At 32.7% G+C, this 72089-nt stretch overlaps 2 protein-coding genes and 1 long non-coding RNA gene across 3 annotated transcripts; 1 reads left to right on the forward strand and 2 right to left on the reverse strand.

Annotated features, from left to right (window-relative positions):
- The first annotated feature begins 2171 nt into the window (after positions 1-2171).
- On the forward strand, positions 2172-14991 carry LOC143054512 (uncharacterized). The gene is made up of 7 exons (XM_076227540.1): positions 2172-2408; positions 5263-5492; positions 6005-6140; positions 7125-7223; positions 8287-8445; positions 10427-10526; positions 14692-14991. The coding sequence occupies exons 2-7, from the start codon at positions 5279-5281 to the stop codon at positions 14713-14715; spliced, it is 732 nt and encodes a 243-aa protein (XP_076083655.1). The 5' UTR covers positions 2172-2408; positions 5263-5278; the 3' UTR covers positions 14716-14991.
- Positions 14992-15817: 826 nt separating this feature from the next.
- Positions 15818-24604, reverse strand: LOC143054511 (uncharacterized). Its single transcript, XM_076227539.1, has 6 exons — positions 24132-24604; positions 20854-21006; positions 19383-19530; positions 17233-17496; positions 16043-16219; positions 15818-15993 (listed from the first exon to the last, which is right to left on the reverse strand). Exons 1-5 carry the CDS (start codon positions 24566-24568, stop codon positions 16043-16045), a joined length of 1179 nt encoding a protein of 392 aa, XP_076083654.1. The 5' UTR covers positions 24569-24604; the 3' UTR covers positions 15818-15993.
- A 32443-nt stretch (positions 24605-57047) lies between these two features.
- Positions 57048-66705, reverse strand: LOC143055687 (uncharacterized). Its single transcript, XR_012972133.1, has 3 exons — positions 66337-66705; positions 59255-59373; positions 57048-57541 (listed from the first exon to the last, which is right to left on the reverse strand). It is a non-coding gene; the product is annotated as an uncharacterized LOC143055687 (long non-coding RNA).
- Positions 66706-72089: the final 5384 nt, after the last annotated feature.

Genomic DNA, 72089 nt, shown 5'->3' on the forward strand with positions numbered 1-72089 from the left:
TTATTTTTATATATTCTTATATATCTATGTTGGCCCATTTTCTCTATATTCTGTACTTAGTTTAGGAATAGCCCCATGACGACGGATCCAGCTATTTTGAAAAAGGGGGTTTCCCAACCAAGGACAAAAAAAAAGGGGGGGGGGTTCCAAGTATATGTACCCATTCAAATGCATTGATTGTCCAAAAAAAGGGAGTCCAACCCCTGGAACCCTCCCCTGCATGGATCATTATCATATTCTTTTCTGTCAACCCTATTCAGACAACTATGTGGGTAAGAAAATACACTCGGAATATACTTGTTCATCTATTACAAGAAGATAGTTAAAACGAAAGGTGTAAACATAGAAAGAAAGTTCTTCCGAAAGACCCTGTGATAATAATTTACATTGACTTTTCAATAGTGGGAAATATGTCAAAGAGACACAAACCCGACCAAAAAACAGAAAACAGCCGAAATGAAAATGTGTGCTAGTTCATATTTTTTTAAAACACAGTAAGGTGGAATTTGATATCTAAATAAAATGATGTAGAATGAAAAAACGTGCTACTGGAATGCCCTTCTGGGAGAGACAGAATAGAAACGATATATGAATATTGGATACCTTTTGTATCAATCTAATTAAAATATAGATCTCCGATTTCGTTATACTACGTTACTGCATATTAAAATATAGATCTATATTTTAATTAGATTGCTTTTGTATGAAAAATTAAAATCCTTTGAAAGTCTCAATAACATAAGATATGTGATTTCTGTATGCTTATATCACTTTCGACGAAAAGCCAGTCAAGTCAGATCAATATTTTGTCATTTCTTATAAAAAGTATATGCTAAATAATCTTTATATTTAAAATGCATCCCTACGTTAATATATTTTGGCTTAACTAATTGGCGAATCAATCAATCAATCAATCAATCAATCAATCAAAACTAAATTATTATTTTATTTTCATATCAAGGTATAATTTGTAAACATCAATGACAAATATTTTCGTACAAAGACACACGAGTTGCATCTTATCTAAATATACCTACAATATATAATAAGTACTTGACCATTGAGTATCCAGTCCACTTAAGTATTCGGTAGTTATTTCGGAAGTTGTCACTTGGCACAATTAACGACAATATATATGTTAGGTCAATAGAGTAGCTGATCATGTATATACATGAAACAAATCACCTCATGGAAAACGTCTTCAAGACTATTAAACTAGTTTTGCATGAAATCACAAATTGAAATAAAATATATATCTATAAAACAAAACTAAAATGAGGATATTAACCCTTTCCCGTGGTCAATATCGTTTTGAATTTAACAATTTTGAAATTTGGTCCGTCCACTAAACTATTTAGACATTCTTGTTATTCGTCTTTCAAGTTAAGGACTGATGATACCCTTTGTCGAGCCGTTGTTTGATGTTCCTGGCCTTTTTTGGGAAGGAAAGGGAGGGGGTGTCTTAATATCCCCCTCATTTTTTTTTTTATCTAGCCTGTTCTTTGTCTTTTGCCTATTTGTATTCTTATATATTTTATATTTAAATAAACACTTTTGTTTTTCTTTAATCTGTATAAGTTTTGGCCATGTTTTTTTTTGTTCTGACAACAGTATTGTATGTGTATAACTAAGATAAAATACAGATTGGGGGGTAAATTCATTCGTAAAATTGATGCTGTACCGTTTTACCTTTTTAGCATTAGTTTAAATGTAAAGAACGTTCTTTAAAAAGCCTCTGTCCCAATAATTTGCATTGACCCTAAAACATATGTTCAGAAGTTAAACTTTTCATATTATATTTAAATAAATACTGTAGAATTTTGAGATGGAAACAGACAGATCAGACAAAATATGAAAATCGGCCTTCTTTGTATGAAAAAGTCAGTCCATGGAATGTCTTTTTGATAGTCTTCTTAAACATGTTAAAAATAAGATCTAATTGACTTTTATATGCTTATAATATGTTCGACAAGAAAAGCGAGTCAAGACAAATCTGATTGAATTGCTCATACCAGACAATTGTTCATTATTTAAATATTTTAAGAACAAAAACATAACTTTATATTTAAAACATTAAAATACATAATTTGGAATTTGCATATATTAACACCTCTTAAAAATCGTGTGACTACTTCGTACTTTCACACGGATAGAGCAAATATTTTAAATTCTTGTTCTAGCACCATCAACTGAAGGCTAGAATGGGAAAAACCCAACTGTCACAAATATAGTTCACAAAGGTGACCTGTTATCCTCAACAAACTGATACAGGATGAAAACCAGCTTCCGTACCGACAGCGAAATAGACTCCGCCTAAGGCTTTTGATTGGATGAAAGTCCTCTTAACCTGAGAACAGAATGAGTGGTGTGCTCTTCAAATGAAATATACTACCTGTTGCTGTGAAAAGGTAAGACAATTGTTTTAAGTCTATATTTTAAATTATAAATAAATGCAAGTTTTAATTATTGAAAAAATGTAAGTGGCGAAATGAATCGATTATGGAAAAAGTTAATTATGGGTTTATATATTATATTTAAAAAAATGAATTTCCTTCCATTTATATCTAAAAAAAAAATATATAAATTGAAAAAAAAAAAACCAGATGCAAAATGATAAAAGAACAAGTATATTGAATATAAAAAAAAATGAGAAAAATTTAAAGATATATTTTTTAAAAGTCTCTAAACTTGAAAAAGAATAACTTCTGTTCGCCGTACTTATTTTTAGGATTTACTTTTTTCAAATAGATATTGGGGGAACACTTTAAAGATTCAATTTGATCATATTATGTTTTGCTATTCGTAAATCAGGTCAATTCGAACATCTTAAGTTGGTGCTTTATTTTGCCGTAAGAATTGAGGAGATTTGGTTTGATTGACAGTGAAATAAATGACTTAAATTATTAAAAATAACTATTGGTCACTGTACGGCCTTCAAGAACCCACACCGTATAGCAAGATAAAAAACTAAAAGGCCTTAAAAAATGTAATTCAATTCAAACAAGATAAAAGGCTTTCATCAGTAAAGCCATTCTAAAAATTACGAAATGAATGCATGCATTTTGATATAATGTAAAATTTTCTGTTAAATTTTGGTCGCATGTTCTTTGAGAAAAATCAAATTTCATGTCAAAACATATAGCTAATGATATATCATATGAAACAATCATACGACCGTACTATGTCAATTGGTACTTAATTTCAATTTGGTCTTTAAAACTTTTTTTATTCGAGCAGTACTGATGAGTCTTATGTATACGAAACGAGCTTACCGTAATAAAGCAATTGATCTGTTCAAGTTCGTACTGTATTTGGCCTCAAGTTTTTTTTTTATTCGAGCTTCACCGACGAGTCTTGTCACGTGTACACGAAACGAGTTTCAGACGTTCAACAGTATTAGAATGGTACATATATCTTTGATGGGGTTATATTCGTTTTATTGGGTTGCCAGGCTGTTTTCCGTGACCTGTAATACCCAACATATTATTTTTCTTCTTCAAAATTATATATTATGTAGTATATATTTAGCTGTTATGGCCACCGGTTCGACGCAAAAATGAGTCTGATATCAGATTGGTAAAGTTTTGATTTAAAGAATAACTAATTAAAATTGTATACACTATGAAAATTAAAGATAAAGTGAAAATATAAAGACTTTATCATAATTCTATTATCACTTCGTAAGGAAGATGTGCCTATATTGGCAGAATATATAAAGATATAAAATACAGATGCATGATAATCAGACAGCAACCCAAGACACAAACAAACTCAATAGACATACAATGGCACGCTTGTAAAATCACTCGTAGCAATGAAATATTTTTTTAAGACAAAATAAGAATTTTATCAGTTTGAAATCCAAACAATCGTATTGTTACTAAAGAAAAAAAATTCTTATAAATTACTAAACGATGGACAGAAAACAGTAGCATTGCAAAAAGTTTAAAGTGTTAATATTTATAAAATTTAAAGACTATTTTTGACAACATGCCTGAAGTCTCTATCAACAGTTATCTGTTCAAATATCTTGAAGTCATGAGGAAGAATTATACATGCACAGTTCATATATTGACAATATAGTTGTTTCTCTCATTATACATCCTAAAACATGAAAATAAAGTTACTAAATATTTAGGTTGAAGTATCACCTTCTGTGTGGGTTAAATGTGACCCACGTTAATGATTATCCAGACTCCTACAAACACTTCGTTTACACATCAGCAACAATTAAATTCGTGTTTTATTTCAACCTTTAATGTCTCTGATGTGTGTTCTGTGCTATATTGCTTGATAAATTCGTTATCTTTATGTTGATTTTGACAAATTAATCAGTTTCATGTCGCTTTGAAATGTACATCCGAAAACTACCACCTAATCTGCAGCTAATTTTATGGAGCACCGCACTTGACTAAACTGTCATAAATTATTTCTTATTTATGTTATTTTAATTTAATGGTTGTACAATGTCAATTGTGATGATACGGTAGTAGGGTATCTAAACAATGACAATTAATTTACAATCCGTCCGTTTTGAGCTGACAATTAATTTACAATCAGTCCGTTTTGAGCTTCCAAATAAATAAATTTCAAAATAAGTGAAAATATATTCGTATATATACTTTTCAATAAAAACTTACTACTAAAAGTTGTTTTGAACGGGTTAATTGATTTTCAAACTTTAATTCGGAAATAAAACATTAATTCAAAAGATAATTATTATCTCCCTTAATACAAAAGTTGATTATTTTCAAACAATTCTAATGAAATTCCTTTGAAAGTATGTCTAGATAACAAAAAAAATCATTAAATTTCAACTCATACAGATCTATTTCGAGCCTCTATATTGATCTCAAACAGCTGGTTTATAGAAGGATAAACATTTTGGATCTCATGGCGTAAACTTACCCCACAGTATACCCACGATATAAAATGCAATCATTTCAGTTTGAGTGTTATTGGTTTTCACGACAAGAGGCATATATTTTTTGCATATTCCAGACAATAATAAATGAGCAATAAATCCAATAGAAACTAAGGTGGACAAAGTTGGTCAGCGTGGGCTTAAAAACGGATTTTTTTTTAATTGTCAATGAAAAAGGAGGGCATGCATATGTAGTACACATATATTTCTGAACATTCAACCAAATTATGAGAAGTGTTACATATCTATTTGAAAAAAGAATTCTAACACAGATCGAAGGAAGGATTTTCTCATTTGCTTATTGATAGATTAAACGAATAACGAAAATTTTCTTTCAGATTGTACTCAATCATAATGACGGACCCAACGTACATGTGCCCGACGATGAAGATGCACATGTACATGTATCACCTCAGAGTCACACATTTGCAGTCACGTGATTGCACCAGAGATAACACCAATTACTTCCCTTTGCAGTCACTCATTAAATATGTTTCCTGCAGTAAATCAAACCAAAAAAATCTGGAAACTGTCAATAATCTAGACATATGCTTACCTGACCATGCAGGTAAATAGAAAATATTTAGAACTCTGTATTAACTAAGCGAGATTATCAGTTTTTAATGATGGTGATAAATGACTGCTTAACGTCCAGCGGAAAATATATATGCCTATTCAGGACGAGGATAATTTTATGATAATGTGATTTGAATATTTACCCTCATTTGAACTAGACAGACACGCTGAGTCGGCATTTTTAATGAGCAGTTAGTTATGTACACAATTTATAACAAAACAATCAATTTTACCAAGGCTATAGAATATGTCAAACTATGAGGAAACAAAAAACAACATAAGAATAAATTTGAAGGTTTTGCAGGACTATGACAGCCATCTTGCACATACAATCGCCCATGGGGATTTTGAAATGTTAGAAAATATGTAAAACAATCAATCGAAATTGCATTAAGCTACTCAGGTATGATGCTGCTGCGGAGCTGCAAGTCTCCTAAGGTACTGTGCGTTAAAGCCAGATATTTTGAAAACTAGTGAGAATTTATATTTGATATTTTATTTCAGAACTTAAAAGCAAAGAACTTCGATTTGACTTTGCGAATCTTGCCCTGTCTGCCACACGTGGTCACATCGGGGAACCAATGAAAGACGCCATTGTAGTTAGCCATGCCTTTGCCATAAAAGATAATACTGAAAATAGGTACAAACTTTTAGCAAAGAGAACTAAATAAAAAGAGTTAAATGAAAGCAAAATAATAATTAGATGTAAATAATATAAAAATAACATATAATTTAGCACTGGCTATATTATTGAAAAAACGAATTTAAGGCATTTCTGTTTATTTGTTTTAATAAATACTGAGTAAATCCCGTCACAGAAATTATTGAAGCAAATAAGCATACTTAGAAGTAATTTTATATGAAGTTTCATATAAAAAGAACCCAACAACATAAAGTGACAAAGTAACTTTTGTGAAAAAAGTATATAAAGTATAGTTAAAGGTACCATGCAGGATTATAGTTTAGTACGACAGACGCGCGTTTCGTCTACATTACACTCATCATTGACGCTCATATCAAAATATGTATAAAACCAAACAAATACAAAGTTGAAGAGCATTGAAGATCCAAATTCCAAAAGAGTTGTGACAAATACGGCTAAGGTAATCTATGCCAGGGATAAGTAAATCCTTAGTTTTTCGAAAAAATCGAAGTTTTGTAAACAGGAAATTTATAAAAATGACCACATTATTGATATGCATGTCAACACCGAAGTGTTGACTACTAGGCTGGTGATACCTTCGGGGACGAAACGTCCAACAGCAGTGGCATCCACCCAGTGGTGTAAATAGTTATCAAAGGTACCAGGATTATAGTTTAGTACGCCAGACGCGCGTTTCGTCTACATTACACTCATCATTGACGCTCATATCAAAATATTTAAAACGCCAAACAAATACAAAGTTGAAGAGCATTGAAGATCCAAAATTCCAAAAGAGTTGTGCCAAATACGGCTAAGGTAATCTATGCCTGGGATAAGACAATCCTTAGTTTTTCGAAAAAATCAAAGTTTTGTAAACAGGAAATTTATAAAAAATGACTACATTATTGATATTCATGTCAACACCGACTACTGGGCTAATGACATAAAGTGAAATTAAAATTATTAAATTTCTTTTCGCAGTCAGCGTAACTCTGTGATACAGTTGTCTGACAAACCAGAAGAACTAATAAACTACAAAACGAAACCATGTCGGAAGAGGATATGTTCAGTAAAAACAAGGTAATGCATCTAAAGATACACCAATATGTTATCATCTCAGACAATTTTGTTTTTATAATGTAGCAGAAATACATAAAAAAGAAAACAAACCAGTTTAACCCCGCCACATTATGCATGAGCCTGTCCTAAGTCAGTAGCCTGCTATTCAGTGGTTGTGCTATGGTATATTAGTCTCAGATTTAAAACTGGGATTTAATAGTCAATATTATTTTCCAGCTGTCCTCGTTTTATAATTGTATCATGTGAAAATCCTATTTATTTATTTGCAAACTATTACAGCTAGACGCATTGCCCTGAAAAGTATATTGAGTTATGCCGCTTTATACATTTAACAATTTCAAATTAATTTTAAGTTGAAATTATGTCTTGAACAATAAATGTTTTACTATATCTACGATAGAACAGTATTCGAATGAATAAGCAAATGATACATATAATTAAGCGATGTTCACAGGGGAACTTGATTTTTTGTATTAATTCAAGTAGGCAATTACCTACTAACAACTACTCTAGTATCTATATGTGAAGCACAGACTTTTCCCGATGTACGGAAACAAACAAAACAGGAGTTAGAAAATTCAAGTTATCGCCCCCCTTTTTTGATACGCCCGAACCGCATTTCTGGATTTGAAATTCTCAATTGTACAATCTTAATACCTGAAAGCAGATATTTAATGATTAAAATGAAATTAAAGCACGATTAAATATAAATATTTACCTATTCAAAGCCATAGTTTGTTGCATTTTAAACACTTCTATATGCCATGTGATTGATTTAGATATATTTGAGGCCAGCTAATGCTTGAAATCCAGCATAAAGATTTTTAAATGTTGCAAATGCAAATAGAACATGCACTAGAAATAGACCGGTCGGTAAATTGTGAGATTGGCAGGGGTTATATATCATGCCGAAATTGCACGTTTAAAAAAAAACAATTAAAAAAAACAAAACAATGTATTATCAATGCATTTCATTTTAATGTAAATTATAACAGAAGAATAATTGTAAAATCACTCTTGGGGCCAACTTGAATCTATGTACTTTTGTACTTTTTTCTTACAGTAGAGAAAAAAGAGAGTTTGTATGTGAGTACTGTGGACGGAATTTCACCAAGTCGTACAATCTACTGATACACATTCGTACCCACACAGATGAACGTCCCTTTTCATGTACAGTATGTAATAAACGGTTCCGGCGTCAGGATCATCTTCGTGATCACAGGTAAGAATTCTATAATCATATACGAAGTATTAAATTACAGCAAATTCCATGGTATTAATTCAAGCTTACCCTATATGTGTTTAGGTGTCACGGAATAGAAGTTCCTTCATAATTTAAATTCCAAAAGGAAGAACTATTCTGGAATATTATTTCCACATGCATATATATTACAGTATAATAAGTATGTTCCATACGGAATAAATGGTATAGAATATTTGTTCTAACAGGAATAGACATTATAGTGCATTAAGTTTCAGTTAAATCGTGATTTGTAAGTGTTCCTGTGTTATCAAGTTTTAGCTCAATCGTGATTTGCAGGTGCTCCTGTATTTATCCATTTTTAGCTCAATCGTGTTTCGAAGGTGCTCCTGTGTTTTTCCAGTTTTAGCTCAATCATGATATGCAGGTGTTCCTGTATTTATCCAGTTTTAGCTCAATCATGATTTGCAGGTGCTCCTGTGTTTTTCCAGTTTTAGCTCAACCATTATTTGCAGGTGCTCCTGTGTTTATCAAGTTTTAGCTCTTTCGTGATTTGCAGGTGCTCCTGTATTTATCTAGTTTTAGCTCAATCGTGATTTGCAGGTGCTCCTGTGTTTATCAAGTTTTAGCTTAATCGTGATTTGCAGGTGCTCCTGTGTTTATCAAGTTTTAGCTCAATCGTGATTTTCAGGTGCTCCTGTGTTTATCAAGTTTTAGCTCAATCGTGATTTGCAGGTGCTCCTGTATTTATCCAGTTTTAGCCCAATCGTGATTTGCAGGTGTTCTGTATTTATCCAGTTTTAGCCCAATCGTGATTTGCAGGTGTTCTGTATTTATCCAGTTTTAACTCAATCGTGATGTGCAGGTGTTTTTGTATTTATCCAGTTTTAGGTCAATCGTGATGTGCAGGTGTTTTTTATTTATCCAATTTTAGCTCAATCGTGATGTGCAGGTGTTTTTGTATTTATCCATTTTTAGCTCAATCGTGTTTCGAAGGTGCTCCTGTGTTTTTCCAGTTTTAGCTCAATCATGATATGCAGGTGTTCCTGTATTTATCCAGTTTTAGCTCAATCATGATTTGCAGGTGCTCCTGTGTTTTTCCAGTTTTAGCTCAACCATTATTTGCAGGTGCTCCTGTGTTTATCAAGTTTTAGCTCTTTCGTGATTTGCAGGTGCTCCTGTATTTATCTAGTTTTAGCTCAATCGTGATTTGCAGGTGCTCCTGTGTTTATCAAGTTTTAGCTTAATCGTGATTTGCAGGTGCTCCTGTGTTTATCAAGTTTTAGCTCAATCGTGATTTTCAGGTGCTCCTGTGTTTATCAAGTTTTAGCTCAATCGTGATTTGCAGGTGCTCCTGTATTTATCCAGTTTTAGCCCAATCGTGATTTGCAGGTGTTCTGTATTTATCCAGTTTTAGCCCAATCGTGATTTGCAGGTGTTCTGTATTTATCCAGTTTTAACTCAATCGTGATGTGCAGGTGTTTTTGTATTTATCCAGTTTTAGGTCAATCGTGATGTGCAGGTGTTTTTGTATTTATCCAATTTTAGCTCAATCGTGATGTGCAGGTGTTTTTGTATTTATCCAGTTTTAGCTCAATCGTGATGTGCAGGTGTTTTTGTATATTTCCAATTTTAGCTCAATCGTGATGTGCAGGTGTTTTTGTATTTTTCCAGTTTTAGCTCAATCGTGATTTGCAGGTGTCCTGTTTCTATCCAGTTTTAGCTCAATCGCGATGTAAAGTGTTACTGTATCTATCCAATTTTAGCTCAATCGTGATGTGCAGGTGTTTTTTGTATTTTCCCAGTTTTAGCTCAATTTTACGAAGCTTTACATTAAAATCATCATAATCCGTGAGTGTTCTAGTGTTTATCAAGTATTAGTCCAACCATGATGCGTTCGAGTGCTCCATCGAATTAAAAACAAAAGGAAAAAAACCCAGAAAAAAACGATTTACACATTTTAAGAATGTTATAATGAAAGAAATCAAAATATTCTCTTTAGATACATCCACGCCAAAGAGAAACCTTTCAAGTGTTTAGTATGTGGTAAAGGATTTTGTCAGTCACGGACTCTTAACGTTCACAAGGCAGTCCACATAAAGGTATGTACATGGAAGTGGGGAACTCGCAACATTTTAACACCTATACACATATTTATATACATAAGTGAAAGTAGTTTGATTTAAACTCATCATATATACCAGGAGTGACGTTCGAATAAAAAAATGTTAAAAAGGCCAAATAAAGTGCAAAGTTGAAGAGCATTTTTTTGAGGACCAAAATTCCTAAAAATGTGTACCTTCATTTTTTCGGCTTCAAAATGCCTTCCCTTTGAACCAACATATTTTGTTCTAATTTTGCAAACAAAAATCAAACCTTCCTTGCTGTCATATCTGAAACAAAAACTTATCTCTCAGTCTGTCGTAAATATTTTGTGCGAAATCTACAGTTATGCATCACACACACAGTCAGTTTGATTTATGTAAGCAATTACAAAGATTGTCATGTAATAATTAAATACAATATGTAGACAGAGAACTATTATGATAAGAATTACACATGGCTGCTTGAACAAAATCTTCAACCAATCATGGATCATTTTCTATCTATTATAATTAATACTAGAACACACCCGCGAAATCGCGGGCATATACAGCTTGTGGACTGTTGTAGGATGATTTTTTGTAAAAGATATTATGTATAGAGAATTTCATAAAAGGTATCAAAAGCCCTCTCCCTTTTTCCAAAGTCCGATATTTGTTTCCTTTCTGTTAAATTCAATTGTTTCTCTTGTGTCTGGCCTCAGACCACAATTATTCTTCTCCTTTGCTACAATGCATCTTTTGGTAAAAGTTAAATCAAATTAACAATTTGCACCGTTTCAAACATGAAATAAATGGAACGGCTTATATATAGACCATTATAAGTCTAATAAAATATGTATCTAGGACAATGCATCAGTGTTTTTTTGAGAGCCTTATTAACATGCCAATGGTAGGATATGAATCATGTATAAATGACTAAGGATAATTGGAGGGGTGATCGGAGGGTCCTGATCCCGAAATCCCGGGCTTAAAACCATGAAATCCCGAGATGCAGAATTTAAAGAAATGCATATCCCGAAATCGAAAAATATATTCCTGGATCCCGCAAGGATCAATCCCCAAATCCCGGGCTTAAAAACAACCGATCCCGAAGCCTAAAAAAAAAGGTCCTGCCTACTTCTAATCTCTACCTTACTTTCATTTTTGCCGAATCACTATTTTCCCTATCAACAATAAATTTTTATGCCCAATTTGTGGGCATTATGTTTTCTAGTCTGTACATCCGTTCGTTTGTCCGTCCGTCCGTCCGTGTCTGTCCAGGAACATATATATTAATGTTAGATATACTGTTCCCAGGTCTGTCCCGCTTCAGGTTAAAGTTTTTGGTCGAGGTAGTGTTAGATGAAGTTGAGCATTTTTTTCTTATTTTAATATATATGCAAGTGGTATGACCGCTTAATTAGTAAACATTTCAAACAAAACAGTAGACAGAATCAGAGTCGACTTTCTATACTAACACAGAAAGTCTCTGACAGAATACAGAGAGTCTCTATATATCAAAGTAGTATAATCGTAGTTTACATGTAGATAAACGCGAAAAATAATTGTCCTCTATAAGGAGGTATAATAGTTGTGATTCTTGCGATCTAAACACCATGATATGGAGAACGCTCTGAAAGGCTTATTTTTTTCCATTTTTGTTATCCATCATACGATTAATTGTACTTGTGTAAAATGTTTTACTTATTTTAATATATATACAACTGGTATGACCCCTTAAATAGTAAACATTTCAAAGAAAACAGTAGACCGAGTACAGAGAGTCTCTATATATTAAAGTAGTATAATCGTAGTTTACATGCAGATAAACGCGAAAAATAATTGTCCTCTAAAAGGAGGTATGATGTTTGTGGTTCTTGCGATCTAAACACCATGATATGGAGAACGCTCTGATTGGCTTATTTATTTTTCATTTTTGTTATCTATCATACGATTGGTTGTATTTGTGCATCTTTCAAACCGGAAGTCTTATCTATGACTAAAAGTCAGTCCGATGACGGAATCATATCCGGACTCCTTTTGGTGTCATACCACCAATTAAAAGTCCCTATCTGTTCAACCAAATTTTACAATTTTCACAGCTTTGTAAATATTTTACCTTAAGTTTAACTTCATAGAAACCAGGTATATCCTGAATTGTACATGTAACAGCTTTCTACATGCCAATTTTCAACAGGTGTTTAAAATCATATAAAAAAGAAAAGGTCTTCCGAATAGAGGTACCACTAAAAATAACCCCTGGTTTTCTGGAAATCTTAAATTAGTATACTATGTGGTGCATTAATCCTCAATTTTGAATGCAAACTCATAAACAAGTAAATTTTAGCTCAAAATGGTCTTAATATATTTCTCTTTCACCAAAAGTTTCATTTCTGCCAATTTGTTGGTTAGTTTAAGTAAACAATGACATCAAATGCACTATTTTTTGTCCGAGTAGGCCTACTTTCACATACGTTCTAAATTTAAGGGCGTAATTGGTGGTATGACACCTTTTTTGTCGTTTTTCTCCCAAAATAACTCAATCTGAATAATCATAAGAATGGATGACAAATGCGACTATGCATGTTACCTATAGGACACAGAGGCATGATGATTGATTTATTGTGGAAGGAAGAGAAGCGACACACAAAATGCGGTCTTCTCGTTTAATAGTATAGATTACACAACCGCACGGACATGGACATTACATTACATTCGTGATACCACTGGCCGATGAGAGCCACATAATTATTTAAGCAATCATTGTTACAAATGGTCAGACATCTTATAAAGATAGACTATGAAAACACCAATCAAATGTCACACAATTTCTTAATATTGAATATATACAGTAAATGAGATAAAGCTATTTGATATTGAAAAAAACACAATCTAAGTATTTTCAGGGCTCTTTTAAGATGAGTATGCAGTATGATAGATTTTTAATTATTGGCCTAGTTTTCAAGTTGGTCCAAATGGGGGTCCAAAATTAAACTTTGTTTGATTTCTTCAAAAATTGAATAAATGGGTTCTTTGATATGCCAAATCTAACTGTGTATGTAGATTCTTAATTTTTGGTCCAGTTTTCAAATTGGTCTACATTAAGGTCCAAAGGGTCCAAATTAAACTAAGTTTGATTTTAACAAAAATTAAATTCTTGGGCTTATTTGATATGCTTTATCTAAATATGTACTTTGATTTTTGATTATGGGCCCAGTTTTCAAGTTGGTCCAAATCAGGATTCCATATCAAGTATTGTGCAATAGCAAGAAATTTTCAATTGCACAGTATTGCACAATAGCAAGAAATATCTAATTGCACAATATTGTGCAATAGCAATTAATTTTCAATTGGAGTTATCTTTCTTTGTATAGAATAGTAGTTGATAATATATGTTGGAAATTTGCCAGACATGACTATGATGTCATTTTCTATTTTTATTTGCCAATAACTTTATGTAAATAACTTCATTGGAAATTTGCCAATATAAAATGTTGCTGATGAAGTTTTTTTTATTGTTTTATACAATAAACAATGTATATTCACTTTTACTACCAACCAATCTTTACCATTCAGTGATAACAAGCACTTTATTTTACATTTTAATATTTTATGATGTATTTAAAAGAGTAGTTATTGTTGCAAACTCCATTAGAAATTTGAATTGATATCAGTTTTGGAAAAATGGAAACGGGGATGTGAAAAAAGGGGGGGGGGGGGTTAAATTTTTCTCATTTCAGATTTCATAAATAAAAAGAAAATTTCTTCAAACATTTTTTTGAGAGGATTAATATTCAACAGCATAGTGAATTGCTCAAAGGCAAAAAAAAACTTTTAAGTTCATTAGACCACATTCATTCTGTGTCAGAAACCTATGCTGTGTCAACTATTTAATTTTAGATTTAAATAAGAAGAAATCTTTAATTGATTTGTAAAATCTTGACATTTGTTTTGTGTAAAAAAACCCATGTAATGTCAAAAATTTGATCACAATCCAAATTCAGAGCTGTATCACGCTTGAATGTTTTGTCCATACTTGCCCCAACTGTTCAGGGTTTGACCTCTGCGGTCGTATAAAGCTGCGCCCTGCGGAGCACCTGGTTTTTATTTTCATATAGAGCTGTTTAATATTGTATAAAAGCACTGCAATTACTGTAATTAAACTATTTAATATAATTTGTAGAAGGAAGAGAACAAAGAACAATGACCGACAACTGATATATAATATGGACAACACCTAGATACAGCAATATTTCCATTCCATGTGGACCACGATGAAAGTGTTAGGACTGGTCAACAAATATTTGAATTCATCAACGGACAGATGTTACTTGTGATAAAAAGGATTTTGAAAATAGAGACAAAAGACTGATTATTATCTTGAAAATAATTGTTGTTTTGAACCATTAACTCTTTTCTAGTTGTATTGTACATCATAAAACAGAAATATAACAATATCATAAAATTTGATTTGCTCAACACTTGTTTCTTATAATGAAATTCTTAGATACACTTCACAATAAGAAATAGGAGGCATGAAAATATCTACCTGTATTTACATTCATTATGTGCACTAACGCCTTTTAAAAGCTATAGTCATATGACATGTGTCAGATTGAAATCAACCTTATACAAGTACATGTATAGCTATTCAAATACGAAATAAGAGGTGAGCTTAGGTCTATTTCAAAGTTCTTACATTTACTATATTCAAATAGTTTTCAAACAGTTACAGGCATTGTATATAGACTTTTCAACCTGAAAAAGGTAAACAAATGTATTGAAATGTTTAGTTGCATCAGGTCGATTTTTCTTTAATACAGCTATTAATATATTACAGTGTTTATAAGTTATTTCTCAGTTTATAACAATAATGCAGTTGTTGGGTCTGATTCACTCTCTAAGTTGTCTCTTTTTTGAGGGGGCTTTGTGGTCTAAGTAGCTCTAGCCTATTAACTCAAGAATTATCAGTTTCTTGCCTAGTGTCTGTTGTTCTCCCCGGGTATTCTGGCTTCCTCTAACAAAATCAACTGTCCACAACACTATAGCCAATAGAGCTTTAAGTAGTGTTGAACACTAATACTAACAAATCAACCAATCGTTATATGTTTTCATGAATATAATATGACAGAGCTATAAAAACTGTTTAAGTATATGTAGCAAACAGCAAGTAAGAACAATAGGTATTGTATCTTATGCAAATTTTTGTGGTTTTAATGCAATTGATAAATTGTCCCCCTAACCTGGAACAGTGGTATAACAGTACAACATAAGCTCTGGTAAAAAAATTGAAATAATTCTTTTTAAAAAGTACATATTATTCTGTAAGTATTTTGTCAACATTACTAACTGTATACCATAAAACGCCATGGTTTGATTGGTGACTAAAAAATACATGTACTATTACCATGATTACAAAATCAGAAGAACCATATATTTTTCTTGCCTATGCTGAACTCATAAGTGGACCCTTGCCAAAATCTGTTCATTGCATATTGTTAAGTCTTACAAAGCTTTCAATTAATACATTTCTATCATTGCATATTGTTTAGTCTTACAAAGGTTTCAATTAATACATTTCTATCTGTTTCATTGAGAATATTAAATGGACGAGAATAGTATATAATAGCTTTATCTCCATCTTCCAGTTCCTTATTAGCTGCTAATTTTATATAATGTTGTCTTGAAATTTCCAGTACAGTAACAAATACCTGAAAATAAAACAACAAATGTTAAATATATACTAGACATCACTGAGATGGGAGCCATCTCTGTGGGTCCTGCTGTAAATAACAGGTTACTATTTGACTATTGAACATTAAATTGACCAAAAATGGCAATAACTCCTGAAGGGGTCAATTGACAATTTTTGCCATGTTGACTTATTTGTAGATCTTACTTTGCTGAACATTATTGCTGTTTACAGTTTATATCTATCTATAATAATATTCAAAATTATATAATAACTAAAAACTGCAAAATTTCCTTAAAATTAACAATTCAGGGGCAGCAACCCAACAAAGGGTTGTCTGATTCATCTGAAAATTTCAGGGCAGATAGTTATGAATTTGATGAACATTTTTACACAGATTTGCTCTAAATGCTTTATTTTGGAGATATAAGCTCAAAACTGCATTTGACCCCTATGTTCTAAATTCATTTCAGACTAGGGCAAATTCCACGTGAAGTTGATGGTACATGTAAGAGTATGAAATGATGTTTTATACTGTTTTCAAGTCTTTAACACATCTATAATTTTATTATATGCCATACATTTTGAATTCTCTGGATTATGTTGTTTTAAAATCTGGAGTGCTAACATAAGACAGCATAATAAACAGCTGCCTAAAAGTGAATATACAGGTCATATTGTCTGGTTGTTTACTCCTATAAAATTTTGATTCATTACAGTTCCTGACATGTAAAAGGAAGCTAAAGCTGATCAAACTACGATTGAGTAATACAAACAAAATGATTGCATATCTGACATGGCATTTCAGAGGGGGAAGCTGGACCTTTTTCGAGACGTCAGGATCAGGTTTTTTTTTAGCTCAAGATTTCAAGATTTATTTTTTCAGGATCCAGGAATTCTTATTTTCAATTTTTGGATGTCAGCATTTAATATTTTTAAATTCGGGACATCATGATTTCATGTTTTTAACCCGAGATTTGGGGATCAGGACCCCTCATTTCAGGGTAGCTGAGATAAAATCATAGTACTTACCATAGTGCCTTTAACAATCATCCCTGTCATTTTATATTGATCTGTATCACAGTCCTTTGTTACAAATTTGTGGAGATCTAACAAGAGTTCTCCTGCATGCTGTCCTAAAACTGCCCTATTCAGTAACAGTTCTATTTTTGGTGCATTTTCACTAGAATCTGAACTGTTTGATGACCTCATTGAAGAAAATGAACTAGTGCTTGTGTATGCTTCTCCATCAGAATCAGATGAATCCAAATCTATTTGATGTCTACTTTTCTTTACCTGTGCAGATTATAAAAAAAGAACTAAATTTTAGTGGCATCGGGACCAAGAGTGGGAGAGACATTTAAGGTCAAGGTACAGAATATAGTATTAGAAAAACAGACCAAAACACAAAAAAATTAACATTGACCAAAGAACCATGAATATGAGGTCAGGGACAAATGACACCTGCAAAACAGACATGTACACCTTACAACTATTCCATACACTAAATAAAGTTGACCTATGGCTTATAGTATTAGAAAAATAGACCAAAACACAAAAACTTAACATTGACCAATGAAGCGAGAAAATGAGGTCAAGGTCAAATGAAACCTGCCAGACTGACATGTATCCCTTACAATCATTCCATACATCACATATAGCTGACCTACTGCTTGTGTAGTATTCGAGAAACAGACCTAAACACGTAACTTAAACCTTGATCACTGATCCATGAAATGAAGCTGAGGTCAGGTGAACCCTGTCTGATGGACATGTAGACGTTGCAAGGAACTCATATACCATGTATACCGAATATAGTTATCCTATTACTCATAAAAAGTGTGAAAAAACTATATTTTTTTTCAAGCAGTCGCTGAACCATGAAAATGAGGTCAATGACTTATGACAGACAGAAACTTTGTAACATAAGGTATCTGCATACAAAGTATGAAGCATACCCCACGTCCACTTGTATTTTTGTCCATCTGATGAGTTAAGCCTTTTTCAACTGATTTTTATAGTTCGTTCTTATGTTGTACTGTTATACCACTGTCCCAGGTTAGGGGAGGGTTGGGATCCCGCTAACATGTTTGACCCCGCCACATTTTTATCTATGTGCCTGTAATTCAGTGGTTGTCGTTTGTTTATGTGTTACATATTTGTTTTTCGTTCATTTTTTAACATAAATAAGGCCATTAGTTTTCTCGTTTGAATTGTTTTACATTGTCTTATCAGGGCCTTTTATAGCTCACTATGCGGTATGAGCTTTGCTCATTGTTGAAGGCCGTACGGTGACCTATAGTTGTTAATGTCTGTGTCATTTTGGTCTTTTGTGGATAGTTGTCTCATTGGCAATCATACCACATCTTTTTTTTTACACTGTCTTCTGAAACATAAAGCTTTATACAAATAGTTTACGACGCTGCCGCAGGATAGTAATACCTATGTCTCACTTCTGCGACGCAGGCCAGACAACAACACTACATCAATTATAAAAAAATGAATAGCTAAAATATAACACCTTTTTTATTTATAATGTCCAAAGTTAATGTTGTCTCCACATCTCCTCATTCTGGGTTGCATGTGTGGGTTTTGTTATTAGGTTATTAAAGACAAAATTGAAAAAGTGAATATAACAGACAACATAAGGCACAGGATTTTTGGTGCAGTGTATAAATTAGCCAGCTAAAAAGTCGACTAAAAGATAGCATGAATGAACCCAATGATAAATTTATACCAATTTTCTTCAATTTTTCTGAGCTTGAATTCTTTCTTACTCAGGTTTTCTTTAAGTCTACATTTTTTAATATTGTTGATAGTCATCAGAGGGGGAGAGGTCCAGATCCATAAATCCGGCGCTAAAAAAACATGAAATCCTGAGGTCCTGAATTTAAAGAAATTTAAATCCAGACATCCTGAAATTCAAAAAAAGAATTCCCGGATCCAGAAAGGGTCAATCCAGAAATCCTGAGCTTAAAAACACCCGATCCCGAAGTACCGATAAAGGTCCTTCCCCCCTCATCAGTTACAAAAGCTCACTAGACCAGCTGATTCAGTGATACATGTACCTTCGGGTTGAATAATTCCAGTCAATTATATATGAACTATCTACGTTACATATAAAGTTGCTAGAAATTTTGTCAGGAAACCTTAATGTAAATTGAGGAAAACACATAGATTACCTGTACAACGGACACAACTCTGTTACGATCTATTGAAGATTTTGTAAATACTCCATGTTTGAACAAACGAATATCTGGTTGGGAAATAACGTTATCTAGACCTCCTAAATTTTTCCATGTTGACTGATCTGATTTGGAAAAGCCTAATCTGAAATAAATTAAACATGTTAAACATTGATTTCATTTCTGTCATACAAAACAAAAAATTATAGAAAACTAACAACTAACACAATCCCCTGTCATATTTTCGAACTTGTCCACAACATTTCTAACATAAACCTTTGAAATGAGTTTAATAAAAATCTGGCAAGAAATGTACACATGAGCATGATGAGAGCACATACAATGCAATTTCCATAATTTTTTATGATTATTTCCAACATTTTGTCCAAGCGACATAACTCTTTTAAAAATAATTGAACAGCACTACTTTTCGAACCTGTTCGAGACATTAATAAACCTCTAATATAAGTTTGATAAAAGTCTGGCAAGAATTGTACATGTACATGTGAGAGAGCTTACAAGACCGTAAAGACAGATGCTCGGTATTTCTTTTTCCCCCACAATGTGTCGCACGGTGGACAATAATACTACACGATGGTTGCTGCAAAACTGAAAGTGCTAATTACAAAATTTAGGAAGTGACAAAAACTATTCAAATTTTCTACAAATATATGGCTCTTTTTTAATTTTTCTTTATTTGTTATATGAGTAACAATGTGCATGTGTGTAACAGGGGCAGATCCAGCCATTTTAAAAAGGGAGGGTTCCCAACCCAGGGTAAAGGGGGGTTCCAACTATATGCTCCCATTCAAATGCATTGATCGTCCAAAAAAGGGGGTTCCAACCCTCAGAACCCCCTGGATCCTCCACTGGTGTAAGCAGCAAGACCAAATGTTTTAATCAAAATATAAGAATTAAGCTGTTAGACAATCAGTTCGTTCACTCTTTTGACTGTAAAAATTGGATTAGATGACTTTCATTAGAAGTTGAGTGTACCTCTTTAGCAGGTGGATGGATAAATAAACATTCACACAGATTGACTGATGGACAAAAAAGGGTAAAACACACAAGGGGGAACCCTGCTGGTTAGAACAGGGTCCCTTTTTCATGTCCTGCTGGTTACAACAGGGTCGCTTTTTCATGACCTGGTGGTGAGAACAGGGTCTTTTTTTTTTTTTTTTTTTTTTTTTTTTATCTTGGTTTAAAACAGGGTATGTTTTTCAATGAATTCTAGTTTCACAGTGTATGTTTTTCATTGTTTTCTAGTTAGAACAGAGTATGTTTTTCAATTTTTTCTAGTTAGAACAGGGTATGTTTTTCAATGTTTTCTAGTTTATAGAACAGGGTTTGATTTGGTAAGTGCTGTTGGCACAATTATACCGGAAAGGATAGTCAGTAACCCCCCCTCCCTGTAAAACAGCACAGCAGCCCCTTTAAATAAAACAAATGTACAAAATAAAAAACTTACTTGGTATTTAAACAACACAATTCTGCAAAAGTACTAAACAGTGTGGTATAATGTCCTCCATCATAAGCATCCGAAATATTTGTACAAACTTTTAAGGCATCCAGAAGGTCAGTGATAGAACAAAGGAATTTATAGACTCTACTGCGGATGTGTCTGAAAATATAAAAAAAAAGACACAACAATTAGGGGTCTCATTCATGTCATTGGGGGGTTTTGATCCGGCTTAGTGTTTTGTCAGATTCCTGTATCCCGCTTACACTGTTACACTATGTACATAAGCAATTCTCATTGTTTTGTAATTTCCCGTTTCCCATTAGCAATGATTAGACTTCACTTCTCGTTTTCACGGCACAATAATTTGACTTTCACATATCACGGTTACGAAAAATCAGCAATCCCGCCTCACATTTAGACCCCAATGAGACCCACACAATAAAACTATTTGTATCAAATATTTATTGGTTCAACAAGTTTTACTTTTGCAAGCTGTCCTGAAACAAAATGGATTAAACCCACAAAAAAACACAGTTCCACCATGAGCCAATGATACACCTGTCTTATAAATGCATATATATTGAAATTGTAGCAAAAAAAAATTATGAAAAAAAGAATATAGACAAATAATAGAGGAAGACATTAATCATGTTTACTGGCATGAGTCTTGGACTCGGGGGGATATTACGAGGACGCTTCCCTGACACAGGTTTCAAAAATGACATATCCAGCTCGATTACCATGCTTCCTGGACGTGTATAGACGCCTTAGCAAAAACCCTTATTACAATGCATGAGGATGTCCATGACCTTAAATCAACTCAGGAAAGACAAATCACAAAAATGGTGAAAATCAAAAAGGAGTCTTCTTTCTCCAAATGATTTATGATAAATCAAATATTCCAAACAAGTGTCATCAAATTTGAAATTGATAAAAAAAAACACTTAACAGTCTCTTGATTTTGTATGACATGTGGACAGATAGACGGACTGACAACAGTACATAAATTTATTTATAAATGTCCCACAGTGGCGGATCTATTGATTTTTTTAAACAATCAATGAATTTAAATGGGGACATATAGTTGGAACCCGCCTTTGTCCTGGATTGGGAACCCCTATTTTAAAATGGCTGGATCCATTCCTGTCCCATCTTCATGTACGACAAAAAGAGTTAAAGTCTGTGATCTACAAATGTGTGTTATTTTTTAAGTTCCCTATCTTCCAGTAATTCAAGTTCAGTGCCAACTGACTTGAAATGTTAAGCCAGAGTGTGGAAAACACAGACTTCCTTATGCAATGATAGGATTTACAGTGTCTATGAATACAAATTTATTTTCTGATGAAGGTATAATTCCTTCTTTAGAGCTAAATGGAAAGATATGTGGGAGCTGACTTCTATCTCAATTTATCATTTAAAAAGGGAAAGTAGATGATAAACAACGTTGTAAATGTCCAGCTAGCTAATAATCAGTCGATATAGATTCAGAACCTGTCAGCACCTGTTGTGTTTTGTCACTTGTCACTTCTTGTTTACAAATTATGATAAAATATCAATAATAAATATACAGTATCAGTCGATATTTTTTTCCCGCTGTGCTATTCAACGCATGGCAACGGAACTTAAAGCATAGCAGGACCACTATTCTAAAATAGCCTAGGGAAAAGACTGTATACAATAATACATGTATGTGAAGTTATGTTTAAGGAGAGGAATTTGTATAGGTGACCATGGTGACTTGTCACTTGTTTTCCTATTCATTGTATTGTATTTATGTATGCATTAATGATTTATTTATCTGTTTCTGAATAAAATATTGTTTACACTAAGCATACATGTTTGTGAATGTATGTGCATAAAATACGTACTCCTGATTTCAAAATCTTGAAAATTGTTTGGAGTTTGGTCAAAACCCATTTTTCTATGATACAGCATTTGTACAGTATGGAATCAAAATGAAATTTGTGGAACCATATACATGTAATATATACATGTACAATGTAGATAATTAGGATCATTTACAAAATAAACACAGAATGGAAACATTTTTTGTCGGTTTCTAAAGTAAACAAGAAGAAAACTCTCAAAATACGTGCAAATTGGGTACCCTTACAATGTACATCATGTACATTACATACTCTGTATATTCTCATTGCTATATTACCATGATTACAGCTTAATTTCTTTCAAAATCAAGAAGGTGTTGAAATAAGTAATGGAGGTATTTGACCACTGTCTGATTGATGAAGTCAAAATAAATGAATAATGAGTCTTCTCTTACTTCAGGGGTCAATATATACTGTGTGAGTTAGGGTAATGTTTTTGGGTTGGGACTAATGTTATGAATATGTTTGGGTAAGGACTAGCCATAGGGTTAGATTAGTATAGATTTATGTTAGTTTGGACCCCTAAAGATAAAGAAGGTCAAATAATGTATGTTGGAATAATTATAGAATAACTAATCAAAGAATTCCATCAGGGAAAAATATTCAACAAGTGACTGAACAACACTTAAATTCACTTATGTGTGTAGCGCATAAGTTAATTATCTGTGACTGTGTTGGTCCGTCACCATGGTCACGAGTAGATATTTTTTTATATTTGAATTCTTTAATTAGTTATTCTTTTAATTAAATTGGCAAATGGCTTTTTTTTTTTAAAGAAATAAGTTTAAACATGTAAGGAACCATATCTTTTTTCTACACGTTCACAATTTGTTTAGATCTACTGTCATATAAAAAAGAAGATGTGGTATGATTGCCAATGAGACAACTATCCACAAAAGACCAAAATAACACAGACATTAACAACTATAGGTCACCGTACGGCCTTCAACAATGAGCAAAGCCCATACCACATAGTGAGCTATAAAAGGCCCCATCATGCCCATAAGCATGATAAGACAATGTAAAACAATTCAAACGAGAAAACTAACTGCCTTATTTATGTAAAAAAATGAACGAAAAACAAATATGTAACACATAAACAAACGACAACCACTGAATTACAGGCTCCTGACATGACTGTTATCGACGTCTTGACAATGCCTATTGTTGTATGACGCCAGAGAGTGAAATAACCATGTTTATTTCACATGTGAAATTATTGTTTTTTATTTAACAGGGAAATCATGTAATTCATTGCAAACAATGTACATGATGTAATACTGATGTTTATGCCAGTGAATTTTGCGGGACTCCAAACCTATTAAACTGAAATAAACACAGGATTTAAAAAAAAGAACCAGATCTGAGAGGTTGTAAATAAAATAAATATTGTCATACTCTTCCTTTTCATTATCCAGATTTTCCAAAATTTCTTTTATGTTTGAGTCAACAATAAGCCTGTCCCGAGGTACATTTGCAATATACACCTCCGACAGTTCCCCATCTCCAACATCAATGTGAAGATATTTTTTTATAGTTTCAATGTATTCTTTCTGCTCTTTTGATAGGTTACCAACAAATCCAATTCTGTTCATTACATCTGAAGGGCTTCCACAAAAATGGTCATTGTAATATATTTTTAAAACATCTTCGACAGTCCGCCTCTCCCATTTCGATACACACTTATAAGAAAATGGAACCTGTGAGCTATATGGTCGCTGTTTAAAAAATTCTGACTTCTGTACAAATTCTCTTTCGTCGATGTTAGTCAATGCTAGCTTTGTAAAGTCACGAGAAAGATCTGGGAGAGAAGATGTCCTCGGAGGTCTAGCCATGTTGACATTTGACAGGGGAATATAAGTAAGGGGGAGAGAAACCAATGATAATGTTTGGGGGTTACACTAATGTCCTGACAATGTCCTGACAATGTCCTGACAAAGTCCTGACAGAAATGTAAATGCCTAATACTTTTTTGTTATTGGAAGGATTTACTTGAAATTTGGAATCAAGCAAGATGAGAACTTATATTTAATAAATAAAATAAAAAAAATAAAAAAAAAATAATTTTAGACTTAGAAAACTTGACCTGACCAACTTGACCTCGAAAATACTATTGTCCTGAGCGATATGAAACGGCTAAAAAATAATTTATTATTGACAGGATAGACTTCAAATTCGATACCAGGGAAGATTAAAACATTTATTACAAAAATATAAGAAAAAAAAATTAAAAAAATAGTTTTAAGAGTTAAAAAACTTGACCTGACCAACTACACATTTGCCGCGACTCATGTCCGGATCGATATAAAAATGATTCTATCTATTTTGTTATTGTAATGAATGAATTCAAATTGAGTAGTAAAGAAGTTTGCAACATTTAACAAAGAAATTAAAAAAAAGAAAAAAAATGTTGAAAAGACCAAAAAACTTGACCTGACCATTATAGGCTATTCACCGAAAAAAGGCATGTATCTTTAAAAAATAGAATGACTATGTTAATTACTTAAATAAATGTCTTTAAGTTTGAAAACTATCATTATCTTATTAAATTTTTAAATGACTAAAAGAAAAAAAGTGAACAATTATTGCAAGGGTAAATAATATTGACCTGACCACTGTAGGACTTGATAAGTTTTCTAACTTGTTAACCTCTTACCTTAAATTAGTGCAATTAAAATATCCGATCACAATAATATTAAAAACGACATTGAACACGAGAGATACAGTTGAAATGAAGGAAAGAAAAGTGTTAGGCCCAGTCCCAGTTGCTGAATGTGAATATTGTTTATTCATGTTAACATTCTCTTATTGCTCTATTAGTTAATCTGATTAGGGGCTTGTGATGATTAGATTAATGACCTATTTGTTAATCCAATTAATTAAATTATGAACTTGTGCTATCATTAAGACTGATTATAACACCGAAGTTATACCAGCGCAAAATTCGGAAATAGTGGAAAATATAGATATGCCAGAAACACCAGGAAAACAATCGTCCACAACGGAAACACCTAAATCGAAGAAAACAAATAAATTGAAATGTAAGGAACAGGATACGAACACTTGTGAAACACCTAAAAAGGGAAATAAATTGCGATTTTCAGAGGATGAGGATGAAATACAGCTAATATCGCCGTCTGTGTCACCGAAGAGTATAAACCTGCCGACTTCCGATGAAAAAGCGAAAATTAGCAACAAACGCTAAGAGTTCAAACCATACATTGTACACCTTGGGTAGCCAGTTTAAATTCAGAACACAAACTTATGTTGGAAAATAATTCATGGCTATGTTCCGAAATTATAAATGTGAGCATGAATATAATAGCGAAACAATTCCCACTTATATCTTGATTACAACCAACAGGTTTAGCGCCTCTTTTCGATGAAGATAAACAGTGTTGGACAGAAAATTTCGGGACATTCATCAGTCAAGATACACCATGTGTTAAATTATTTTTGTTTTATTCTTTTAATTTTATTTATTAAATATAAGTTCTCATCTTGCTTGATTCCAAATTTCAAATAAATCCTTTCAATAACAAAAAAGTATTAGGCATTTACATTTCTGTCAGGACATTGTCAGGACAATAGTATTTTCGAGGTCAAGTTGGTCAGGTCAAGTTTTCTAAGTCTTAAATTTTTTTTTTTTAATTTTGTTATTTTATTTATTAAATATAAGTTCTCATCTTGCTTGATTCCAAATTTCAAATAAATCCTTTCAATAACAAAAAAGTATTAGGCATTTACATTTCTGTCAGGACATTGTCAGGACAATAGCATTTTCGAGGTCAAGTTGGTCAGGTCAAGTTTTCTAAGTCTTAAATTTTTTTTTTTATTTTTTTTATTTTATTTTTTAAATATAAGTTCTCATCTTGCTTGATTCCAAATTTCAAGTAAATCCTTCCAATAACAAAAAAGTATTAGGCATTTACATTTCTGTCAGGACTTTGTCAGGACATTGTCAGGACATTAGTGTAACCCAATGTTTGGGTGTTGCTAAACGGAGGAAACGGAAAACGGGACGGAAGCGGAAACGGAAAGAAACTTTTTTATTATTAGACGGAGTTTAATGGGGAAAATACAGAACTATGAACATCAATAGATCTTGTCTTGCTGGCAATTAATGCTATTAAAAGTTTTCTCTATTTACCATATATTTCAATATAACAGGCGAACATGCAAGTGAGAAAATTCGTCATGTAAGGGATCGATAACTCCTGTAAGAAGTCATTGACTGTTTTTACGTGAATAGACATTAGGTTGAACATTCTAATAAAATTTAGAATGAAAATGGGGAGTATGTCAAAGAGGCAAAAACCCAACCAAAGAGCAGTCAACATCCGAAGGCCACCAATGGGTCTTCGAGAAAATCCCGCACCCGGAGGTGGTATCAGCTGGCCCATAAATAAAATTGTGTACTAGTTCAGTGAAAATGGGCGTCACACTAAACTCTAAAACATATAAATGGGATTAAATTTAAAAGTTATACAAGACTAACAAAGGCAAGAGGTTCCTGACTTGGGACAGGCGCACAAATGCGGCGGGGTTAAACATGTTTTGTGAGATCCCAACTCTCCCTCTATACCTCTAGCCTATGTAGAATAAAGAAACACATATAAAGCATACACACTGTAAAACTTATTTTAAAAGAAGTCCGAGTCCGATTTCAGATTAGACATGTTTTTCACATCAGGTTTTCGTTATTCATAGCGTTTTTAATAGGCAGCACTTGCATTTTATCCCTATGTTTTAATTTAAGCCATTTCGGCAAACATGGCTGACAGGCAGGGTTATCCAACACAGTTTTTAAATTAGATACACCAATGGTAATCGTTGCAAAATTTAACCAGAACTATCAGGCGACTCCGTAAAAGACGTATGTTCAATAACATTTGGCTCAGTAGTTTTAGAGACTGAGAAATTTTGTAAAAGTTAACGAAGACGAAATCGGACAACGAACGCCAAGTGACGAGAAAATCTCACTTAGCAGGGCCAGGTTAGATAAAAAAAGAACTCTCGCAAAGTATACCACTAAAGACTCAAGCAGATCTTAGTACCAACAGAAAACTACCATTACAGAGCAAAAACGTTGAATGAACATTTCACTATAATTGTATCAACTAAGAAGACATCAACTAAATGTGTACCACTAAATAAACGAGCTGAAATAAACTGTTACATTCAAAATGGATAGACATAATCACTTAAGTATATATGTGCTAGAACAAAATTAGAATATGGATTTAATACATAAAAAGCATGAGGGCCAGAAGAAATAGGCCATAGAATGTAAAAACAAATAGACATACAAAATATATAAAATGAATTAGCAGCTATCATTTTATTATTCACCAATTTTTCAACAATCATCAATACCAGCTTGATATCTGATGAATGGACAACAGGAGATATGCACAACATAATGTGTTACCGTCTAGATTATTATAATATCATCAATGCTTTACGTCTTAGATGCATGATTCTTTTATTAGTTGTTAGTGGCTTTGACATAGCTGTCGGTTAACTGCACGGAGTAGTCTCAGATCTGTACCTAGTGTCTTTTTGTTATTGGGATGTACAATTACCCGGCCAAGTCCACTTGTATATTTGTGTCCATCTGAGGAGTTACGCCTTTTCAGAGGATGTTTATAGTAAGTTCTCGTTCTTATGTTGTAATGTTATACCACTGTCCCAGTTTAGGGGGATCTTGTTAACATGTTAAACCCCGCCACATTCTGTAATTCAGTGGTTGTTGTTTGTTTATGTGTTACATATTTGTTTTTTCGTTTATTTTTTGTACATTAAGGCCGTTAGTTTTTTTCGTTTGAATTGTTTTATATTGTCATTTCGGGGCCTTTCATAGCTGACTATGCAAAATTAAGAGGAATTGAATTTTCAGAGAAGAATTAAGCGGCATGATATTTGAAGCAGCGTAGGCATTTTGATTTTGAAAACCTTAGGGTATGACTACGACTAACTTGGTGAGGGCACTGTGCAAATTGTATATATCCTTGTAGGCTACTAATTGTTCGCCACTTTTAACACATCAATTCGTATTTATTGATTTAAATTCTAGGAGATATAATGCTTTTTCTATGTAAATACCAAACAGCATATCAGTATTGCAAGGATTTACTATACAAATACTTCAGCATTGTTAAAGGACGAGACAGGCTTTGTATAGTGAGAGATTTTGTCAATGTTTTTCATAAAAAATAAAGTATATACAAGTTTCTATTTTAGTAACCTGGTTTCAATATCGGATTTTGTCAATACACCATTGTCCTATAAGGTTTCTTTTACGTTTTCTTTCCATTATACAAGAAAAGATACAACGAAAATCACCAATGCAGAAACAACGCAACAAAATACACCACAACACTAATCTTGATTCAAGGCAATTAAAAAAGAAAAAAATGGTGCAAAGGATTTCCAAACATCCTATTTATGGAATCGAGGTCGATGTGAATCTTTTTTTAGGCCTATAGAGACTGTTTTTGTGTTGTTTTGTTGCTATCTTATTGACATTGATCCAAAAATGATTAAAAAGAAAAGTAGAACACACTATCCTGAATCGCACGAACGACGTACACATGACTTTATCAAATATTTCAAAAACATACATTGAGTACTAACACAGAGGTTTAATCCCGCCACATTATTTATGTTCATGTCCAAGTTCATTGGTTGTCGTTTAATTTTGAATGTTCACTAAAACCCAAGTTTTTGACGGAAATGCACCGAACTATGATTGCTTAAATCATCTTTATTTGAAGCCTGGTGGATATTTCTTCTATTATCAATCATACCACATCTCCTTATATTTATCGTTCTTTTGCAATACATGTTCATCGGAAGGTATCAATACCTTGTTGATAAATATTTCGTACCAACTTCAAAAATAATACACAATGGTCTTGAAGTATAGATTCTGGGTCCTGACAATGTTTTTCATCTTTATAACGTGTTTATGTTGACAATATTTTTTTATTTGTCTATTTGAATACTACTTTTACTGTTAAGTCTATTTTTGGTAATATCCATTTGGGGTTGCTCGGTACTTATACACCCCGTCATTGTTCTATGGTGATTTTTTTCTTGTCTTATTTTTTGCTAATGTGCTCTGTCTATATACCTTTTTGTGTTTCTTTGTTTAAATATTTGTTTGTTATTACAGTTATTCACATTATAACATAATATTGACTGCTGTATCCCCTATTTGTGACATATTTACCTATTATGTCTTCTTCGTTTTGTCTGTTAGTTTTGTTCACACTTTGTTGTAAATATAACTGAATTGTATGCGACTGTCATACAAGTGAGGGGTTAAGCTAGCTATACAACAGGTTTACTCCACCAGTTTCTACATTAGATGTGTTTGAGATTTTGATTTTGCCATTTGAATAGGGACTTTCCGTTTTGAATTCTCCTCGGAGTACGGTAGTTTGTTATGTTTCCTTTATACTTAGTTACAATAACACTCCTAGTGCTGATCTTCTAAACAATCTACAAGGCACATACTGTTTTATGTCGATGATGTTTACATCATTTTAATCAAATTTTATAAAAACAAACATTTTTCATTCCGCGCCCACAGAAAGAGATGTCCCGAAAGGACCTTATTGTGAAATGCAGATGTGTTGTCATGCATAAAAAAGTATTTAGTGTCTATTCCACCTGACTGGATAATTCAAATTATATAACGTATGGTATATCCAATGTTATTTCAACTGATCGGACGGAGCTTACGTTTTAATTTGCATAAGGACAGTCAATTTGAAGATATATGTGATAAGGATGATTGGCGTTATAACTATTACTGATTTCTAATCACCTATCAGTGTCATTAAAAGAATTTACCAAAGAATTACTGGACACTTCATTGATGAGTTTATCCTAAAACACCTTTATATAGATGGGCTGGTTTATTATAAGCGAACCGGTAAAACCCCGCCCAGTCAAGTGAAATAAATCGAGTGATACCTGTGCGTGTAAAATTAAATGAACAACAAATTTATGTTTACGTCTATGCTAGATAGACTTTTAAAAAGATTCAAACTTGTTAGCTATAAATAATTGAAATGTTCTAATAGCTTGTAATTTACTACGACTTAAAAACCCATTGGACTAGATTATCACGTTACTTTCCGCATGGACTATCAAACTAACTTAAGGTGGTACCCAAAAATTTCACTAAAATTAATTTGGCTCGTTTAATTTTCATAAAATTTTGTCAAAGTATTTGCTTTGAGACTTTAATAAAAATATAAAAATTTAAATATTTTTGAACCAACCGTTTTGTCAGAAAAATTACACTGGTTATATAGCAATTTGACAAACACCAATTTTGATCATTGAGAAGTTTAATATTCCCTTTTCAACACAACGTAATTAAAACGTTTAGCTGACTTTACAGAGTTGTCTCCCTGTAGTGTTAGGTACCACCTTAAATCTAAAATATCAGTCCTAGTCATACATGCATCTTACAAATAAGCTTGTTTTATGTAACACAGTTTTTCTGGATTTGTTTTTATACTGCTATTGAATTAAATAATCTTGCCTCTCTGATACGCCTGAATTTTGAACAAAAGTGCATTCATTTTTTACAAATCCCATATATATGTATACAATGCTTTTTTCATAAAAAAGTAAATAATTAAGATTACCTTTCAAGTTATAAAAATGTCTTCTTCTTTAAAAAGAATTTCTACTTTCTTTTCATATGTATACTAACAAATACTTCGTCAAGTCATTTATACATACGTGTATGTGGTATTTAATGGATTTAAATTCTCCTTCTCATGCTCATCCGAATTTAATGTATTTCTTTACCAAATACCCTTGTACAAATAAGACGGAACTCTAATATAGGTTTGGTTGATCGAAGTAACTGGTTCATCGAATTTCTCCTTTGCACACAATGTTTGACAATATAATACGTCAATAATATAAATAACAATATTGAAATGTATCCATCTAATGAGTTTAGCCTTTTTCAAGTAATTTTTATAGTTCGTTCTTATGTATTACTGTTACACTACTGTCCCAGGTTAGAGGGGATAGGTCCCGCTAACATGGACAACCTGGCCACATTCTGTATGTATGTGTCTTTCCCAAGTCAGGAGCCTGTACTTCTGTTGTTGTCGTGTGTTGCTAGGAGATCTCGTTGGCCAAGTGGTCTAAGTAATTTTACTACTGTAATTACTAACCTGTCAAAACTATGGTTGTGAGTTCGATTCCCGCCCGCGCGAATCCAATCGTCTTCAATGTTAATTGACTAGGATTGAAAGTTTTCCTATTGCAGGTCGGTAGTTTTCTCCGGGTCCTTCAACTTCCGCCACCAATAAAAATTGTTTGCTACGAAATAGCAAAAAAGTTGCACTAAAACACCAACACATAATCCATCAATAGTGTGTTATTGTGTTACATCTTTTTTTCGTTGATTTTTTGTACATAAATTGGACCGTTAGTTTTCTCGTTTGCATTGTTTAACATTTGTGATTTCGGGGCCTTTTATAACTGACTTTGCGGTATGGGATTTGCTCATTGTAGCGTTCAATACTCATTGATAGTCTTTGGCTTTTTCAGATCATAAGCCTGGTTTTTGTGTCTTTGACATATTCCTAGTTTTCATTCTTAATTCTATCATAAAGAAGAGAGATAAAAAGACAAATAACAGTAAAGAAGACACAACCTAGAAAACTTAAAACTGACCAACATGGACCACTCTAAAAACCCTGCGTGGTCTCAGGTGCTCCGGAGGTGCCGTTTAAACCTTTTATCAGCCCATCAACCATGTCTACTACCTTTAGCAAATACTCTATTAAATTTATTGGCATTGCTATCCCTTGTCTGTATTTACTATCATCATGAACACTAATAAAATTGAGGATGGAAATGGGGAATGTGTCAAAGAGACAACAACCCGCCCAAATAAAAAACAACAGCAGAGGGTCACCAACAGGTCTTCAATGTAGCGAGAAATTCCCGCACTCCGAGGCGTCCTTCAGCTGGCCCCTAAACAAATATATACTAGTCCAGTGATAATGGACGCCATACTAATTTCCAAATTGTACACAAGAAACTAAAATTAAAATAATACAAGACTAACAAAGGCCAGAGGCTCCTGACTTGGGACAGGCGCAAAAATGCGGCGTCTTATAAAGGTTAGACATATCAATATATTATAGTGTTTATAAGAGATGCATTGCAACTTTGTTAAAGGCAAATTTTCGATGTTAATCTGATCCAAATTCGACAAAGACATTCAATGGATTATATATGATATAGATGTATAAACCGTATTATACGACAAGTAACAAATAGGAACAATGACCATGCTCTAAAATTTGAATCACCGTGTTTTTATTCTATAACTTGCATTGAAAGGACATTGGGCAAACATAGGCAGTTCCATGATAATTAACACTTGTTAATGAATATTTAAGAAGACTTATTAAAGTTTCAAAGAAGAAAAAGAGTTGATTCTCATTCATAGTTTCCAAATAAAATAGAAATTAAAAATAGTGACATGGTTCTATGCAGCCTCAAAACAATCGTGTCATGCAAACAATGTTAAAGTAACATGACATAACTTACATGATTACTAATTGATACAAACAACGTTGTAACGAGTTATTAATTTGTTATAACCAAGTAATAAGTTATAAAACGACTACAGCAAAGTCGCGAAAGTGGCTTAGAATTATACTACAGCCTGACACTAACCGGGGTCCGAAGCGTCATCATGTAGCACATCACATAATTTGTTTATCGTTAACGTTTATCCCAAATCTCATATAATTCAAAAACAAAATTTACATTTCTAGAATATGAATACAAACGCACCTTTTAACCAATTATCATGTAAACATGAAAGTACCCAACATTACTTAGCACTTTTGTGGCTTTAAAAAGAATTATGAACTCAACGTCAATGCCGTGTACAATAATATATTTATTATTTTTCAAACAAGAAGTGAAAGGATAATGATTGAACATTTCAGCTGATTTTAACCATTCAATGTTTTGTAAATGAATAAGTCGATACAACTAGTGGCGCGGTACATTTCCATGGCGATTAGGAAGATCCTTTCTATTTGTTATAATCGTCACACAGTTGGCTGGAATGGGACCAACTATAAGCACTTCCTTTCTTTCATTGGCAAAAGAGTCGAAATTCGAAATAGTTACCGGATTTTCTTCGTTTTGTTCTGCATTTAACTGCAGCCTAACGTTTGGATCATATACATGTAGAACATTCAATTGATCTGTATCAATGCTTACAATGTGGCCATTTAAGAATTGATTTCTCTGTGAGAATCTTAATGCGTCATTATAATTTAGACAAGCCGAGATATATTTTGAATCCCGTCTATTATTACTACTCCCCCAGGCAACATGATACGCAGCTGTAACTGTCGACCGCTCATTCATATAATAGTCTTTAGCAAATAATCCATGCTCAGGATTATCATCTTGTGCCAGAAGTCTGTAAACTTTTCCATTATGTAGTGCGGGATGTGACGCCATTGTTGAATAATGTAGAATGACACCAATACACGATCCCAAATACTTGGTATTTACTTCCGAATTACTTTCAAAGAATTTATCCTGCAAACAGATGCATTTCTTATTATTAGGTTAGCATTATAAAGTTAACAATTTGATGAAGAAACTTGTTTAGATGTAACATACAATTTAAGGCAGCACAATACAAAGATTTTGTCACTCCCAATCAGACAACTTTAAACTGATGTAATTCATTTCATCCATCTTTATATTTTATAAATGAGGTACCAAAAGAAAGAAGAAAGATTAATCTTTCAAATTGTGATAATTTCATTATGACATAATTATTACATAATTAATTATTATGTAATTAGTTGCTATATTGTGATGTCTACACTTGAATGAATTTAGCTTCTTTGTTCTTCATAGCGTCCCAAAATATTTTATATATTCTTGTACAACACAGCTTGACCTCCAAAACTGTGTCTCAGATTTCCAAAAAACATCAATAGAACAAATTTTATACCCAATTGAATTGAGTGGTCTCTTATGAATTGATGTTGCAAACTTCATTGACGATTTATGAGAGAATGAAATACAATAGGAAAAATCTGAGACACAGTTTTGGAGGTCAAACTGTGTTGTGCAAGACTCTATAAAATATTTTTGGATGCTATGAATAACAAAGAAGCTAAATTCATTCAAGTATAGACATCACAATATAGCAACTAATTACATGATAATAACTGATGTAATAATTATGTCGTAATGAAATTATCACAATTTGAAAGATTAATCCTTCTTCTTTCTTTTAGTACCTCATTTATAAAATTTAAAGAAAGATGAGTGGAATTACATCAGTTTAAAGATGTCTGATTGGGGATGAAAAATCTGTGTATTGTGCTACCTTAAATCAGCTTATGAAATTGTTAAATCTGAGCGGCGTTTTAAATGCTCCAGACCATAATCGACCACGTAACTATTAACTTTTAGGGGTTATGACATAAACCGTTTAGGAACTAGATGACAAAAAACCCAACAATTTTTCTGGCTGTTGAAGAGTAACAATAACAGAGTATAAATCTATGGATCTCTATGTAACTGTACCTCAATGTTTGATATCACAAAAGAACGATTAAAATTGATCTTGCTGATTGTCATCGGATTCGTTTCGGAAGAAGTGTTCAAAAGGGTACACAATCAATACTCTTTTAATACTTTGTATACCTTTCGTATTTGTCAATCACCTTAATGGAATTTACATTTTAAAATGCCTGTACTAAGTCAGGTTGTTGTCCATTCGTTTGATTTCTTTTGTCATTTGAATTTGCCATTTGATAAGGGACTTTGCGATTGAATTTTCCTCGAATTCAGTATTAACAAAGTCTTCAGCTCTTTTGGTTCTTTAATATTCGTGTTTTTTAGATTCTGGACTTTTAGCTCTGTACTTAAATTAGTCCACATGGAGGTGCAAGGGTAAATAATGTTTGATTTCATAAAGAATAGAGAATAATATGAGATTCAGATTATGCGATTCAGACCAAGTACATAGATTTTTAATTTTGAGCTCGATTTTTAAATTAGAACATTTAAGATTCATTGATTTTAAGCAAATAAAGAAAAACATACTTACTGTTTTAGTGGCACACAATAAAATCACTTACTTCGCAAAAGACCAGATAAGAGCGTTGTTTTCGGAGTGCTTGTTCTTAAATTATAACAGTTTGAAAATTTATATGTATAACAAGTTCTTTTTATTAAATGTGTTAAAATCTATTGTTTTCTTGTTACATTTTTAATGACCCACAACTACTTGACTTTGGTAACGTATATCATGTTAATATATATGAAAATATAGATATTACGGTCTGGGAAGTATCTTAAACCAAAAATCAATAAAACTAATGGATAACATCGAGATATATGTGTTTTCCAAAAGGTGGAGTTTGTATTTCATACTGTGACAGGTAATTGAGGAAAACAATATGTCTATTAATGATAAAATCAAACCTTCAATCATGAAACCAAGCGAATAATATCATATTGTTATTTTTTGTAATGTATAGTATTTGCTTTAAATAATCGAACAATTGTGTCGCTTTTGTCGTTACAAATAGGTAAAAATATCTAATAATTAAGACGTACATTTAAAGGAGCTTATTTGTTTTTAACTAAACTTTTTAGTTTTAGTTTTTAATTACATTTAAATGATATATGTAAAGTCAAGACCGGTTCGTTAATCGTTAATCGTAATTCGAAATTATGTTGCGCAAGATATGCTAACCATTCCGGAGCACCTGAGAGAAGTTTTCGGTGGGGTTCGTGTTTTATGTTGTGTTTTGTGAACCATCATTTGTCAATTTTGATGCTTGATTTCTTGATTGACAACATATTTGTAACGTTCGGAGGACATGTTTTTCAACAGAGTGTCGGCATCCCAATGGGAACAAACTGCGCCCCTCTCTTTGCCGACTTGTTTCTTTATTATTATGAGGCTGACTTCATGCAGGAACTTCTTAGGAAGAAAGATAAGAAGTTAGCAATATCCTTTAACTCTACTTTCCGCTATATAGATGACGTTCTTTCACTAAACAATTCAAAATTTGGTGACTATTTGGAACGCATCTATCCCATCAATTTGCAGATAAAGGATACTAAAGATACAGTTAAGTCGGCTTCATATCTTGACTTACATCTAGAAATTGACAATGAGGGTCGGTTGAAAACAAAACTTTACGACAAAAGAGATGATTTCAGCTTTCCAATTGTGAACTTTCCATTTCTAAGTAGCAACATTCCAGCAGCACCTGCATACGGGGTATATATCTCCCAATTGATACGATATTCCCGTGCTTGCATTTCCTATCATGATTTTCTTGAAAGAGGGTTACTGCTCACAAGGAAGCTATTAAACCAAGAGTTCCAAATGGTGAAGTTGAAATCATCCCTTCGTAAATTTTACTGACGCCATCACGAGTTGGTTGACCGTTATGGAATAACCGTTTCACAAATGATATCGGATATGTTCCTTACGTCGTAACTACAATCCCCTTCCCTTTCATGAATGTGACCTACCGAATTAGACTATTTACCGGATTTGTAATCACATAAGCAACACGACGGGTGCCACATGTGGAGCAGGATCTGCTTACCCTTCCGGAGCACCTGAGATCACCCCTAGTTTTTGGTGGGGTTCGTGTTGTTTATTCTTTAGTTTTCTATGTTGTGTCATGTGTACTATTGTTTTTCTGTTTTTCTTTTTCATTTTTAGCCATGGCGTTGTCAGTTTGTTTTAGATTTATGAGTTTGACTATCCCTTTGGTATCTTTTCTCCGTCTTTTGTCTGTTTGAATTTTCGAACAAAGAGCTTCAGTGTCCATCTTGTATCGTTTGCCCCTCATTCGGTTACATAAATATCATGATAGTGATAATTGAAAAGAGTAAAAGAGAGAAATTGTTTTTGTGACCAATTCAAGTTATCTTAATTCAATGTTGTACTCATATTCAATCCTTATGTAAATCGCATATTCCCCTTTATATAATATAGGTTTTTATCAAAACATTATATCAAATATGTACATTCTACAGATGATATTTCAAGAAACAAAACTTAACGACCACTCAAGTAAGATATGAAAAAATATATAAAAGATTATCTTCGATTGACTAAACATGCAAACGTAATACATGAAAGAAGACACAGGGCGTTAATTAATATATAATTATGAGAGAAATCAAAAGAAAGTTGGGTAAACGTTTCGTCTGCTATGTTTATGGAGGGCTCAAAGTACCAATTTGATAACTATAAATATAGTGAAATCCTACCGGAGAACGCTGAAAAAAGAGTGAGACCTCACGTTTTTTTCAATGTCCCATTATTTGATATTCCAGTAGACTTCCCATATATATATATAAATGCGCTATCAAAAAAATTCCCACACACATAGCTTTAATCAGAACTACATGAGCCCTCACTCTACATAAAATTATACACACAGTTAATAAGTATAAAGATAAGAGTGACATCAAAAGGAATTTGGGTAAACTTTTCGGAAATTCTTTTGATACGATCCGTATATATGTTACAGTGAATTTATATAATCAGGGATTATGTAGAATCCCTGATTTGTCAGGGAATATGTAGAATCACTGAAATCATTAGTAATTATGTATAATCCCTGAAAATGAGCAGTGATTTTATATAATCACTGAACATTTTAATAATTATTCTACATATTCCCTAATATGTTTTCAGAGATTATCAATAGTTTAAGGATCCTTTTGTTTGTTAAAAAATATATAATATAGGCAAATTATCATTTTTTTTTCTTTCATATTCCTTGCTAAATGAAATAATTTTGCTTTTAAACACAGAGGATAATCTTAAAGATGTAACGAACACAGGGTTTCGAGATAAAGTTGAAGACTTCAAAATTAATGATAATCAACATTCCCTTAATAGCGATAACTTTACGTGTATTGTTTGTTGCTTAAAAGCCAGCATCAAATGCATATTGATGTTCTATTTGTAAATCCACAGAGCTTGTTATTTGTGGTAAAGAAGATTATGGAACAACTGTTTCGTGGTTTAGTTTAGTTTTTTTTGTTTTTGTTTTTGTTTTTTTTTTGTCAAATGAACAAGAACATTCAAACTAAGAGAACTTTCACATCTATATGTCATGATGATAAAAACAGTCAGAATTAAGGATTGATAAATAGAAAAAACTTTTAGAGGAAGCTGGCATTTGTTGTAATATTTTTAATTCCGCAGGGGAAAATAGGAAAGGGAAACCCCAAATCATAAACATTGGCAATTGTTCACAAAAAATCTGAAAAAGAATATTGCCTGGCCACAAAATATGGTATTTTGCTCGAACAGGTTCGATGTTGCTAATTCCCTTTTTTTCGGGATACCTTGAGAAGGTTTTACTGAACACTTTTTTTTCTTAGGTGTGTCGACAAAAATGATTCGATATGTGAAGGAATAGGTTTTTTAAAATGCGGATATTGTGATAGAAACAAATGTGAAGCATATTATCTTAATATATTGTGTTTAACATTTTAATATATTGTGTTTAACATTTTAATATATTGTGTTTAACATTTTAATATATTGTGTTTAACATTTTAATATATTGTGCCTAACATTTAAAAACAATGGGGTTATCATTTTGATATATTGTGCTTAGCATTTTACAATTTATGTTTATAATAATGTTTTAATATGATTTTATAGAATACATTATTTGACTTTTATTCATTTTCTTTATAGATAAAACTATTTCTTCATTTAAGTTACTATGCATAATCCCTAATGTTTTTTTTTCTAGTGATTATACATAATCCCTGAAAGTTTTAGTGATTATATAATCCCTAAACTAGCCAGTGATTCTACTTAATCCCTAAAAATTTCAGGGATTCTACATAATCACTGATTATTCAAATTAACTGAAACATATATACCCAGTTTAAATGGTTATTCAATTTCATACACCTTAAAATACTATTGGCATTAAAGTAGTCTCCGGAAGGATTTCACTATATATTAAGAATTTATGGCGGAATATCGAACTGGCACTTTAATCCCTCAATGAACATAAAAAACGAAGTTTACCCAAATTCCCTTTGAAGTCATTTGTATCTTTAAATTGAATAAATTATTTCTGCATAATATCAATCATGACGATCGAGGGATCAGAGGGGTCTCATCATTGCCATGTGTCTTTTGTTCTGAAATTTGGACAAGTTTTATTGACATTGAAAGACCAGTAGGGTCTCATTGTCATCTAACAGTCTCCGGTAGATTTCAGGCATATTTTTTCAGAAAGTATTTTTTTGTACACAAGGTAACTTTGCACATGTTTATAAATTTGATTGACTTGTTGATTAAAATATAGGAGTTATTCCTTTTCAAGCTAAAATAAACCTTGACATTTCAAATAAACCGTTAAAAGCCTCTAGTTTTAAGTCGCTCCTATGAAAATAATACAAATACATGGATACATACGATGTCAATACAATATTATTTTTAGACTTCCTCGTTTATAGGTAATCACTCTCCGCAATGTTTATATATAAAAAGAGGAAAACAACTTCATACAACGCATGACTGGTTGAGATCACCTCAGTATTTGATGTTACTTCTTGCTTAAGTTGTCTATGTTATAATTTGTAGACAGTTTATGACAGATTTATAATGTTTATCAATTTTGATAAACCTTTTGTATCGTCTGCTTCTCCGTTAAAATGTGTATATCAGCGCACTATTTTTTTCTATGTTTGCGCGGACAATTATTCGAATTTGCGCTTTTCGCAAATTAAAATCGTTCATTCGTAAAATGTGTGCTAAATACAGTGGCGGATCCAGCCATTTAAAAAAAAGGGGGGGGGGGTTCAGCTATATGCTCCCATTCAAATGCATTGATCGGCCCAAAAAAAAGGGGGGGGGGGTTCCAACCCCCGGAACCCCCCCTGGATCCGCCACTGTAAATATATATATATATATAAATATCTAAACTTAAAATATCTGCGAGGTCCTAAGGGAATATAATTCTTATAATAAACTAACTGCATAACCAATTCGGCGCAAATCGGTAGATCTAAAAACTTAGAGTATCGAAATATACCTAGGTGTGCCGATTTACCAAAAACACTCAAAGAATCAAGAATTGTTGTTTTTCCTAGTTAATATTAACTAAACAAAAAATATGAAATTTAATATTCATGCATAGAAAGATCGCATCACTGCTCATGAAAACAGTTTATTATTTACCACGACGGTTGAATAATATACTTCAGAAACCTAATGATGCACTTGTTCCTTCAGACTGACCATGCTTATAATTACTAATGCTTAATTTATGTATTTTTGAATTTTTTAACTTTTAATTAAGTGTTAACTCGACTGTTTAATTGGATACCAGACACGAAGAAAAGGGTGTATATACAAGTTATATATACAGTTGCTTAGATAGTATAATAAGCAAGAGGTTCAGACGATATTTTACTTAAATCTTTCATCAATGACTATTTTTTCTTTTCAATACATAGATATAAGAAGATGTGGTATGGGTGCTAATGAGACAACCCTCCATCCAGAAAACAATTTAAAAAAGTAGACCATTATAGGTCAAGGTACATGCATACATTACTGAGTAGCTAAACAATGCATTTAAATGTTCTATGCATCTGACGTATTTTTTTCTGAAGCAAACAACTGCATTTTACTACTATGATAATATAAACTCATCATAGATACCAGGATTGAAGTTTTGTATTTGCATCAGACAGAAAAACATCAAAAATCATTTAAACTATAGCTGCTATGCATAAGGAAATACATGTACAATATAATGAATATTAGATACTCTTAAACTCATTCAACCGAAGTTTGGCTGAATTGATTCAGCAGTTGCAAAGGAGAATATTTTTTAAAGTAAGCAAACTAGATTAACAAATTATGACAAATTAAACTCCTTTAAGGGTCAATTACGTTCGTATTAACTTACTAATAGATCTTACTTTGCTGTCGCTATAATATTCAATATGACTAAAAACTGCAAGATGTCCTTATTATTGCCAATATAGTGGCTGCAACCCAACAATTGGGTGTTATATTCTTCGGAAAATTTAACGGTTGATATATCCTGATCTATTAAACATATTTACCCAACGTTAAAGTTTTTAAGATATATGGTTAACACTGCATACGACCACTATGTTCTATTTTTAGCCATAGCAGCAATGTTTATTTCATTGATTGGTCAAAATCTCGGATACAATTTATAAACAAAATACCTTAAGGAACATTATTTCATATCAGTTGAGAATAAGCTGCTCGTATTGGATAAAAAGAGGTCACATGACATTCATTATTCCTCAGTAATAAATTTCAGCGGTCATTAACAGAACAAAACGGACCAGAAAACCGGTCAGTAACGAATTTTTACATGATAGTGACCGGTGGGGCGTGGCTTCCGTCTGTTAATGACCGTTGGGGCGTGGTTTCTCTGTTAATGACCGGTGGAACGTGGTTTCTCTGTTTGAAGAGATTTCCCTTTAATAAAACATTTTCCTGTTTTCAATATAATAATTATATTTAAGTGGTTGAATTGTTTACCATATGTTTTGGTAAATTCTAAAATTATAGAGAACTTGATTAAGTATTCATATACTGAAAAATTGCACTAACATGAATGGCATTATTTCTACGACTGGTTTTCCCTCTTTGTCATAGAAATTGTACAACTACTCAAGTTTGCTTTGGACATTTTGAATTTATGAAAATTTAGAAAAACATGGTTTCTCAATGAAATAAACATAATAGTTCTTGAATAACTGGTCATTATCGTGATATATGGACTGCCCGTAGGACAGTGGTATTGACTGTGACAGCGATAATGACCTCGCCTTCGGCTCAGTCATTATCACTATCTTAGTCAATACCACTGTCCTGTGGGCATTCCATATATAACGATAATGACCAGTTATTCAAGGACTATTATATAATTCGATCAAATGTTTACAGTTTATCTCTTTTTATAATGATATTAATGATATTTAGGCTAATAACCAAACACTGACAATGTCCTTAACATGATCAATTAAGTGGCAGTAACAAAACTAAGGACTTATAGATCTTGACATATTGAACATATTTACTTAAGGTCAGATTTGCTGTAGTGCTTTATGTGTTGAAATATACATACCTGTTCAGACCGTGTATATTTACGCCAAACATTTTTTATTTTAAGCTGAACAAAGAGAATACCCTACAAATTTTAAAATTAATTGGTTTGATAAATGTAACAAGCATCTGTTGAAGTCACTTCTGAAAAATCATTTTCGTTATGAGAATTGAAATTTGTAATTTTCATGACATTACATTATTTAATTTCACGAGGATAATATTAAAAGTAATGATAAGTTTGTCTTAAAAAGATTTCATCTTATCAACAGTTTGAATAAATTAACACATTTGAATTTGATTGTTTTAGAAAAGAAACAAATTTCAATCTCCTTCTTAAGGACAAAATATTGAAATTGCTAACCTTAAGCATTTTTCAATTTGCCATAAAATATTGAAAAATGAAAAATGCTAAAACGTGGAGCAATTTTCAATTTGCCTTTAAAAATTGAAAAATGAAAAATGCTCCAACGTGGAGCATTTTTCAATTTGCCTTCAAAAATCAAAAAATGAAAAATGCTCCAACGTGGAGCATTTTTCAATTTGCCTTTAAAAATTGAAAAATGAAAAATGCTCCAATGTGGAGCATTTTTCAATTTGCTTTGAAATATTGAAAAATGAAAAATGTTGAATTTTCATCTTTAATTTTTTTTTTTGTGTTGAGGATTTTTCAATTTGTTTAATCAAAGTTTTGTTTTTATGCTTTAAATATAATACACATATGTGTATGTGTGAACCCCTGTATACACATTTATTACCTTACCCCGAAAAGATAGGAGAACAACAATGCACCAGCAAAATTTTGTGATGTGGCGCAGGATTATTATGCAAAAAATTATTGTTATTTCCCTTGCTTAAAACCCTTAACTTTATATTTCCTTATTTTGTTATTCACATTCAGGTTAACTACATATTCTCTTTATATCTGTTAAATCAAATGAATATTGGTTTATTTAATTCATTGATAGAGATATTTATTTTTACTCCAAAGTTTAGTATTTGCACCGTTGCAAAACATTTGTAAACTTCTTTAAAAAGTTAATATACATTTAAGATAACATCTGAGCAATACGGTCACGCTTAGATCAAGGCATATATACCTCTGCTCGTAACAATACGGTTCGGTTAATGCCATTACAGGATTTAGCATAGCGGAAAGCAATTACAATATGCCCTATAAAACCCTCAACGACAGAATAGCTTCACCAAAGCTGAGAGCTATTCATCAATAAATAGTAAATGAAAAATATTGTAACATAAGATTTCGTATTTTCATGCAATTACTACGGATTTGGTGATACCCTCGTTGACAACCTAGAAAATATGTAAAGATAAAAACAACACCTAGGAAAGCTGTTCTGTTCCCAGTCTCTCTGTATAAGGTTGATTAATACGACATTTTTCTTCTAAATACAGCTCATTTTGGAAGTCATTGAATGCTCCCTTTCTTAACTAGATAAAATGAATTGAATAATTTGTTCACTGGGTTTTTTTGGGGGGTTAGTATTACTTAGCTATTTTAATACCAATAGTGCTTTAACATTTGGCATCCATCGTCTCTGTTTACAACTAGAACAAGCTGTGGTTTTCATCTCCGAATCTCAATCAGAATTACTAATGCTAAATGTTGGTCCTGCGAGGTTTATGTTGAATTTTACAGCGATTTTTCTGTTTTTAATTGAAATACATTATTTTGGGAAAACTAATCAGAAATGAAGCAGACATTTGAGTCAGTGCTCGGTGGAATTAGATACGACTGTCTTTAGGAGACAAGTTTTGAAAATGTAGGTGCATGTATAATTGTTCCTGTGTGTCTTTTATTTTTATAGTATGGTTTATTTGGTACATTTTGTGTCAATGTATGGTCAAAATATGTTTGATGTTGTCAAGACTGATATTGCTCATTACTTAAAGTTTGTTCATTTTGAGACAGATTTTCTTCTATTTGGAATGAATGTGCGGTGGCATTTTAGCTAAAAATTAACTTCAAATGTGAAGCTAGTTTACATTTCTCTAGATATAAGAAGATGTGGTATGAGTGCCAATGAGACAGTTTGCCTTCTTAGTCACAATTTTTAAAATAAAAACCATTATAGGTCAAAGTACGGTCTTCAACACAGAGTCATGGTTCACCTAAAACAATAAGCTATAAATTGTTCCCAGAATGACTAGTGTAAAACGATTCAAGCGGGAAAAACAACGATATAATCTATATACAGAACGAGAAACACTTATGAATCACATCAACTAACGACAACAAGGAACATTATAGAAGGAAAAAAAACACTGTTAAACAGACTTAGGAAGAAGGGATATAGTACGATTCTGTTGTGGTTGTCAGATTATTAAAGTTTGCATATTTTGGTTTTAATATTTTTTCACTTATAGGGTTTTTACATCGGGATTAAACATATTTTTTAGTTAAAAACCAGTTGTTGGCATGACACGGGTTATGTTCTTCTCTTAAATATTTTATAATTTGTATAATACTGAACCACTAACGGGAGTTGCCTGATATTCCTATAATGAAGACGTAATCTTAAAATCAGTTTAATTAAGGTCTGGAGCTGACATGTCAGTAACTTCTAGTAGTCTGTTGTTATTTATGTGTAATTATCATTTTGTTAAATTTTTTTTGTTACCTCTTCTGACATCGGACTCGGACTTCTTTTGAACAGAATTTTACTGGGTGTATGGTTATGCGTTTACTTTTCTACATTGGTCAGAGGTATCAGGGGAGGGTTGAAATCTCATAAACATGTTTAACCGCCCACTTATTTTGCGCCTGTTCCAAGTCAGGAGCCTCTGGCCTCTGTTAGTCTTGTATAATTTTAAAATTAGGTTTTTAGTTTTTAATTTGTTTAGTATGGCGTCCATTATCACTGAACTAGTACATGTATATATATTTGTTTAGGGGCAAGCTAAAGGACGCCTCTGGGTGCGGCAGTTTCTTGCTGCCTTAAAGACCTATTGGTGACCTTCTGTTGTCTGTTCTATATATATGGTCGGGTTATTATCTCTTGACACATTCCCCAATTCCATTCTCAATTGGATTGTCTATTTAAAAAAATAGAAGATACAAAATTATTATGTCTGAAGCTGTCAGGGAGAATCATAAAACCCTTGACATAAAATTATCCATATTTTGAGTCAGAGATGGGAGATCTTCCTATGATGCCCGCCCGTCCTCCCCCTAAAAAAAGTAAACAACACTAAAATCTTACTCTGACATTACAAATGGGATTTCATTTCATTTACGTGAATGAGGTTGGAGTGACTCGGTGTGCGCCTTTTCCTAAATTCATCTTTTTTGTTTGTTCTCCAGATCCCACCTTTGGTGTCCCCTTGATTTCATTACCCACATTTTAATAATCCTATATCCGACCATCCCTTTTTGTAACCTCAATAGCACCCCCTCTCTATATCCCACTTCTGGGGCTACTTGCAAAATTCATTTTGATCAAGATGGATTGTATGCTCAGAATTATCAGCCTGATATGGATCAGGATTAAAGTTTCGTGATCCCTGTAAAAAAAACAAAACAGTTGTGACTTTCTGTTTACATAACGAATATAAAAGGGGAGCGGACGAGCTACAAAAAATATAATAGTATCAACAAAGAGGCAATTTCGATAAATGTTCAAATTATTTAAAATTTCTCAAATTACGAAAAGAGTGCACACGCTGAAATGTCTCGCCTTCTTTACTAATCATTGATATTATGTTGATCCAAAATCCTGGACTTAAAAACATGAAATCCCGAGGTCCTGAATGAAAAAAAAATCCCGGGTCCCGAAAGGGTTAATCCCGAAATCACAAGCTTAAAAACACCCGATCCTGACGTCCTGAAAAAGGTCCTGCCCACCCTCTATGTTGATAGTCCTAAATATAAAGCTTTACTACAACTATCACATAAACTTAACATGGTCAAAGAAAATTAGGACAAGGTCATATAAACAAAACAAGAAATACATGTACACCTTACAATAAATCACTAAGTATAAATGACCCATGCTAATAGTTTCTAAGAAACAGACTTAACCGAGAAAACTAAACACATAAACCACGAAACTAAGGTCAAGGATCTGAACCATGGCAGGCAGAAGTGTACAACTTACAATTCCATACAGCAAGTAAAGTTAACCTATTTCTTATAGTTTAAGAAAATCAGAACAAAACTAAAAAAACTGAATACTGTGCAATGAACAGTGAAAATGAGGTCAAGGCTAAATAAAACCTGCCAGCCTGACATGCACATCATTAAATATTTCCATACACCAAACAAAGATTTCATATTGCATATAGTGTTAGAAAAAAAGACCAAATATCAAAAACTTAACGTTGGTCAAGGTTTGATAAGCACAACCATGCTTGGCACATCTATATCATTTCCTCTATTGTTCAATAACATATCGTCATTTGATCTCGATGGATCAGCATCGCGTTGTGACTCAGGTTGGATTGGTTGATCTGACATGCATATATGTCTACTGGATCAGAATTCGTATCAGAGGCTCCTCTGATTCTACCTCTATCTCTACCATCACGCCCACTAGTTCTGGTATATTTTGGTGGTATGTCTGTGTTGTTTGCGAGAATTCTACATATTTTAAATGACAATTAGAAGAATTAAAGGGAACAGTATTTATAAACAGTATGTATATGCAATATGATGTTGATGATAATGACGAGAGCGTAGTCAGATTACGTTTTGAAAGTGGAAAGGAATTAGACCGGTCAATATAAGAGCGGTCTATAGTCGCAGAAAAAGTGTGTTAAGATCGTGTTGCAATCGAATAAATCGTGCATGTATTGTCGTTATGAAAACGTGATTAGCGTAATAAATCGTGATTATCGTATTGAAGACTCAGAATAGGCGAGATGAGAACGTGACCCGTAGCGGGATCGTAGTAGCATCGTGAAAACAATGAAAATTCAAACTTTCAACCTGCACGTACCGGGACCTCACCTTTTAGATCGCGGTGAGCGTGGTGCAATAGTGGTCTAGTGTGACTTGGGCATAAAACGTGCTCCTTGTTTCTCTACCTTTCCTACTGATCAAAATGAGCAACTGGTTCTTTTCTTGAATTGTTGATACCGTACGTTTCCTGCATGCTTTCATCGTGTCAGAAAACATTTTTTAATAATCGTGAAATATATATCACTTATTGTTCAGTAATTTCAACTGTTGTTATTATTGTTATTATTCGTAACGTAATCAATAAACATAATCAATACCGAAGAAACTGTGCTATCTTATTTTTTCTTAGTTTCCCAGGTAGCAAGTACAAAAAACATCACGAATTGATACATGTACATTTATAAAAATTCATATATGTATAGCATGTATGGCACATGAAAATAAATAACGCTGAGCTCTCCATGTATTCATTTACTCAATTCGTGAATGGAATGCTCTGTAACTAAACTGACTAAAACTAGGGATAAACTTTGTTTTATTCATAATTTCACAAAAAAAAGATGTGGTATGATTGCGAGAGAAACAATTTTTTCCACCAGACATTAAATGATGATGAAGTGAACAAGTATAATTCATAGTACAGTCTTCAACATTGATGAAAACCATTACCGCACAACAATCTATAAGAGAATCCAAAAAGAAAAATTTAAAAACAATTCAATTCATTCGAGAAAAATTAGTTTTACGGCGCATATATAGGACTCTTAGTGATTAAACTCGTTTTATGTGCACAACCATCACCTTAACATTGAACAGTGATATAAAGCATATTATAAAAACAGTTGAATCGTTTCACAAATGATATCGGATATGTTCCTTACGTCGTAACTACAATCCCCTTCCCTTTCATGAATGTGACCTACCGAATTAGACTTATTTACCGGATTTGTTATCACATTGGCAACACGACGGTAGCCACATGTGAAGTAGAATCTGCTTACCCTTTCGAAGCACCTGAGATCAACCCTAGTTTTTGGTGGGGTTCGTGTTGTTTATTCTTTAGTTTTCTATGTTGTGCCATGTGTACTATTGTTTGTTTGTTTGTTTTCTTCATTTTTAGCCATGGCGTTGTCAGTTTTTTTTTTTTGATTTATGAGTTTTACTGTCCCTTTGGTATCTTTCGTCCCTCTTTTGAAAAGACTTTTCAAATAAATAAATAAAGAGCTCCGCTGTAAGCGCATGGTACTTCTCTTGTCTTTATGCTTTAAGGGCATACGATACAGTAGAGATCCCTCGTTGATTTTTTCTTAAAATTTTGATAGAAGGTCAATTTCAATGTGTACTTTTTAAATATGCAAAGAAAAAAGTACCTTCATGACCTACTTTTAGAGATAATTTGGTTCGAAATTTGCATATTTGGAAGAAAATCCCTGAAATTTAATAAATTATGACTTTTAAAGAAAGTAACAATACTTTTGAACGAAAAGTTATAACTTAACCGGGTTTTTGTAAAATATTCCCTTGATCCATGACATCAACATACTGAAACAAGTTTAAGGTTAAACCAAATCATCATGTTCCGGATTTAGATTGCTATATCCGAAATAAAAAAATTGACCATACTTTTGCGTCTTTTCGGAAGTGCAGAAAAAATTTGATCGTTATTTTTTTTCCTGAAATTTTGGTGGAGTGTTCTTGAAACAGTACATGATTGATTGCTAAAGAAAACAATTGGGGTCCATGTGCTTGTTTTTTCAATAAAAGCCATACATCTTTATTTTTTACGATGTCTGTCAGTATGGCGCTAAATTACGTTAAATTAAGTTTTAATCGCAACAACGTCGTGTAATCATTCCCGCCGTACACGAGTTCGCTGCCAAGTTTATGCAGGTGTTTTTCAAAGCGTTGATACTTAATATAAATGAAGGATTCTAGCAAATTGCTTTGTCAGATGCAGATCTATTAGAAGTATAAAGGTGCATCTCCGTCCGACATTAGTTCTAAATTGCGTGATGTACTGTAGGATGATAGACAACATTATTGACATAACAAAATGTGAACCAACTATAAATTAAGTGAGGCGATCATACCATATAACCGTCAACAATGACAAAACCGATACCGTATCGTCAACTTTAAAAGGTCCCGACGTACTTTGTTTTATTTTATTTTTTTTTACACTCAAAAGATAATTATCTTTCAAATTTAAATTATGAGCAGTACTTCTTGTTTTATAATAAGAGCTGTTTTGTGCAATTTAACTCATGCCATTATTGCATCAATCGACCGAAAATGAAGTTGTAATATAATATTTCATAGGAAGTACTGCAGCCGGTACAGTATAAGAGAATGATATTGAACGATGTCTTTATCAATAGATAAGTTACATAACATTTTTTTACGGCGTATACGTATGAATATTTGCATACTTGTTTGTCTAGAAGAAGAGCTATATTGAAAACACTTTGTTCGTCTGTTTGATCGTCTAACTATACGACGAGTTTTAACGTGTGTACACTTTCTGATCTGTCTGTCTGCAGTTAGTGTACATTTGTCGATACTTCAATTTTTATCTCTCAATACATCGAAGTAAAAAATGTACAATAGGGACATGCTTATACAAATAAGAAGACAAATGACTAAACGACTATAGGACATCGGACGGCCTTCAACAAAGAGTAAAACCCATACCGCATAGTAAGGGTCGGTTGAAGACAAAACTTTACGACAAAAGAGATGATTTCAGCTTTCCAATTGTGAACTTTCCATTTCTAAGTAGCAACATTCCAGCAGCACCTGCATACGGGGTATATATCTCCCAATTGATACGATATTCCCGTGCTTGCATTTCCTATCATGATTTTCTTGATAGAGGGTTACTGCTCACAAGGAAGCTATTAAACCAAGAGTTCCAAATGGTGAAGTTGAAATCATCCCTTCGTAAATTTTACGGACGCCATCACGAGTTGGTTGACCGTTATGGAATAACCGTTTCACAAATGATATCGGATATGTTCCTTACGTCGTAACTACAATCCCCTTCCCTTTCATGAATTTGACCTACCGAATTAGACTATTTACCGGATTTGTAATCACATAAGCAACACGACGGGTGCCGCATGTGGAGCAGGATCTGCTTACCCTTCCGGAGCACCTGAGATCACCCCTAGTTTTTGGTGGGGTTCGTGTTGTTTATTCTTTAGTTTTCTATGTTGTGTCATGTGTACTATTGTTTTTCTGTTTGTCTTTTTCATTTTTAGCCATGGCGTTGTCAGTTTGTTTTAGATTTACGAGTTTGACTGTCCCTTTGGTGTCTTTCGTCCCTCTTCTATGAAAGGCACCTACATGACAAATGCAAAAAAAACTCAAACTTACGGCCTGATTTAAGTACAAAACAATGAACAAAATACAAATATGATAAACAATAGCAAAAGACACCGTTAATTACAAGCCCTTTTAACAGCATGTGAACGGGCGTTTTCTTGTTTTGGTCTATTACATCCAGTTTCATTTACAAAAAGAATACATGTACAACCAATTAAACAAACTAACGTGTGACAATGCTGCATCTATTGGTAATATTTACGAATAGAAGTGTTATACGACCTTGTCCACCAATGAGGGTCATGCACATGCAGTCGGTTTTGTTATTTCATTGATAGTATGTTAAATTTGGCCTTACAATGACAATTCTCCGTAAAATTTGGAGGCTGCCAAATGTAAACAAGAAAAGAATTCAAGATAGTATTATTTACTTCGAATTCATTATCAATAAATGAAAATAACTGTTCTCGTCATGCATGAAAAATATTGCACAGCTGTACAACACGCCGTAGTAATGACTTTTGTGTATGGATTTCAACACCAGACCAGAATCGGCTACCCTACGCGCCATTTTGTTAAATTTTTCTCATTAATTACGGGTTCATACGTTTTCTCATTTCTTTAAGTTTCATTAAAATAACATTTGGATGTCATAAATGTGCAAAAAATATTTGCCGCTGTACGTTAAGCAGCTACCAATACTCATAATTAGCTATTGCAGGTCGTTTTGTTCCGAATTTTGTTTTTCAGCATGTTACAGTTTTAGCAACGAATGGTAAGATAGATCCCAATTCCTTGAAATACTTCTTTCTCTACGCTGAGCAGATTCCGCTGGGCCGTGCAGCGTTTTGCAGTTATTCAGTGCCAGACTTAAAAGCTCCACAATTCTTGTTCCGTCTTTCCATGTTATACTGTCAGTACTCTCTTTTGTGTCTATCACCATTTTTTCAATTTCGTCATGCAAAATTTCCTTGACCGTTTCCGACATTTTGTCAGAAGAAAAAATCCCCAAAACTGTACAACATCAAATCAGAAATTATATAAAAATCAAAAGGGTATAAAATTATTAGATATATTAACTAGTCACCATAGTCTTATCATTAAATGCTGTAAGCATTTGTGATTTATTATCCGAAAAACTGGAAAAAAGCCTCATTTTTTTATGAATAAAAACTCCAAAACTCCAAAAATGTAAATGTTTCATAAAAGTTGGTAAAAGCGTGTTTGAGTTATTGTCCAAAAAACTGGAAAAAATCCCCATTTTTCAATATAAAAATTCATAACTAAAAAACGTAAAATCTGAAATTTAAAAAAAAATTGAAAGGTAGCTTAAGTCAACAGATTTAATCAGTTCACTAAACTGTCATAAAATTTTATTTAAGTGTTTATGAGTGATTGTCCGAAAACTGGAAAATCCCCCCTTTTTTAAGCATAAAAATTCATGACACGGAAACGTAAAATCTGAAATTTATAAAAATCAGAGCATACGTCAATAGATTTAAACAATTCACCAAAGTCTCATTAAGTTGATGGAAGCATTTTAGAATTTGTCTCCGAAAACTGGAAAACTCCCCCCTTTTTAAGGAAAAAAAATTCATAACATGGAAACGAAAAATTTGAATTTTATAACAATCGAAAGGGAGCTTACGTCAATAGATATAAACAATTCGATAAAGTTCCATAAAAGTTGGTGGAAGCGTTTTTTACTTATTGTCCGAAGTGTGGACGACGGACGGACAACTGCATACCATAATATGTCCCGTTTTAGACGGGCGTATACAAACAAAGAAACAAGTTATAAAAAATGCTAAACATATAGTACAGATACAAGCGTGCTCGATGTTTGTGATAGAGGGGGAGGGGTGTGAAATTGCTGCGAATTTTGTTTATCCAAAATCGATTTTAAATATGTCCGTTTTTTACAATCAATATTTCACAAATTAAGTTAAGAATAAGGAATCAGTGAAAAACTATGTAAATTAAGTATTTTTTTATTATCCTACATTAAACTTTTGATGTTGTCCCTTACTTTGGCTTTGTGGAAGTGTCGACCATGTGCATTATACGCTGTCATCATTGCAGAAGTTGAAACACTATGTATTTCCGTTGGTTCCCCCACCCTTTTGTGGGGAAAATTTGGTTGATTATATAGGAAATCACCGAAGCATGACTGGACCCCCTTAAGGTCAGTCAGTGCCACCCCTTATGAAAAGTTCTGGATCAATCACTGCTGCTGTCGTAAATGATGGTAGCGAGGGTTAACTATCGCTAATGCTTTATCAACTCTAGCTTCACACACGTTGATTCCTTTGGTTGATAAATGTAACTACTAGTATTTGTTCCATGTACATGATGCATACGGTTTGAAATTCGATCATTTGTGTCGATCTGTGTCGATCTGTTATTTTTTCCTTTTTGTATTTCAAAAGAAAATTGTCACTGACTGAGACCCCTTTTTTGTGTCGACATATTTGTCCTATAATACTCGTTTTGCTTTCACATATTGAAGATGTAAAATCATATTAAAGACATGATAATAGAATGTACATAATACGTACAGAACCTCGGGGGAACTGTTTCATGTTTGTTGAAATACTATTCACATAATTATTATATATTCTTTGCTACATTTTGTTTTCGGTAAAAGCAAATATAAGAAGTCTTTCATTCTTCGAAATATACATTCACACATACATGCATGCAAGTTAAATTCATATTTTCTTTTATAAGATGATTGCTAATTTGAAATTCTGCGAATGAAATTGTGATTACCATAAGCTTGGGAAAAACAAGTTTGTATTAAACAGATTCAAAATTAGGAAACGCTGTACAATGTACAAAAATACAAAATTGAAAACATATACTAGCACAATGATCAGAATGATTTAACATCTACACCCATCCCTCCCCATCCCTTTCGAATCGCGAACCCTGCTCCTTGAGCATGTACAGAAACTGACATGGGCAATATCTAATATTCTAATATTTTCTCTTCTTTTCTAACATGTTTGACACATTCAGCCACGATATGGTTCAATGCAACTTCGTCTACTCCGCATCGCCTAGTTATTCCATTTTCAGAACAAAAACGACTAACGGAAAGAAAAGACAAAGAAAAACAAGTCAGATAGATAGACAGATAGCAAGATATATACAATGAATGACAGATTGATAGATCGAAAGATAGATATAAACACGTAGCTACAAAGACAGCTATATACATTGTATATAGATAAAAAGAAAGAATGATTCTTTGTGGTCATTATCGTACTTGTCAGTGTACCATTCTTGTTCGGAATTTGTTGATACCACACATAGTTCACACATACACACAAACACACCTTAAAAAGATCTTCAAGACATATTGCGCTTAAAACAAGACACAAAAAAAACGGAAATAGAAAAACATTTAATAAAAAGGGACGGCAATTTAAACATTTAAAACGCCTACATTGAAACAAATTACATTTCGTTCCCATTATTAGACATTTAAATAATGAACATTTTTCAAATTTGAATATTGCACAGTAAAATGAAAATTGAAAAATTGGAGCATTTTTCATTTTTCAATATTAAACGTCAAATTGAAAAATGCTCCACGTTGGAGCATTTTTCATTTTTCAATATTTGAAGACAAATTGAAAAATGCTCCACGCTTGAGCATTTTTCATTTTTCAATATTGTATGTCAAATTGAAAAATGCTCCACGTTACATCATTTTCCATTTGTCAATATTGTAAACTAAATTGAAAAATGCTAAAGGTCAGTATTTTCAATATTTGCTTTTGAGAATGAGATTGAAATATGTTTTGTTTTCTAAAGCAAGCAAATACAAATGTTTGAATAATTTTAAACTTTTGACAAAATAAAACATTTTTAACAGAAAGTTATTGTTATTTGTTTCAATATCTTCGTTAAATCAAAAATATAATTTCACGAAAATAACAAATTTCAAATCTCATAGAGAAAATGGTTTTTCGAAAGTGATTTCTATAGGTTTTTGTTACATTTTTCAAACCAACTTCCTTTAAGATTTGCAGAGCAATTTGAAAATTTATTTTTCATTTCAAAATGAAAAATGTTTGACGTTAATGTACACGGACGCTGTTCCTCGTTTCTCGTTTTTTTATATAGATTAAACCGTTGGTTTTCTCGTTTGAATGGTTTTACACTAGTAATTTTTGGGCCCTTTATAGCTTTTTGTTCGATGTGAGCCAAGGCTCCGTGTTGAAGGCCGTACATTGACCTATAATGGTTTACTTTTATAAATTGTTATTTGCATGGAGAGTTGTCCCATTGTCAAGCACACCACATCTTCCTATATCCATATAAGACAAAAACCGCATTTGACCCAAATGTTTTATTTTAAGCCATTACAGCCACGTTTGATGCTGGACCAAAATGTTTTGACTAGGTTTTTCTACGAGAAGATTTAAAAGCACGACAGACGACGAAGACGATGACAGAAGACGGACGACGACGGAAACCAAGTGATGGCATACGCTCACATTGGGCCTTTGTGCTCCAATGAGCTAAATAGAGACTCTGAGGTGAAAGATACTAAACTAAAAAGTGAAAAAAAACTGACAACAGAAGAACAGTTAATAAACATAACACTGAACACAAAGCAGATTCGACAGAGCAACACGGTTTCCATCAAGATGCCCCGGAAGGGTATGTTGATCATGCTGCATATGTGGCACCCATCGTGTTGGTTAACAAACTGTTACATCACGTTAAAAAAGTTAGAATGTGAATTTTAAAATGTAGGGGTGCTATGTTGAATATAAATATCACGGATAACGGTCATTTTCTGTTATCTGAAATATGTGAATAAACAATTAAAATCAATAAAAAAGAATAAGTATTTTTGCCCGTAACAAAGTAGGCCCGAGTCTGATTTTAGGTTTCAATGCTTTTTTTACTGTTATTTTTTTAAATTTGATTCTGACGACATTGATAAGACTTTTGCATATGAGCATATGGGTTATTCTACTATAGGCCATGCATTAATCAATTTTGGTTGAGGAGATGTGTTTTTATACGCAACATGTCAAACAAAGAGTTATGGGTAAAATACCTTTGTTAATTGTTGTGGTTTTTGTAGCAACATAAAAACAGGAATACAAGAGCAACTTAAATATTTTGACTGTGACTGTGAGATGGCGATTAGATTTTTAAACGCGGTATGTTATGCATGTACCGACTTTGTGTCATGATCGGCTACCCTTTGTTATCTGTTGTATATCTTTTGAAATTGTTATAATCAAACTAAACTCTGTGCAAAAATTGTGTATTTACAACAAACAGTTTTTGAGTAATTAATGTTTCAAATTTGTTATTAATCAAGTCAGTCTTTTTTGCCAAAATTTTGTGGAAATGGGTGAGAAGTACAAGAAATGATTATACCAGGAAGATGAACATCCCATATCACTTTTTTATTTTCAAATTTCTTACATATGTATTTCAATTATCATTTATACCAAAAAAGTTGAAATAATATGCATTTAATTATTAAAACAGAGAAAAAATACAAATTAACCAAATTGACAGTAATTTGACACGAAAAAAACATCAACATATGATAACACCTATAGTTTTTTCAAGTTAAAATTATTCAGATTGGTCCACTTCATCTTAATTGAAAGTATGAAAAAAAATTTAATTATGAAACTGTGATATTTTTCACGATAATAGCCAAAAAATGATAAGAAATGGGAAAATCATCAAAATTGGGTACTTTCAAAGGGTCGTAGCAAAATAAGAAGTGCACCACCATTATTTGTTTTCCCAATTATCTTTTTACAGTCATATAAACCCAAAAATCAGACTAGGAAAAACAAAATTCTACAAATTTTTGGCTCTTCAGTGGAGTACATTCTTTACATACATTTATGCTCTGACCTAACTTATTTTCCTAAATACCATGTAGTATGCCCGATGGCAATTTAAACATCAATTACAAAACATACCTTAACGTACTCAGATTTAAAAGTTTATTGCAGAAACAGATGTGTCAAGCTAAATATTAGCAAAAAAATAAAATAAAAACAAAATTGAAAATGTTCAAGTACAAATTGTCATGTTAAAAGCTCCAGTTGTACTTCCAACTGTATACTGACCATACATTGTACACACGTCAGCTGTTACTTGACCAGTGTAAGATACATTATGAGAAGTATACGCTTTCACAAAATTGATATCCTTAGACAATGGATTCAAAGATCCGTCAATAGTGAAAGTGCCAACACTATCGGATCCTCCTCCGGTTATGGAATTTCGGTCAAACTGTATAGACATCGACCAGGAGTATTGAACACCATTTTGTACGTAGTATCCAGGCCATACCCCATCTCTGCCATATGACTGCAAAACAGATAATAATGGTCCAGTGAATTGGTCAAATATATAAACGTATCACATTTACATAGATCTATTCATAAAATATAGAGGCTTTGATGTAGGTTTATATAACCATATTTGGTCCCATCGATAAATTTGATATGTGCCTTTTTGTGCTTCTTTGTATAACATTTGTTTGTTTTTATAAGATTAAGATTATAACACAATGATGACTGCTGTACCCCTAATTTTGACTTTTAAACCCATTATGTCTGTTAGTTTTGTTTACGCAGCGTTGTCAATATAATGGAATTTGATGCGACTGTCATACAAGTGAGAGGTTTAGCGCTATAAAACCAGGTTTAATCCACCATTTTTTACCTAAAAAAATGTCTGTACCAAGTCAGGAATATGACAGTTGTTATCTATTCGTTTGATCTGTTTTAGTTTTTGATTTTGCCATTTGAATAGGGCTTTCTGTTTTGATTTTTCCTCGGAGTTCAGAAATTGTTTTTTTTGATTTTTACTTTTTATAATATTCAAAAAGCTATTTTTTTAGTACTTTTGATCACTTTTTGAATGCTTATAGTATAATTAACACTTTTTAACAACTCACAATGAAAATAACGTTTGCAATAAATAGGTTTTCATTAATAAAAAATGCAAAAAATCGTAAAAAATTACCCTGTCTTTTTTTCATTTAACTTTAATTATCCTCTTAATAGGCTATTTGCCAATTCCCGTAATTGACCCTGTAATTAGACATCCCTTCTTTAAGTTGTCTTCCTTATGTGGGACATAATATTTTTATTTACAATGGAGAGCTAGCAGAAAGAGCAAATTTACCTATGCGTAAGGTGAGTTATCTTTAAGGGTTTTAAATCTTTTAATTACATTAATTTGTTGTTAAGCTAAATACCTTTGACATCAGAAATTATTTTTCATAAAAAATCTGTTAAACCGCCGATACATCACTTTCAATTCATCATGCTTTGCATTGGCAAAAGCAATTTTTGTCCGGTATGGAACCAGTCTACGATTGACAAAGGGAAGTTATTTGTTTTAAAAGTGTGTAATAAAGGAATCAAATCGGTAATTGGCAAATAGACTATTGATTTGTGAATCTTCTTTTTTGTTTTAAACAACGTTTGTATTCTATTCATGCTTTGCAAACCCTGATGTAAAGATGACAACATCTCTAAAACATTCATTTAAGATTTTGAATGTACTTTTAACCAGTTCTGATCATTCATGATGTATGTCGTTGTGATTTTTTAAATATTATGTACGTAACCTCATGTTTAGTTGAAATCCTCGACTTTGGCTACTTAATTCATCGGATAGAATGTTTGAGTTTGCTTAACATGATAAGAGAATCATTGCACTGCATAGTTATTTTATCTAATGCTTTTTTTCAGGTTCCCGTTACTTATATTTTCCTATTTCAATCGATGTCACGTAGATCAATCCATAGTTCAAATTTAAAAACTAATTCAGCCATTAGCAAATTAGCAAGGTTTCTCAAATTGACAAACAACTGATTCCTTTTCCTATTTTGCCTTTATCTAACTTTATCGTTTTGGTGGTTATCAGCAATTTGTGAACACGTTTTGAATTGTCAAAAATATTTGCCTCACGCTTCATTGTCGCTTCCGGTGCAATAATATGAACAATTATTATTGTTTCGATTATATTATTAAGTCTGCAATAATATTGACACAAATCTATAGTTAATACCTTGTCAAAGCAACATACAGCATTTGAACTATAACTGCAGCCGCCAGTGCTATGGGCTCCATCACAACTATCAAGCTCGTCACAGGTTCCTCCACCCAATGAACATTCCGACATGAATCCTGAAATATGACAGATAAGAAAAAAACAATGAAACAATAAAAATCAGTTTGTTAGACAAGAACATACAATAATATTGCAAAACAATCAGGGGGAGTGAAAGTCAGTAGTTAACCAAAAAGTACACACCGAGGAAGTATAGATTGGGTATCTCAAGTTAAGGCGAAGGTAAGCCGACGACCCGGGGTAATTTAAGTCAGTTCATTCCACTGCCGAGATACTTTGTGCCCTGAAAAGTGAAACAATAATAGAAATAATATCTGTTGATAAGTCTTGTATCAATACATTGCTTTTTTAATATAAATATATGGTATGCGTAAATGTAACAACAACCATAGACAAATATCACGAAGACATCTAAAGTGTAGCATAAAGTTTTCCCACAATATTATTAGTTCATTTAGTTCTTATGCATACTAATAGTTGAAATAAAAATATTTATAGATTTAATTCTTCCTTTCTCAGCAATCTTCTACTGTTGCCTATTAATTATAATTCAACTGTAATATTTATTTAAGAAGAGGGGCGATATTAAATCTTAAGAAATCAGTCTCATTATTGATGCACTCATTGCACGTTATTTAATCATTTACAATAAATCCAACCAGGTTGCATTCAAACTTGCTTTTCTTTTTCGGACTTCGCACGAATAACATTTTGTTGTTATTCATGTTATTAACAAAAGATTGTTGTATAAATGGTGTCATAAAGAGAGGCGAATCAAATAATCGTTATATCAAAAGCCCATCAAAGATACCAGGCTTTTGGTTTTGTATGCCAAACGCGAGTTATGTTTACAAAAGACTCATCAGTGACGCTCGAATAAAAAATAAATAAAAGGCCTTATATATACAAAGTTGCTGAGCATTGAGAACCAACAATTCCAAAAGGTTTTGCAAAAAACAGCCAAGGTGATACATTCTTGGTATAGAACATTTCATATACTCATCTTCTATAAGACAACAACCATTATAGTGTTTTAAGTTTGCCTTTCGATGATAATTACATTCGGATATTTATTGACAAATTATCAGTATCACTGTACTTTTCATCTAAAATTTTAAAATTGTATCTAGTTCAATTAAAGTGACCTTTTGGTATCAGAGTAAACGTCAAAATTTCACGCAGGATGAATATTGTTGGACAATATCAACACATTAGATTTTTATTGTTTGTATCCTTTTTAAACAATCTGTATACAAGTACATTCAAATTCAGATATGACGTACGAAAAACGAGGTACCTTACTATTGACAAGCATATTTATATGCTGCGTGGGAACACTAGATTTCTTTGATATCTGAATCAGAAAAGCCAACGCAAAATGGCCAAACTTTAGTTCAAATCAGTATTTAAAAAAATTGTTATTACTATAATACTAAAATAAATATGGTGACTTTGACTTTGTAAAGGATAGATCAACCACGCATAAGTGTGAATTTGACTCTGCACAGGTTAGGTTAACCACGCATTAGTGTGAATTTGACTTTGCATATGTTAGGTCAACCACGCATTAGGGTGAATTTGACTTTGTATAGGATAGTTCAACCACGTATTAGTGAGAATTTGACTGTGTATAGATTAGTTCAACCACGTATAAGTGAGAAATTGACTGTGTATAGGTTAGGTCAACCACGCATTAGTGTGAATTTGACTTTGTATGGATAGTTAAACCACGCATAAGTGTGAATTTGACTTTGTATAGGTAAGGTCAACCACGCATTAGTGTAAATTTGACTCTGTATAGGTTAGTTAAACCACGCATAAGTGTGAATTTGACTTTGCATAGTTTAGGTCAACCACGCATTAGTGAGAATTTGACTGTGTATAGGTCAGGTCAACCACGTATTAGCGAGAATTTGACTCTGTATATGCTAGTTCAACCACGTATTAGTGTAAAATTGACTTTGTATAGGTAAGTTCAACCACGTATAAGTGAGAATTTGACTTTGTATAGGTTAGGTCAACCACTCATTAGTGTGAATTTGACTTTGTATAGGTTAGTTCAACCACGCATTAGTGAGATTTGATACCAGTTATACCATTCAATACCACAACAGAGATACATAATGGACAAGCACATTCATACATCTCATGAACTTCATATTAATGACAATACCGAAAGTAGAATGTATGCTTCATATCTTGACCATTACCCCGATAAAGACACATATGGACAACTTCAAACTAGAGTCTATCACAAACGTGATGATTTCATATTTCCAACTGTCAAATTCCCATTTCTCAGCAGTAACATTAGCAAAAATTCATCGTATGTAGTTTGCTTATATCAGTAAATACGTTACAAGCTTGTATGCTCAGACTATATGGACTTTGTTACCAATGGTAACATCCTTATACGAAAACTGCTCCAACATAGTTATGAGGAAGAACAACTGAAATTGACAAGCCATAATCATAACTGTCACTGTCTATATTTGGTTGACCAAGATGACATGTCGCTGTCTCAACTTAGAAGGACATGCTTGTCTAAGATATTTAGAAATCAGTTTAGTGTTGTGATCTGTATTTTTTACCGATTTTGTCCTTTTCACGATTGTGAAATTTTGACTGAGTGTGGATAGCGGGTGACAATGCACATGAGAAGACGCTCACTCTGTCGACCCCCTAGGTATCGCTCTTTTTTGAGTGAATACGATTTCCTCAGTGTTTGTTTGTTAATTTGAGTTTTCTCTTCTTGATCAATAAACGAGATTTAAACATTGATAAACTAAATTAGCCTTCATTTATATGCAAAACAAATTGTAAACGTATTTGATCAATTATTAAAACTAATTTGAATTCTTGCGTATATTTAACCATGTACGCAATATCCAATTTGTAACTATTAGTTAGAACATTTTTACTATAAAATATAATTTGTATAATTAGACAAATCAATACCATAACAAAGATACACGATAGTATTATTATTGTACGTAGGAAATATCTGAATTATTCATAGACGTTTTATATGTTCTGAAAAATACCATCACATATTGGAAATGGAATAATAATTTAATGCTATACTTTTGAAAATATCTAACATCGGTGGCTTAACTTCATAGATGATTTAAAACACCGACGTCATGACGGTGCAGGAGGGTGATATTTGATTCAATCTTCACATTAAATTTCTGCAACACAAAAATCCATTTTATTCGGATGAGGAGACTAGGAAAATTTTCCCGACAGCAGCTATACGTTTATACTTTTATGACATGGCCAATTATACACATATTTGTAGTCGTGCTTGAACAATTGGCTGTTTCAGAATCTAATGGACTGTGGGTAATTTTATTGTTCGTACCCTAAAATGAAAATAACGTCATGTTATTGGTTGATTTTCCATTGTTTAGAACGTTTTCAACCAATCATGACGTTTTGGTGTACACTTTTTAAATATTACCCAGAATTCATTAGATTCTGAAACGACCAATTGTTCACGTATTTGATTCTTGCATAACTTACATCCCATCCGATTTTCTTACTTTGCAAATGTTTGTGCAACATCTTAACTTCATAGAAAAAAAAAGATTTTTTTTTAATTTGACAGATACCATGACAGAGATACACAATAGTGTTATAATCCTACGATTATAGCCTAAATATTGTGTATAAATATGTTCAATGTTTATTGACTTATGATACTTTCTGATAATATTATCACCTTTTGTATATGCATTTAATTAAAAGATTGCATGTGCATTGAGGTCTTGTTTAAATATTTATTTACAGGAAATTTCTTTAGGTGATTTGTTCTTCGAATGTTAGAAAAGAATAAGAAAAATAAAGTAACAACTAACTCCATAGAGCTCGTATGAGTAAACTATTGTCATTCCATTCTCTGATTTGGGCGGTTAAACTTCAGATCTGATTTCACACACCAACGTCATGAACAGTGCAAGAGGACAATTGATTGAATATCAACATTATATATGTGCAACACAAAAACTATAAGAAACATTTTATTCTGTTGAGATAGCTAGTAATAGCTTTACTGATGATTTAGCCAAATAAGAAACGACGATAGTTTATACATGCTCACAACTTGTAAATCCGTTTTGATTTCGTTCATGTTTAAGTAAATTGGTCACTTCCTTAGACATATCATACACAGATACTACAGTTCATGACCATGAAACATACATGTATGAATAAAAATGTTTTGGGTAAACAACAATGAGTCGGTAACCAACGATGAAAATAACCAAAAGAAATCTAGGGGAAAGATAAGTCTTCAACAATATACTGTTGTCTTGAAATAATGCAAAGTCTTGATCGAGTCTATCATGTCTATGAACGTTCAGAATAAAATATCGAAGACATACCATCATAAAAAAAGCCAAAACATCTTATAACTAATATTTGACAAATTAAGTGCGTATACACTCATATGGTCTGACCATAAATAATAGGAAAAATGTTGAAAGTTACTTTTACTGTTAATTGCATAGATACGACCATTTAACATGTCATAATTTACGAGATTACTAAAACCCAATTTTTGTCACGTAATCATCTTTTAATTTATTGATTAAAGTTAAACAACTTTTGTCAAATTAATTAACAATTTTTTATTACGAAACATAATATCTGAGACATATGGGTCAACATCTGCAATTAATTCTACATAGGCGGTAATGGTAACCTTTTTACTCAATTGCGCAGTCAATATCGTTTACTTGAATATGTGTGGTGGCTCATATCGAAGCTGATACATTTATACATGTCTGGTTATATTTTCGAGGTGGCAAGTGAGATTACTTTTTTTCGCAAATTGCTGAACCCCGGCAGATGGTGAAAAATGTCACTCTCCTCATGAAATAATCCCAAAATTTTGATCATAAAATTCAATAAAAAATTTGTCCTTTCTAATAATTTATTAAAGGTCAAATCTACATATTTCTTTTCTCATTACATCAGCTCTCTAAAACAGTTCTTATTGTTCATTCATGTCTATTTTTAAAATCACAGCATCCACAATTGTATGGCGAATTAATATTTGTTTTTAATTACGTCATCTGAGTTCCTCATCTCAAGGTTTATTAGGGATCTTGACGCTTATAATATAATTTGTATATATATATTTATATGTACAAATCGTCTAAACATCAACCCAACAATGTTAGATCTGTAAATTTGCTTTCGCAAATTTTTTGTTCTTCCCTCACCGGGATTCGAACCCATGCTACTGAGATATCGTGACACCAAATTGCCTGCACTGTAACCGGCGCGCTAGACCACACGACCACCTGGGCTTCATCAAAATGAAGCTTTTGGTGGCCGGGTGTTACCTTTCCACGTCAGTTTTAATCTAGCGTCGTACTGCAGTACATGATATATAAGGCATGAAGATGTTATTTTTACAGATCAGTTAAATTATCTATAGTAAAGGATCCTACAAATTAATGTAAGATACAGTCACAGAAAGGATTATATTTATAAGTACGTCTGAACCAGTGAAAACTCTTCAACAGATTTTTCCATCGGATCACCAGCAGTTATGGTGATACATGGCTGTGTACATTCTGTATATACAACTCGTCTAAACATTAACCCAACAATGTTAGATCTGTAAATTTGCTTTCACAATTTTTTAGTTCTTCCCTCGCTGGGATTCGAAACCATGCTAATGAGATACCGTGACACCAAATAGCGTGCACTGTAACCGGCGCGCTAGACCACACGACCACCTAGGCTTCATAAAAATGAAGCTTTCGGTCGCACAATAATACAGCACAAACAACATTTTTCCAAAGACCAAACAAGTGAAAAAGTATATTTAAACAAAACGCATTTCACTAACAGGTCGAACAAGTGATGTTGAACATGTTGAATGCCATTGGCGGTTACCAAATAAACGGATCACCAGATATAATAAACTGGATCTTATTATTAATTTATTATCAAACAGAAAACAATTAACTTGCGGAAAAGGTGGTATACTGCAATCATGAGTTGCAAACATTTGTACACTATATCCGGATTTCGACAATGAATGTCTGTTCAGTGATATTAGGAATCGAAACGGTATTTGGAAAGCCAAATGATTGCGGTATATTAACTTTGCCGCAAGTTGAGGGCCAAATATTGGAGTTAAAAATCCTTAATATTTCGAAAAAGGTACTGTTTTGTCAAGAAATAATTTTCATATGACCTTAACAATGATAATTCATGTCAACACACAAATGCAGACTACTGGGCTGGTGATACACACGGGAAGGAAATTATCCATCAGTAGTGGCATCTACACAATTGTTGTGAATACACTCAGAAGAAGTCCAATACTACCAGATACATGTTGCAATGTAACCAAGGAGATAGATCTCGAGACAAGGAAGAAGTCCAATACTACCAGATACATGACGCAATGTTACCGAGGAGATAGATCTCGAGACAAGGAAGAAGTCCGGTACTACCAGATACATGTTGCAATGTTACCAAGGAGATATATCTCGAGACAAGGAAGAAATCCGGTACTACCAGATACATGTTGCAATGTTACCAAGAAGATAGATCTCGAGACAAGGAAGAAGTCCAATATTACCAGATACATGTTGCAATGTTACCAAGGAGATAGATCTTGAGACAAGGAAGAAGTCCGGTACTACCAGATACATGAAGCAATGATACAGAGGAGATAGATCTCGAGACAAGGAAGAAGTCCAATACTACCAGATACATGAAGCAATGTTACCGAGGAGATAGATCTGGAGACAAGGAAGAAAAAAGAAAAAGATACTGTTTTGTACAGAAATAATTTTCATATGACCTTAACAATGATAATTCATGTCAACACACAAATGCAGATTACTGGGCTGGTGTACACACGGGAAGGAAATTATCCATCAGTAGTGGCATCAACACAATTGTTGTGAATACACTCAGAATAGATACTAGGGTTAAACTTCTGAAAACACAAAAATGCGAAGTTCCTTGTACATAAATTTATGTAGACTTACGTTCTTGTGAAAGGTAAAATTTCCACCCTTTCGCTGACGATGACATCACAGTATGGGTGAACGAATCTGAGTGTAAAATACACATTCCTGTCAGATGGTTGTAAAAGTATGATAAACAACGCGTATTTGATACACATTTTATACCGCATCCCCCTACAAATCTAACAAGATAGGCTCCAATGGCGTTCTCTACTTCATACTTGTCGTCATATTCAGGTTTATGGTGCGCTGAGATAAATCTTAATCTTGATTCACTTAATACAGCAACGGACATCATATGCATACATATAACTATGATAGATATCATAATTCTTGTTAGTACGCAAAGCATTCAAATATGATTGCCTTCAATAGTGTGCTTTGAATGCTGATGTGGTTACTATGCGCTGACGTTATACGATGCGTAGTATGTGTTGATTGGTCTGTTTTACCTTGGGAATATTTGAAGCTATGTTTTAACAAAAGAAAAGGCAATATTGAACATAAACCGAAGTGATCGATGTTGTGACGTATTCAAATGAATAGTGGTAATTCGAGTTATAGATAGAATGACAGATATTGAATTGGAAGATTAAATGTTATTCTTGTGATAATATCAGAGCATTTTGGCAGAGCACATGAAATATAAATATGATAAATGATGAAACAACTAAGCTTGATTACTTATTGACGGATGACAAAATTTTAAAAAATTTCAGGGGACTGAAATTGATACACACTTTTTTCTGTCTTATAAAGGACTCTCAAACGGAGCTCCTTAAGTGCCAAAGATGAAATGATGAATATTTGTGCGCAAACCTTTAAATCTTGTGCGCACAACTTTTTAAACTTGAGCGCATAACTTTTTTAAACTTGTGCGCACAACATTTTTAAATTTTGCATATAGCTCTGAAACTTAAGCGTGCGACTTTTTTTAAATGGTTCATAGAACTGTCAGTCATACAGTTTATGTCTATAAAATTGCTTGCATTTACAGTTCGTATTAACATCAAAAGATAATGGACCTGATTTTCACGTATTTCATGTATGGAATAACTTATAAGGATATACTGCATTTTCTGGCATTGAAGCAAGGGATAATTATTACGATGAGAACATTAAAGAGAAGACTCTATGTACACACACTTTTTTGACGAAAAGAATATTCGAATATTCTTGACGTTGCATTATTTATCGATAATCAATTACGATTATCTGGTCCACTACAAGGCTATCGAATAATGCATCTCAAAAGCGTGCAGAATGGATTTGTTGTGCAGAAAGAAAATGTTCTCTCTGGCAAGCAATGTTTAATAAGGTAATGATCTAATATAATTTAATAACAATATTGAAATTGACATTTGCATACAACAAATTTTTCAACGCATCATTACAATGTATCAGACAGTAATCAAATACCAAAAACGTTTCTTCACTCATTTATTCAAATGCATAATAATTTGCGTAATTTCTTTTCAGAAACATTTCGGGAAAAAATTTCTTCACCAGGGTTTCAAATTTCGTACCTCAATGGAATACATGAGACTTGGACGATTGAAGTTTGTGTTGGTAACATTATCGCCTTACGGTTCACATATTTTGATCTAGAACAAGGCAATGATTTCGTAACGGTAATTATTAATTAACAGAAATTTGAACTAATTGATAACATACTTTTAACGTAATATTTATGTTAACCTGAGTTACCTCAATGTACATTAGTTGTAGCTTCTTCTCTTTTTTTGTTGTATTCATCTCATAAGTTTTACTATCATTCTCACAAATTCAGTGACAGATACTAAGAAAAGGTATATAGAATTGTGTAAAAGGTATATAGAATTGTGTAAAAGGTATATAGAATTGTGTAAAAGGTATATAGAATTGTGTAAAAGGTATATAGAATTGTGTGAAAGAGAAGCAAAAGATAACAAACGGACACTCAAACTCACAATTCGAAAATAAACTGATAACGCCATGATAAGAAAACACAAAAAAACGACAAACAAACAGACAGACAATTAACAGCACATAAACCAGAACAAAAATAATGAGCAAAATGACCCTACCAAAAAAAAAATGGATTATTTAAGGTTCACCGAAAGAATGAGAAGATCCTGATCAACAGGTGGCAGCAGTCGTGTTACTCATATTACTACAAACCTGGTGATAAGTCAAACGCGGTTAGTCCAAGTCGGGGAAAAGTCAAAATATATATTAACAAATAGAAAAAAATCGTAACAATATGATTAAAAGTCAGGTATATCAATTTTGTTTTTTTTTCAAATCAATATTATATTTTACTTTCGAAAAGAAAACTAATGTTGAAAAAAGAACAGAAATAACATTATATTACAAAAGTTTTGGTATGTTTTATAAACACTTGTTTAAATGTTTGTAGGTTTACGATGGTGTCATAAAAGACTAACTTTTGGTTAGATTAACTAGAGCTTATGTACCATTAGAAGTCCGTTCGACCAGCAATTGCATCGTTATCATTATGACAGCTGATGGCTCAATCACTGGAGTCGGATTCAGTGCTGACGTGTACGAGGTTGTTTTATAGACACAGTGCAAATTGATAGCAACACTTAATAGATTATATAAGTCCGACTTGCTTTTCATGATATACCTTGATTAGGAACTTTCTGTTTTGAAATTTTGAATTTCATCGAAGTTCGATATTTTTGTGATATTACTTTTCATTGTGACCGCTCAAAGTCAAATATTTGAAATCGTACAATGCATAAGTACCGAAACAGTTGAAGAAGAGCTATATGACAAACACAACCCAACATTAATAACAAAATCCGTTTATTTCTAGTTTTGCATGACAGTTAAAACATAAGTTGTTTCATAAAATAAAAATTTATACATTAAAAATTAAAAACAAAAATGTAATTAATCATATCAGTACCAAACACTGACTACTGAACTGATGATACACTCGGGGACTGATAGTGCACCAGCATCGTTATCAACCCAGTGTTGTTAAAGAATAAAAGAAAACTTTATTAATTTTATACATCCGAATAGCTTTTTGTGAATTACCATTATCAGGAACGCTTAATGCAGAACATTTGAAAGCTGAAGTATGTAAATGTAGATATAAATAAATGTTAATTAGTCGGCGAATCTGTATTTAAATATTTCACCCACATTTTGACATTTGTTCAAAGGGAATGTTCTTAAAAATCTGGCCAAAAATATTCCTCATTTCCTTGCCAACTCGAATATAAAAAAATGCAAACTTTTTCCCAGTTCTTTGAAGACGTGCATTTGACTCTTGGTTATTTGGTCTTCAAAGATATACAGTTTAACAGATTGCAACAATACAAGATATTAATCGCATACACATCCTGCAGAACTATTAGATAGTGCATACCCTTCATAATGATGTTCCACGTAATCCTTTCGGAAAATTATGCAGACGCAATCGCTAAATGATTGAATATGGATATATGTTGACATGTCCTGTAAAGCTTATAAATTATCAACACGTTTTTTTTATGTTTAATGAATTAAAAAACAATAAAGTTTAAGTACAGTTGAGGGAAATATTTTATGATTGTACTACTATGCTTTAGTGGAGTAAAATATTTCAAAGGGCCAATCAACAAAGTCGAAAACAAATTCACAATCGGAAAACACTAAAAACGACCTTAAGACAAACAACAGTTTACAAAACACAGCATAGAAATCAAAGACCGAGCACAACGAATGAAAACAAAATCAAGATCTTAGGTACACAAGATTCTGCATCACGTGTTGCACGTGCAAGAACAAGCCAAGTGATCAGCCTTATTCTGTATATTATGTTCAATAAAATATGACTGTTGGATCATATATCGTCATCTTTGTTAATTGATAACTTTAGGGATAGTTTTAAAAAAGTTAATTAATAAACTGCATGTTTCTGTCATAAGACTTTTTCTTTCTCTATTAATATTTAAATTTTTCATTCTTGATGGTTATATTTACCCATTTAAGTAAAACTATTTGTCAAATCAAATTTCAGAACACTTAAGGGGTACAGAACACCTAAGGAAGATAACTCTAAAAAATCAGCTCACCGTTTTAATCACATGCTATTAGTCAGGAGAAATCAAATTTTTCAACGATAAAAAATAGTATTTGTCAAAATGCGATATAGCCAACCAAATCATTCCAGTAAAATGAGCCCTCAAAATTTCTAAATTTTTTCATATTTTTGTAAACAGGTCAAAGTAAATACTTTGTCAAAACTTCTAGAAAATTAAACGAGCCAAATCTATTTTAGCCGAAGTATTGGGTACTCTCTTTTAAGCCTTAACATTTGAGTAATTTTAGAATATCTTCAAATCATGGTACATTTCTGGATTTGCGTTGTAAATATGAAAATGATAGTTGTGAATCGTGGAAACAAATAGCCTCAAAGTACTGTCTGTGTAAGAGTCAGCTTCAAACATACATTAAAGATCTCATATGACGAATTAAAGGATGCACTGCTGAACAAAGGGGATGATCATGTAACAGACGAAGACTTTAAAGACTTTTGATGTTGATATTGATGGAAATGGAAAAGTTAACTATGAAGAATCTGTCAATTTGATGAATCCACAGTGATATATGTTACAAAGAAAATGGGAATTTAAAACTTGCTTTGCAATCTACTTTTATAAATGTGCAACTCTAAATCAGAACGAAAGACGATATTGACAAAGATTTTTTTCCGTTATTGCATAAATAGACTCTTGATATTTGTTGTAATATTTACTTTAATTTAATTCTTGAATGAGTATAAATGTGAAGTTTTTAAAAAAAATATGGGTCTATATACTTTTACATTAATTAAGAACAAAATCTAGCTACTTCCAGTTTATAAAAGGTCACTTCCGATTGGCTTTTTTTCTAGATTACATTTCTTGCAACCAAATGCAAAAAGCCTAATGGCTTTATCATGTATACATATGAGGTAAAAGCAAAGGTCAAAACGTAGAACGTTAAATTTACCTATGACCTTGAGCTCAATTTCAAGGTCATCAGCCAAGAATCTCAAATCAAAAGACTCTATGCCCAGGATCTGCTTACCCTTCCGGAGCACCTGAGATCACCCCTAGTTTTTGGTGGGGTTCGTGTTGTTTATTCTTTAGTTTTCTATGTTGTGTCGTGTGTACTATTGTTTTTCTGTTTGTCTTTTTTATTTTTAGCCATGGCGTTGTCAGTTTGTTTTAGATTTATGAGTTTGACTGTCCCTTTGGTATCTTTCGTCCCTCTTTTTATACTGTTACTGAATTATATTACCATACAACTTATACTAGATAAGAAAGGGGGAAACTCACCTCATACAACAACGTTCCCTACCAACTAAGATTTACGTGTTACAATGTTGCAACTAACAATAGTGTGATAATATTTTGTCGATAGTTTATAAGATTTCTGAAAATAAGAGATAACGAGCCAAAATCAAAATTTTGAAAATGACCTTAAGCTTTGAGATTGACCTCATTTTAATTTTTTTTTACCAAGGACCTCAAATAAAAAGACCCTAGGCCTCTATCACTAATGGTTTTCCAGTTACAAATACATTTCAAATTTCAAAGACGAAAGGAAAAATAACTCTCAAATGGAATCTATACTTCTTCGATCGAAATAAAACAGAACATCCTGAGGATATAACGAGCAATTTGGAAAAATAAAATGGTTGTTTTTTTTACGGTTGCGAAGCCTTAGAGATAACAAGAAAAAACAGTGTTCGGGGAGATAACTCTTATATGGGAAAGTATTCGGTTAAGTTG

The sequence above is a fragment of the Mytilus galloprovincialis genome, chromosome 12 (genome assembly GCF_965363235.1).
Source record: "Mytilus galloprovincialis chromosome 12, xbMytGall1.hap1.1, whole genome shotgun sequence".
NCBI lineage: Eukaryota > Metazoa > Mollusca > Bivalvia > Mytilida > Mytilidae > Mytilus > Mytilus galloprovincialis.

Bases quoted from the DNA above. Each gene is read 5' to 3' on its own strand.
- LOC143054511 (XM_076227539.1), bottom strand. From the start codon at position 24,568: ATGGCTAGACCTCCGAGGACATCTTCTCTCCCAGATCTTTCTCGTGAC. The intron at 21,007-24,131 runs GTATGACAATAT...TTATATTTTCAG, and splicing joins CTGGATAATGAAAAGGAAGA to ACACATCCGCAGTAGAGTCT. The intron at 17,497-19,382 runs GTAATCTATGTG...TAATCTGCACAG, and splicing joins GAGTTGTGTCCGTTGTACAG to GTAAAGAAAAGTAGACATCA.
- LOC143054512 (XM_076227540.1), top strand. From the start codon at position 5,279: ATGACGGACCCAACGTACATGTGCCCGACGATGAAGATGCACATGTAC. The intron at 7,224-8,286 runs GTAATGCATCTA...TTTTTCTTACAG, and splicing joins ATATGTTCAGTAAAAACAAG to TAGAGAAAAAAGAGAGTTTG. The intron at 10,527-14,691 runs GTATGTACATGG...TATAATTTGTAG, and splicing joins ACAAGGCAGTCCACATAAAG to AAGGAAGAGAACAAAGAACA.